Source organism: Neolamprologus brichardi, chromosome 8 (genome assembly GCF_056152115.1).
Source record: "Neolamprologus brichardi isolate AB-2024 chromosome 8, ASM5615211v1, whole genome shotgun sequence".
NCBI classification, from domain to species: Eukaryota; Metazoa; Chordata; class Actinopteri; order Cichliformes; family Cichlidae; genus Neolamprologus; species Neolamprologus brichardi.
The window spans coordinates 18824274-18894616 of NC_142111.1; the positions used below are offsets into that span (position 1 = coordinate 18824274).

Here is a 70343-nt window from a genome sequence, read left to right on the forward strand (position 1 = left end):
GTATATTAGTACTTATGTCTTTCTATATTTATACTGATATCTTTATTTCTTTTTCTCTGTTATATCTCTATTTCTGTATTGGATTCATTGTGTATTTCATGTATACTGCTGTGACATCTCAAGTTCCCTTTGATCTGACATTATCTGAACAAAACTGCTCAAAAGTGACTCTGACTCTGACCCCTTCCTCCGCTGGTTTTTGGTCCCCTCTGTACCACCACAAATATCATGAAACAGCCCCTGTTTAATAACTTTTATTAATAACTATCAATGCTTTAATTAAAAAGACTCCCATTTTACATGTTAAATAGTTGGCTGCCGATACCGTATATCAATTACACCGCTGCCTTGTCAAATTCCCGAAGAAAAGGTGAAAAAACAAACCCCAGTTATTGCAATGAAACCAAAACTCTCACAGAGCAGCCTGAACAGCTTCCAGCAACCACTGCTGCGCTCTCTCGGAGGAAGTCACTTTGCGGAGTCCGGATGTGGACGTGGCACAGCGCTGCAGCAGTTCCGCTGAATGTCCGCTTCTGATACCGAGAAGGGATTAGTGAGCAACACCCCGGTACGACATCGGCGTCTCAGTTTGTCGACCACCGGGCTTCAGAGTTTGCATCAAATCTAGGACAGCCTTACTATTTACATCACTTTGGAGGTAGGTTTAGGTTTTGATACGGTTTCTTCTTTGCCATCCCCGCCCGGCTTCGCTGGGGATCTTGGATTTCGCTACGTTTGCTAATGCTTGGCTAATGCTAAGGCACTGCTAGCACCGCTCTGAGGAAAAGCTAGGAGATTACGAGCTAATTTAGCATTTGGTCACAGCTGATGTGCTGTCATGATTCAGGTTGTGTGGTTGCTAACATTAGCATGCTGGGGTAGCTGGGGTCTGGTTAAATAAGGAACGTATCCTGCTTTGACCCCTACTTAGAGTCAGAACAGATACTTGTATAATAAGAGAGGCAAGTTGTTTTTGGCTCTTGGTTGACATGTTGTCCGGCTAATGTTAGCATTGCTAGCGAGCTAATTATAATGCGGCGGCATTACTACTCGCCAGATTTTACACTTTCCTCCTACAAAACAGTCTTTTCCCTACCTGGCACTTGTTTTATATTCTCAAACACCTTATTTCTGTGTGAGTTTTAAAAAGTTCTCCGATGTTTGGATAAAATTACTAGCCCAAACCTTTAGCAGTGCACCTTAGAACAGATGTGGGTCACTCGGTAGGCCCGACATAGTAAAAGAACAGTTACGGTTCCAGCGATTGTGTTTCTCGCTGTGGCACCTGCACTGCTGAATTATTCAATGGCCCCGCTCGTTTAGCTCGTGTTTGTCTGTCAGACGATACTGATCACTCATGTCTTATATTTTAGGCCTGTGTCCAGGAACAAAGTGAATAAAAACACCACTCACCCACATCTGTTAGCAGGGTTGACAAGTTGACATGTGTTGGAGTTATGCTCATAAAGTTGGTTTTCATAATTCAGCATTTGGTTTCTTCTCACTGCCTTAATTAGTTTTTATTTTATGTTATTGACGATTTATGATTGACTTACTTTCCTACTTTACATCTTCTCATTTGAGATATTTTGAGTGTGGTTTTCATCACTTTAAGTATTAGATTTTATAAGTTGTTTAGAAAAGTCATGGCAAGACAACACTGACTTTCTGTGATGCAGACAGCATGAAAAGTTGCTTACATGCATTTTATTGGCTTATTTAACCAGCTTGACAACGTCTAAAACCCATTTCTTAAATGGTTATTTTAGTTTTCTAACTATACAGTCTTTAGATATAACTAGTCATAACAATTTTTTAAATCATTTTAGTTGTCTACAATACTCTCTCTTTAATAACTTGTAAAACCTGTACTCAGGTATTATCTGATACTATCTTTAATACCACTTTCACAGCTGCGAAAGAGTTGCATAATAATTTTGCATTTTGCGTATTTTTAGCAATAGGTGTTTGATATTAATGTTTGTTTACTTTCTTTTGGTTGTAATCTTTTTATTTAATGTTATTTAATTTTTGTAGCACATTGTGTAAAAACTCAAAAGGCTGTGGGTGTGGCCAAGTCAAACATAAAAAGCCAATAAAGCTTTTGTCACTGAACCAGGAAATGTTATATATATATATGTCATAAGTCAGTGGGATTTATGTCAGACTGTAGACAGTTAGAGTTTAGAGTCCTGCGGGTCTTCTGTGTCAGTTTGCCTGTTTTTTAGTTCAGGTGATTCATGCCAAAAACTTCACTTTGGATCCATTATGTTTTATGTGGATGTTAAGATCTTGTTATTTTAGTTAGACTTACTGGTTAAACTGCTTTGGAAAAAACGTTTTCTTAAACATGACAGTCAGTAAATGTTCTAGCAGTATGTGCAAGCACTGCTGTGGACAGATTCCCCCTGCTCTTTGAAAGAGTCTGTGTCTTTGTTTCAGAGAAACACAATACCTTCACAACAGCCTTTATCAGTACCGTCCTTATTTCAGGGGCTTTCACACTACAGGTGCCCTGGTTGTATTATTGTTCACACACATGAAGCAGGCAAAACAAGTTTAGTCCTTAACTATGACATCTAAGTAACTAACTGTATTGTTATTTCACAATTTCATTCAGATTTAGGGATGAACTGAGGATGAATGTAAACCAGCACACGCCAATGGCCTCTCCATATGGCCAGCCCCAGCCTAGTTTTGGCCAGCCTGGTTACGCTCCCCTGGATGGGAGCTATCCAGCACCCTACGCACCCTACAATGGCCCTGCGTCAGCCTATCAGCCTGGGGCTCCACCGCAAGGTAAAATGCAGTTTGTTAAAAAATGTGCGCATGAGTGAGACATCCAGCAGTTCAGGTAGGCTGTACTTTAAGCATTCAGAGGGATATAACCTTGGAGTGTCCTACATGCCTCCTGCCATGTGAGTGATCATGTATGTGTGAGAAAAGCACAGCACCTGTGCATACTAATCTGATTCTCAACTGCCCTCTCCTTCCTTCATTTTGCTTCATGCACTTCTCTTCATCTTCTTGTATTTGCCTCCTTCCCCTCTTTTCTTCTATTTCAGGTTACTCTCCTTTCACAAGCTTTCCCTCTAAGGCTTTGGCAGCCAACCCAGTCTCTGACCTCCCCTCTCCTCTTGACTTAGGTAACCAGCTCATCTCTGTTTCTCACTCATTTCACACTTCATATGCCCTGCAATCATCAAATCCTCTCTGTACCTGCAGGTATTATTCTTCCTGCTGTCATTTTTCTTAGCATATAATTGAACATCTTTCTGAGACTAATGCCAGTGACGTTCAAGTACAGCAGCCGACTATACACTAACCTTTGTGTAGGCCAGAAATATAAATTATATCTCTGTTATGTGAGAGACATAAATTTAGTCTTTGAATCCACTGGTCATTACTTCTTTTGCTTATGATTCGCTGCCTTTTGCACACAGAAGGTTTTAACAGCAGGTGGGGAGGGGGTTTCTGCACTCAAAGCTAGAGCTCTGCATCTCAGATGACCATATTAGAAATATCCCCTCTCTTGTTGACATTGTACGTAAGAGTAGAAAAAATGTCTAAAACTAATTTTTGGACTTAGTCGTACATATGTTGACTTGATATTTGGTAATGTTTGTTATGAGCATCCACCTTTGCAACAATAGATATTTGGCATAATAGGTTCCCTTTAAACAAACTATTAGGGTGAGATTTACAGTCTGAATGGTGAAAACAAAGTTCCTGTATGAGCTTGTCTTACAGATCTGGTTGATACTCCTCAAACACAGCATTTGTTATCTTGGTTTTCTATCTGTGCAAACCCACGATGGAAAAATATGTTTGGCTTATAATAGTGTTACCTCAGTTAGGGGTGGGCGATATAAACGATATACGATAGAAACTATATAAATTTGGCCAACGATAGAGATTTTGACTATACCGCTCTATCGCGATAGCGCATGTTGATGATGTCATCAAGCTGCGCCTGTTTTGGTCGAAAGCGTCGCAGCGGCTACAACCATTATCATCTGCAAATTATGCCGGGCGACAGTCATAGCAAAGAGATGAAGCACTTTTGAAATATGGGGAAAGCCAAAAACTGCGCTTCCTTCACTTCCGTAACATTGATTCATTAATGCTGAATTCTCTCGCAGCTGTTCTATTCCCATGTTGTTGCAGTATATAACTAACCTTGTATTGTGGATGAATAATCTCAGTTGTTCTCCTGACTGAAGTTTGGCCCATGTGTAGCATCCTGCTATACGATTGCATTTGTCCCTGACCACCAGAATCCCTCACGTTAACTTTTCTCAAGTGGAAAAAAAGTTGGCGTTCATCCTCCAGCTTCACTGTGCTAATGTTATGCTAACATAGCTGTGTTGCTAACAATCACGTAGCACAACATTATATACCAGGTAGTCCAACTTCAGTAACCCTGCAAACGCCACTGCTGTTTAGTTTTCTGTCTTCATTTATGTTGGAAGTGGTAGCAGAGCTGTACGTTTTAATTAGTTTCAAAAATCTCAGTCAGAAAATGGTATGTCATGTTTAGGTGGAAACTAGCGAGCTAACTTCTTGTTAACTTCTAACTCCGTTAAATTTAATAAATTCTGTTTTCATGGATGCCTGGATGTCAAACTTAATTGTTACACCTGGTAAAGCAGCAACGCTGATGATTTTATTAAAGATGAAAGAGTTTAGACCGTTTTTAACTCTTAGTGTTCGTTTGACTTTGGGACCTGAAGCGGACGGAGTTTTGGACCCAGATTACTCCGCGAAGCTCCTCACTACGGCAGCCGTAATACTCTAAAAATCCATCAAAACATTTTTAACAGATTTCTGCACACCAAAATCGTTTTAAAATCAGTAAGCACAGCCAGAATTCATACATAAGGCACACTCGATTTTTGAGAAAATTAAAGGATTTTAAGTGTGCCTTATAGTGTGGAAAATACGTTATACAGAAGAAAAGAATATATCGCGATATATATCGTTACCGCACGTGCTTCAAATTATACCGTGATATGGATTTTAGGCCATACCGCCCAGCCCTATCCTCAGTTATCTCAACATACTGAGGTTCATACCAGAGTTGATTCACAATTATTTGGTAGAGAAGTTGCTTTTTGTCACTATATGTAGTAATTATTTGGCTCTTGCATTTCAGGTTCTGTCAGGGGTCCTCCTACCTCTGGACCCCCGCCTGTCTCAGCACCTCAGCAGTACAATCAGTACAGTCAGAGTCAAGGGAGCATGCAGAATGGACCCCCACCTCCTACACAGGCACCACCCAGGTAATTTTTTTCGCCTTTGCTGTACAAGTTCATTGAAGCAGTTGACAGAATCCATTATAATACCCCAGACACTAGTACTGAGACTGTCAAAATCTGGTGCTTTCCTAACAGGAGTGACATGTAGACTACAAACCAACCAAAGCACATTTTTAGAAACAGTGATGTGTTAAGGCACTCGACAAACTGCACAGAAACTGAAATTTAAGAAAGCAGGAGGTACCTTGGTTGCCAATACTCTGCATTTCTTTTTGTGTTTATCTGCTGTTTAAAAGGCTGGATTAGGACAGGTGCTGTTGAGGAACCAGGTGAGCTTGTCATGCTAGGATATTGTTATCCTGATTGGATTTGCTCCAAGATACGTTAATAATAAGCTAAAAATGTGCATTCCATATAAAAACATGGACAATTTTGCAATCAGGTTGTCCTAATCAGTGTGTTAGTTCGGTTACAGTAAATTTGAGGATACAGACTGAAAGTTTATATTTTATTTTAAAAACATGGCCACCTTAAACTGTTTAATTGATAGAAGAAGCTGTGTCAGTCAGCACTGACCTTCTCTGTGTGCACGTGTCAGAGCAGAGTCACAGCTCAGGGAGAGGACACTGCACAGCATATCTACACAACTCACATGGGTATGACATTTATAAATATTCAAAGGTTAGATGGTAGAGGAGGTGAGGTACATAGTGTGCAGAGGTTGTTAACTTTCTGCAGAGTCTATCACCTCCAACCTATCCAACCTTTATGTAGCCTTCAGATTAGTTCAAGAACAGTGAATAGAGGGCTTCATTGAATGGGTTTCCATGTCCAAGCAGTTGCATCTTAGCATTACATCACAAAGCATGATACAAAGCGACGGATGCAGTAGTGTAAAAAATGCTGGGAGACATGTTTTCTGGAGTGACGAATTACACCTGTCTCTCTGGTAATCCAGTGGATGAGTCTGGGTTTGGCGGTTGCCAGGACAACTGTACCTGTCTGAATGCATTGTACCAAATGTAAAGTTTAAAGGGGGGATTATAGTGTGCAGTTATTTTTCAGTTTTTTTCAGAGTCATTCGGCCCCTTAGTTCCAGTGAAAGAAACTCCTAATGCTTCGGCATATCAAGCCATTTTGAACAACTTCATGCTCCCAACTCTGTGGGAACAGTTTGGGAGCAAACTGTTCCCAGTCAACCTGTTGACTGGCCTCTACAGAGTCCTCATTTCAACTTGATAGAACACCTTTGGGATTAATTAGAGTGGAGAATGCAAGCTAACATCAGTGTCTCCTAGTGCAATCAACTACTGAAAGAGCTTTGTGTTTTCAGACCTGCTGTCTCTCAGCCGTACAACCAGGGTGCTATGAACCTATCGGGGCCGCACCCTTCTTATCCCCAACACTATGGACCCCCATCCACAATGCAGCAGGTTACCAACCAGATGACGGGGATGCAGATCACTTCTGGACCACCAACCGCTGCTGGGCCAGGATATGGTAATTTGAATAGATTTGTTTTTCAGTTTAAAGCATGCAGTCTTTTATTCTCTTTATGATATTTAAAGATTGTATTGTCTCTCGCTCTCTATTCAGCTCCACCTCACAGCTCCCAGCCTCCTGTCAGCACTGGGTACTCGGCTGCACCCCAGGCCTCGTACACCCAAGCCCCACCCCCTGTGTCCTCTGCTCCCACCCAGCCGCCACCTTCCAGCGGCCCCGCAGCTCCTCAGCAATATTATAGCGGCCCACCGCCTTCTTCTCAGCAGCCATTCAATTCCTCTCTTCCCCCTACCTCTCAGCAGCAGCAGCAGTTCACCTCTTCTGTACCTCCACATCCTCCTCCTCAGCAAACCTTACCTCCATCCTCTTACTCGGGTCCGGTGCCTACACAAAGTCAACCTCCTGTTCCCCCAGTGTCCCAGGCACAGCAGTCCTTCCCTACACCCCAGCCCCCTTTCTCTTCAGCACCTCCACCTGTCAGTCAATCTTCCTTTGCCACTGGCCCCCCACCTTCTGCCCCAGGCTCGTTTCCACCTCAAGGCCCCCCTCCTAGCTCTCAGCCTGGTTCTTTTCCTCCTCCTGGCCCCCCTCTAACCTCAGCCCCCTCTTGCCAGTACCCAGGTCCCATGCCACCCCAGCAGCAACCCCCTCCATCTCAGCCATCCCCCTATCACTCAGGGCACCATCCTCCTAGACCTCAAATGCCTCCCACTTCCATGGCTCAGAGCAATCACCTGCCTCCAGGACCCCAGGGCCCGGCAGGCCCTCCTGGGCCACTACAGCAGCCTCCATCTCAACCTGGGATGCAGACAGGATACCCTCCTCAGCAGAATGGTTAGGAGACGGCTGTTAAAGTAAAATCAAAAAGGCTTATCATTCGTTTTCTTTGTATCTCAGCTGTTTTGCTGTTTTCTGCAGGTGCTTTTGGGCAGGTGAGAGGCCCTCAGCCTGGGTATTCAGGCCCTTACCCTGGGCAACCAAACTATGGAGCACCAGCTCCTGCTCCACCTGCACAGAAAAGACTTGACCCAGATGCCATTCCTAGCCCGGTGAGCTGACACAAATACATATACTGTTTAATTCTCAATTGTTTTGGTTTGCCACACAACACCAATTCTTAAATCTCCAACTTTTAGAATCTGTATTTGGTTGTAATGATGAGCTGCATTATATTGCGAGGCTTTCTTAATGTTCAACCCTCAGGGGAAATAAATAAATGTAACAATTAGGCCATCTCAAATTCATGGCCCAGGCTACATCCGGGCCTTTGCAAATTTCGACCCACATATGGGTTTAGATTATTTTTTTCTAAAAAATTCACTTTTGGTTCTGTGTTCTGCCCAGCAACACACATCCGATCCACACTTCACATGCAACAGCCCTATGAAATTAAGTTTCATATTTTTAGTCTTTGTTCCTTATTAGATCTTATCTTTTATCTTTCATCTGGTTGAATTAAAACGTTGTGTGGAAAAATCTCTTCACATGATGGATTGTAAACAAAAATAATGAATATTTATGATGCAATTTAGTTCAATTCTTTGCCAATCTGTCTTTAAACATTTTACCAAAGTAGCATTAGCAAGGAAGGTGGAACAAGTTTCTCAGTGTTAGAATTGTTGCATATTAACACATTAATACAGTGTAGTTAAGTATAACATCACTTTTAACTATGATGTTCATATAATCTATAAAAGATTTCCCTTAAAAGTGGAATTTATGCAAAATCTGATGGTATTGCACTTGATTTTAGTGGACACTGAGTGTGAATGATTTTTGCATGCTTCACCTAGAGCTGTGTGATAATTCTGTTATTATGTGTTCTCCTTACAATGAAACTGTTATTTAGATTAATTTAATTTATTATAAAAGATTCAGAGTTTAGTTCAGTCATAAGAATTAAAATATCTCTCAGCAGTTTATCCCTAGAATAATGTTTTTGAAGTGGGACCATTTTTACACCTGACAGCATCTCTCTCGGTCTAGAAAAAAGATGGCAAGTTAGTAAATAATGTGATAAATGCATGTGTGTTTACTCAACATGGTCATAAATTTGGATTTCATTGTAAATGTATTATTTTCATACTGCAAAGCTCTAGAACGGAAGAAATCTAACCTTTTTTAACGATGTAACCTCAGATTCTAAGCATGTTTGCTACCACTAGTTAGTTTAAACTTATTTCCACTTGAACTTACAATATTACTAATAACTAATCAATAATACTGATGTGTTTCTGTCTACATAAAAGCAATGCTACCTGCTGCTGAGCTCAGTCTTGCTGATTTTTCTCCTCTCACACTCCTTTTTATCTTTTACTCTTTGTATTTACTTGTTTGCACAATTTGCTGGACAAACATTTGAATGTAAAGCAAGCGTCTGACATGCCGGCTGTGCAGAAACCGAGACATAGAATAGATCCAGACGCTATTCCAAGCCCAGTAAGTTTCCTGTGTGCCTTTTCCTCTGCTTCATCCTCTTCTTTGTGCCTGACTGCAGTAACCCACTGCCTCCTCCTCCTGTCTTTTTCCTCTACTCCCTTAAAGTTAGCGATCATGACAGTTTTTTAAAAATTTATGTTATGATCCAGTTGTTGTGTCACAGATACATTTTGATATGCCGATATCCGATATGTTTTTAGCAGAAATGCCCAGATGAAATTGTCACAGCCCAAACAAAACACAACACAGATGTAATATTTAAAGGGAAAGTTTAACAGTAGAAAATGTTTCTTTGTGCTTTCTTGTTAAGAATTGGATGAGAAGATTGTTACTAGGGCTGTTCGATATAACGATATATATCGGATGATGATATGAAAACATCTATCGTTTCATTTTACGTTATCGTTTGTTTCGTGGTGTCGCAAAATAAACTGTTTACGGCAATATTTTTTCATCGTTTTGATGGTCACTGTAGTGGCTATATTTATTTCTTAAAGTTCTCTCTTTCTCTTATATTTAATATAACCACACTACGGACGGACAAGCGCCTGTTTTTATGCGTTGTTGTTAGCAACAACGGCGGTAAAACCATCACGTGTCCGCTTGTTTATTTTCCACATAAACCTTTCACAATAAAGCTCAAGAGTCTGTTGAGACTTTTCAAAATAAACTGAATCACGTGAAAGATGCAGAGTATTTACGGATGAGAAGTAAAAAAGAGCCGCCAGGTGCTAAAAAAATAAACCTTCGACTCAAACGTTAGAACAGGCTTTTCCCCGCAACACGCCGTGTAATAAATACTCACAAAGAAAACGGCAGCCGTTACACCTTATGTCTAAAAATGTATCGTTTCATGCATCAGTTACAACACTCGACTCCAGGTACACGACGCCCAGCTGGAAACACTTCGCGCAAGTCGAGCTGCGATTGTGATTTATATCGTTATCGGGACGATAGATGTCTTATATCAGGATATGAGATTTTGGTCATATCGCACAGCCCAAATTGTTACCATTCTCAATCTGGACAGTAGGTGTGAAACCAGTACATTTATCCTGCTAATCCTTTAACATAGCACAAATACATGAAATAATGATGATTGTGAGTGTATTAGTTCCATACCATGACCTTTAGAGCTCCTTAAGTAACATGTTATTCTTTGTATAATTCATTCAAAAACTGAATGGTGAAGATGAGGCACATCTGTGCCATGACCCTTTAATCTTTAATGGTTTCCTGTCTGACTGATTTTTGTGGGATCTTTTCATCCAGTTTGCAACAATAAAGAGAAAAAAAAAGCATTTTCTAAAGTCTCAAGCTGTTCCTCTTAAAATCTGAGTTGTTTTCAAGAGACTGTCAGGAAAAATGACTAAGATGTAGTGCAACTTTTTGTGAAACTCAGAATATCAGATTACACATTAACAGCTTGTACACAAGGTCTTATAACCGTTGCCCACTTCACTGTTTGTGTTTTTGGTCAGGATTTTGAGGCAGCTCGTTCTTAAGAGAACTTCTGTCTTTCAAAGTAAACTTGAGACACCCACACAACGCCTATAATCCTTTTCCAAGCCCTGCATGCTAGCCTGGATTGGATCTCTTGCATTTAAGGCATGCCTTGATAAATCCTTCTCGGTTCTTTTGGGGATTGAATTTTTTGTTTTAAATTCTGACAGAATGGCTTCAGCATGAATTGACTTTATTGTTTTTGTCCACTGATCATCACAGGGTATAGTTGTGTGTTAGTGGCTGCAAATCTCTGTGTGGGGTAGTTGTATACAAGTCTTTTCCTGCATGAGTGGTTTTCATGTGCCTCTTTTAATTTTTGTGAGACTCGGGGGATAGTGTGTCCTATAAATGTCTTATATTGATGCTGTGATCATGTATGAACGTGGGCCACCTTTTGTCTCCCCCTCTTTATTAGATCCAGGTAATAGAGGATGACAAGGCTAAAACTACCGAGCCATTCACCACAGGGGTCAGGGGTCAAGCCCCACCACTGGTCACCACCAACTTCCAGGTTCAAGACCAAGGTTGTTCTCCTTCTTTTGTCCTCTCTGGTTTTCTCAGCCACAATTATCCTGGAGTTCACTTCATTTGTCCAAATAGTTAACAAGATAACACTAAACTCATTCTTGAAAATAATTTTTACATTTAGCATTGATAATAATGTCGCAACTGTGCTTGTGTTTAGGGAATGCCAGTCCCAGGTTTATTCGTTGTACAGCCTACAACATGCCTTGCACAGCTGATATGGCAAAGCAGTCTCAGGTGCCATTGGCTGCTGTCATCAAGCCTCTCGCCACGCTGCCACCTGATGAGGTGAGTGATTCCTTTGCTCTGGCGCTCTCTCATATCTCCTTTGTGTTGTGAATTCTGTAAGTTACAATTAGACAGGGGTTTTTTCTCTCATTTGCAGTATTGTATTAGGAAGAAAATCTTCTGCCTAGAGATTGAATTTTTTTAAAAAGGCAAACAAGCTCTGAATGCAAAAATATGTCTTTGAAAATGCTGATTGTCTTTGAAAATTAATATCCTATTGTTTATTTGTCCCATTAACAAGCTGCTTTTGCATTTCATCGTCTTCATCTCATCTGTATCTGCGGCTGCATCTTTTGCTGCAACAGTGGAACAGTTATTACTCGGAGCCAGATTTGATAAAAGATTATTTTTCAGGAAAAAGCCTAATACGTATATAGTATCAGAGGATGCACGTAATGTCAGTGGGATAATCTCTTCAAATCAAAGGTGGGAGTGGCTGCATGACCCTGTTTCATGCTGTCATCACGCGTAATATATATCCATTTGGATTGGACTTTCATGTTGTGTCATCTGGGTATGAAAAACAGCTGTAGGGGAACGGAGGCATGACTTATTTATTTTTAACTGATAACAGTTTGGTACATATTGTGTCTCGGTTGAGTAATTCTGTCCACATTAAGGTGTTTGAATCCTTTTTCTCGTCCTGGTGAAGTTTAGTTTCATCTTACTCTTTTCACGAATATCTCCTCAGCCCCCTCCACTCGTGGTGGACCACGGCGAGAGCGGTCCAATCCGCTGCAACCGTTGCAAGGCCTACATGTGTCCATACATGCAGTTCATAGAGGGAGGTCGCCGCTTCCAGTGTGGTTTCTGCAGCTGTGTCACAGAGGGTGAGCACATGTGTCCATAGTGATATGTGAAAAGATGCAGCGTTTGAGAGACTATAACTGGTACCCTGATGTGCGCTGATATCATTTCTGCTTTTTCCCCCACAGTGCCTCCACATTACTTCCAGCATCTGGACCACACCGGTAAGAGGGTGGACTGCTACGACAGGCCAGAGCTTTCACTGGGCAGTTATGAATTCCTTGCGACTGTTGACTACTGTAAGGTAAGACCCACGATTGAAAGCTCCATGAGGGGGAAAAAAGTCTTACTGGGGGGTTTTCGTGCTTTAAAGTACCTCATAAAAGTCTGCAGCTGACTATTTACCATGTATCAATCATCATTTTTTTAAATTAATTTTATGGTTTAATAATAAGTGATTAATTCTCACTAAAACGTCTCTATATCTCAGTATGATTAAATTATTAATGGACCTTGGTGGATACGATATTAATGGGATGGGATCTTTAAAAAATATATATCACCAATGACAGTGGCTGATACTTACTCATACCATCATAGCGCTTATCTTATTTTGTATTTATTTTTCAATTTTCAATTATTTACCTTTTTAATATGGTGGTATTAACAAAGAAACTGGAGCTATTATGCGTCTTGTCTTAGTAAATATCATAATTCCTCTTATTTAACAAGATTAGAAACATATTGACTTAATAGAAGCTTTTAACACTTGCTTTGCTATTAAGTTTTTTTAGTTATTATTTAGTAATTATTTGGATAAATACATTAGAAACTTTTCTTCATTTGGTTAGATGTTGTTGATAAAGTATGAGGTTCTCTTTTTGTTATCTTGGCTGAACTTAAAAATGTGCAGTGGCTAAAGAAAAAGTCTGCACTAGATTTATTAGCCAAGCAAACATCAGAGTATTTTTGAGCAAAAAATGTGAGTGAAGCATAACGATCACCATCAGAAGGCAGCTCTAGTTTTCTTTAACCCAAGTCAGGGATTCCAGATGTGACATGCTTGATCAGGCTAGGACTGAGGACATGTAAAGTGGAAAGAATTTGAAAAAATATATATGTTGTATAAGTCTTGGTACTAAAGTCCGAGACCACATCCAATTAAACAACGAATAATTCCTGAGCGTACCTGTGTATCTATTTATGGCTTGTCTGTTTACAGAATAACAAGCTTCCTCAGCCTCCAGCCTTCATCTTCCTTATTGATGTGTCCTACAATGCTGTGAAGAGCGGCATGGTCAACATTGTCTGCCAGGAACTCAAGACCCTACTAGACTGCCTCCCCAGGTACTCAAGCACACACCTGAACAAAGAAAAGTACTGTCAGATTTGTAGCTCATCTCAGGGAACGTGCTTTTGATTGATTTATTCATGTATTTATTTTTTGATTCAGGGAGAATCCCGAAGTGGAATCTGCAGTGCGAGTGGGTTTTGTCACCTACAACAAGGTTTTGCACTTCTACAACGTCAAGTCGAGCTTGGCCCAGCCCCAGATGATGGTGGTGTCAGACGTGTCAGACATGTTTGTACCCCTGCTTGACGGGTTCCTGGTGAATGTAAATGAAAGCAGACAAGTTATCGAGAGGTGGGCAGCCATAAAGTGGACATTGACACTTAGACAAATACATGAATGGACAAGATGGTCAGACACATTGATCTGGGTTAATTACTTGCTGCTTGTTTTTCCAGTTTGCTGGACCAGATCCCAGAGATGTTTGCAGATACCAGGGAGACGGAGACGGTGTTTGGACCCGTCATCCAAGCGGGACTGGAGGCACTAAAGGTAAACGCCTTTCGTGTTTTGTGTCCAGGTCCAGAATTCTTAGAGACTTCTTGAAGATGAACATAAAAGTTAACTTTCAAACTTTGAAAACCTTTAAAATGTCCATTTTTTCTCACTTAGTACTTGGTACCAAACTGCTTATGTTAGGGCTTATGTTATTAATGTAAATAATAAATAACCTTTTAATGAAATTTGCTTTTGCTGCCAAATATTAACCCTCTGGGGTCCCGGGTATAATTGGCTGTTTTTTACTGCTTTTGATTTGATCTTTCACCTTTAAAAGCAGTTTACGTTGCCTTGTTTGGTATCATTCTTTTCAGCACAACCTCACATGTCTGAATTTCCAGTTATATTTTCATTTTCACTTACTGTATTAACACAATTGATCAAAAAGTATAAAAAAGTTATATTTTTCTGTAAAAACCACAAACATATTTAGCTAATTTCCCTTCTGTGGGACTAATAAAGGTTATCTTATTTAATCATTTTAATAACTTTAAATGCAAATATAAATTGTACATTTTAAAAATCTATGCACGACTTTGGCAAACAACAAAATTATATGCAACTATTTACATAAAAATGCAGCCAAGGCCTCAGGCGTGTTTTATATAACCTCTTATAATTTTTACAGAACAAACAGACCTTCTGCATCAAATAAGAAGGCACACAATTTATTTGTGCCGCTCCAAAAAAATAGTTTCTGTCCACTACAAGACAGGAGAACACCACAGACCTGAAAGCAGGTGTTTCTTTCGCTCACTGTGTCAAACTCTGGTTTTATGTGGTCTATCAACACAATTTAAAAACTGCTATATAATTTGAAGTCGGTACTTTCAACACAAGTTGAAATGGAGACTGTATCTTGTTGCTGTGTCTTCTTAAATTGGTCATGTGATTTGGATGCACCGTCGCGTACGTTGATCCCAGAGGGTTAAAGCTACAACGATGGGCAGCTCTGAAACAAAACATTTGTGTATATTTAGTTTTTAATGACTAAATCGATCTAAAAAGAGGGGCCTGTTACACTTATTTCCAGTTCCATATTTTTATTTTTGGACTCTTCTAGAGTAGCTTTGTGTTTACTGTTCAAAATAAACCTTGTTTATCTTATACTGCAGCTTTGTGGAGCCCTTTAGCTTATGCACTTTTTGAAACGTTTTCCTAATGACAGCTTCTGACACAGAAAAGCAGTAGGTGGTGCTCCAGTGCCATTTATCTGAGTCACAGTCTGATGACCTGTGTCTTCTCTCCCCACAGGCTGCTGACTGTGCTGGGAAGCTGTTTGTGTTTCACACCTCTTTGCCCATCGCGGAGGCCCCAGGAAAACTAAAAAACAGAGAAGACAAGAAACTGATTGGAACAGACAAGGAGAAGGTAAGCATGAGACATGACTTTATATTGTAGCAGGTCAACTTCTTGTGTTATTTCGCACTCACTCCCTTTCCTTTCTTGTCATCCACAGTCGCTATTTCAGCCTCAGGTGGGTTTCTACAGCTCTCTGGCTAAGGAGTGTGTAGCCCAGGGCTGTTGTGTGGATCTTTTCCTCTTCCCCAACCAGTATGTGGATGTTGCCACATTAGCCGTGGTTCCCGTCTCCACTGGAGGTTCAGTCTATAAATACACCTACTTCCAGGTGAGCAAAAGTCGTTCTGCTCCTCCTTCAGTTTCACTCCAATAGATAGCATGACAGTTTTGTTTCAATGTTCTACATTCAGCACCAGCTGGATTGTATAACTATGTGCTTTCTTTATTGCAGGCTCAGTCGGATCAGGAGCGATTCTTAAACGACCTCAGACGAGACGTTCAGAAACTAGTTGGGTTCGATGCTGTTATGAGGGTGCGAACCAGCACAGGTGAGACTTCAGCACTTCAAAACGAACAAAAAAAATCTATAGATGTAGCATGTAACAGCTGACTTTAATTTCCCTCCCCTCAGGCATCCGAGCAACAGACTTCTTCGGCTCCTTTTATATGAGTAACACCACAGATGTGGAGCTGGCAGGTCTTGACTGTGACAAGGCCATCACTGTTGAGTTCAAACACGATGACAAGCTCAGCGAGGAGACGGGGGCGCTCATGCAGGTGTGCATGCTTGTAACGAAATCCTCAAAGGAGAGTGTAAACAAACCAGGCTTTTCAAAGGGTTTAAATTTCTTACAAATGGCAGCAACGATGATTTAGTAAAGCATCTGGCATCACACTGTGTTTATGTCAGATGGATCGAGTTCTCCTCTGCAGATATTTTATTTAAAAAGGGGCGAGTACAGTTCGCTTGCTCTCCTGTGAGTTATCTCAGTGAACTCCAGGATAAATGTCATGCACTGCAGCTGTCGGCAGCAGTCTTTTTTCTGTTCTGCAGCCTTGGTGAGCTCTCGTTGAACCAGTTCTCCACCTGCTACAGGTGGTACTGGTTAACATCGCCCTCAAACTCTAAGTGGATCTGCAGAATAGAACAAGGGCTTGTCCTCTAGATCAAGGATGGGAAAGACTGAGGCTAGCTGTTTAGAAATGAATGTTCAGATAAAAGTAATATGGAAAGTTGCCAAATATACTCGTTTGATGTGGAGGACTGGTGATTGTGGTTATGTTTAAGTGGTTTCAAGAAGAGGCAACGTAAGTTGCACAGCTTTGCTGAAGTATGAAAGGTTTTGTGTCTCTGTTCATTCTAATAAAACCTGTTTCCTCGCAGTGTGCCGTGCTGTACACCAGCTGCAGCGGCCAGAGGCGTCTCCGCGTCCACAACATGGCCGTGAACTGCTGCTCTCAGCTGGCTGACCTGTACCGCAACTGTGAGACGGACACAATCATCAACTACTTTTCCAAATACGGTGAGTTTTTGTGCTGTGGAGGAGTGTGAACTCCTTAAATGCTCTCTCTCTCCAGTGTTTTCTAACGAGGTGTGAGTGGAGAATTGAATGAATAACATTTTCTAAAAATAATACCAAACAGTGCTGGTCTGCTCCTGCGGAGCTGCAAATTGCCTAACAGTAGTAAGCTGTAGCTCCTCTTGAGAGCTTGCTGTTATCAACATCTGTGCAACTTTCTAAGGTCACTGACTGAAGGAAAGCAAAGACGGTAAATGTTAGAAATCCGAGAGAAAAGTGGTTGCAGTTAATTTCATTTAGATGTCAGTGTAATGCACCATAGCAGGTGATAAATGAGTGTGTGTGTGTTTTTGGTTTCTTCCAGCTTTCCGTGGCGTTCTCAGCAACCCCACTAAGGCAGTGAGAGAAACTCTTGTGAACCAGTGTGCTCAGATTCTGGCGTGCTACAGGAAGAACTGTGCAAGTCCCTCATCTGCTGGTCAGGTACTGTGAAAGCATCCACATGCATACTCTCAGGAGGTCAACTTTCACATCCACCAAGGCCACACACGGTTCACAGAGAGACTCAGAACTGAATGTTTAAAAACGACACTGCACTCAAACGAAACACAAGATGATGATTGTAATCACTGCTTTCATGACGCTTTTTATGGATAAAACAACAGATGAATAATGGAAGCTAAAATACAAATGAATCAAATGAATCCCTATCCTCGCTATAATCTATATCCGTTTCATATCAAACCCACAAAAACCTGCCTTTCTCATAAACTGATTCAGCATATTTACTCGTCATTAGGCGTTTGAATTGATGACAGTGGGTTTTTGTTTCGTTTTCTTCGTTCCCCAGTTGATTCTCCCAGAGTGTATGAAGTTGCTTCCAGTATATCTGAACTGCGTGCTGAAGAGTGATGTGCTGCTGCCTGGAGCCGACGTTTCATTGGATGACCGAGCTTACCTTAGACAGCTGATCAGCTGCATGGATGTTGCAGAGAGTCACGTCTTCTTCTACCCCCGCCTGCTCCCAGTGGTGAGACCGCAGACAAAAACCCCCAAAGATCTAATCTGTTCACGTTCTCGGCTGGATGCTTTGGCCACAAAAGTCTAAAACTGGGGGTAACACTAGAAATAAGTTCATATATGATATGGCCACTCTGATGCTGTTCACTTGGTCAGTGCAACAGCCTGTTTTATGAAGCCAAATGCAAACAAATGAATACAGTGATGCTCTCAAAGAGCACACAGTAAAACTGAATTTTGACTATATTGGCTTTGATATCTGTCTGGTATCATTAGTTTAAATATTAAAATTTTAGTGAGGTCTGTGGCTAAATAGTGTATGAATACAGGATTCAGATCATCAGAAAAACCCAAATTCTGTAACATGTGACCACTCTGAGGTAGCTGTGGCTCAGGACGTAAAGAATTGAGGTGTTCTTGGCAAGATGCTGAACACTGCATCCATGGTGGTGTGTGATATGTTAAAAAGCCCCTGAAATACAATTCAAATCAAATTATTTCTGTTTGGTGGAAAAATGTAAATTGCTTGAACTAAATCTACCACCTGATCAGCAGGCTGAAATGCCACCAGACAGTAGCATCTAATTTTTTTTGTTCATCTTCCAGATGAAATTGGAAAGCAGTTCGTTGCCGGTGGCAGTGAGGGACTCTGAGGAAAGGTTGTCAAAAGGAGGAGTTTACCTGCTGGAGACCGGGCTCCACCTTTTCCTGTGGGTGGGAGCCAGCGTTCAGCAGGAGCTGCTGCTTAACATCTTTGGCACGCCGAGCTTCAGCCAGATCGACTCAAACGTGGTATTGAAGAGAGTTCTAATGAAAGGCTCACAAAATCAGTCATCCTGAATGTTTAATGTGAATTTTACCACAACATAAACAGTTTTATAATAGTGATATTACAGTTGTTTCCTGTATTGTAATGGTTTAAAGTATAATATATTTTCTGAATGTTTCTGCTTTTTGTTTCAGACAAGTCTGCCTGTTCTTGACAACCCCATCTCTCAGGCTCTCAGAGAGCTTATTTATTCTTTCAGAGCACAGCGATCACGATACATGAAGGCAAGTTTTCTCTTCCTTTTTTACCCCATAATGTTTCTGAAAAGGAGCCTGTTATGGTTTGGGGAGCGTTGCATGATTCATAGTTCAAAATAATCCTTATCTCGCTTATACTGGCCCTTAGTGCTACCCCACAGGCCATTTTTAACTCCTCTCCTTTTAAGCCTGCTTTTCCCTGATTGGCTGCTGCTCCTAAACAGAAGGTTTGAAAAGCAGCTGAGTGGAGTTTCTGTGCTGCGTGACTGAGAAGACTGTTTAAGAATATCATCTCTGTGGCATCATTCAGGTCCAAAAACATAAAACAAACTGTCTAAACTGAGAATTTAAGGCAGCTTGAAACCTGAGCTTTTGGTCAACAGGAGTTATTTTTACATCTATTGACGTCATTATTGGAAACTCTGGCCATGTTAATATGAGAATCCACCACTGTAACAATGTCTATATGACAGAAAATAAGAAAATGTGCAACCGGTGCACTTTAAACAATTTGCATGCTACCTCTGTTGAGAAATAGATTTTTCATCTTCTTCTTCAAGTTGCCTCCATCTTACCCTATCCCTATTATCCTCCTCTGTCACACCACCACTCTGCAGCTCCTCTACTGCATCCATTAATGTCCTCTGTGGTCTTCCACTTTTCTTCTTGCCCAGCAGCACCAATATATTCACCATCTTTCCTCTGCACATGTTAAAACCATCACAGCCTTGCCTCAAACTTTGTCTCCAAAATGCTCAACCTGAACTGTCTCGAGACCATCTCGTAAACCTTTCTTTTCGCTCTTTGTGCTATCCTTTTGTCACAAATCACTCCCAACCCTCGTCTCCACTCACTCCACCCTGCGCGCACTCTCTTCTTCAGTTCTTTTGTGCACTGTCTGCTGCTTTGGGCGGGTCAGTCCAGTTATTTAGGTGGATAAATGTCTTTTTCTAACTTCTGTAACACAGACTTCCCGATACGTGTATCTAACCTAGTGTTTGGTCCTAATTGGAAAGTTAGGAGATAAACAAAGAATTAAAAGGCAGCTATTTTTGATAATTGATGAAACATTTAAGTGAATATTAAAACGGAAAATCTCAAACTCAATTTTCTTTTTAATTTCATGATGTAAGTTTTAGGAGATGCTTTGATTTTTTTTTAAATACACTTTTATGTTTGTCTTATTGCAATAATTGTGAGCTGGATGCTCAATACGTGATTTAATTTAATTTTTTATGGGCACATTTTGTATCAAGTCTGCCTCCTCTTTCTCACACACCTTTCTCTGTCATTTTGCAGCTGATGGTGGTGAAGCAGGAAGACAGGGCCGAGCTGATATTCAGACACTTCCTGGTCGAAGACAAGAGCGCCAGCGGGGGAGCGTCATACGTAGACTTCCTGTGTCACATGCACAAGGAGATCCGCCAGCTTCTCAGCTAGGCCCCCCCATCGCAAATTCCCACCTTCACCTGTATGAGCCCCCACCACTACCACCACCACCACACAGATCCATCCCAGTCACCTTTCCATGTGAAAGAAAGCGCTTGATCTTTTTTCCTTTCCTTTTTTTTTAAAGCCTAATAAACTAAAGCTTCCCTTACTGTCTGTCAGCTGAGCACCAGAGACCAGCTGGTAGATCACATGTGTGCGTGACAGTGCGAGTGTGTATCTGTGTGTGAGTGAGAGAGAGAGAGAGACATAGGGGGGATCTGATGTTAATAAAGCTTTACTCTGCCTCAAATCTGCTGCTCCACAGCAGCAGGAGCAAAATAACTTATGAGGAAGAGTAATGTACATACAAAAATGAATAATTATGTATGCAACAGACTGACGGAGAAGGCGGATGCCGGCTGTAGTTGGTGTAATGTCTGTATTAAAAGCACTGAAAGGCTGTTTGGGTGCATGAATGACTCTTGGATAGAAAACACTTTTTATATGACTAAATCCCATTACAGTGAAGGACATAGGGAATTGAATAAATGCTGTTCTTTCTGTCTCTCATCCACTATAATCATGGCCTTAGTACCCCCTTCCTCCCCTTCTGTTCCCATGCTGCTCCAATCATCCGTAATGTGTGAGTGTGTGTTTCCAGATGTGAGAGGATTAGTGACCCATTGCCCAGTTTTGTTTTGTTTTTTAAATCTCCTGCTGTGTCTCCAGGTGCGAGCATCTGACTTTAAACCCTAGATTAACAACTCAAACTGGAGTCTGATGTGATCTTACCAACAGGAAGCACTGAAAATAAAAGTGCATGTAATTTCTGTAACTGCTGAATCGCTACAGTAATCGGCAATTCAGATTGGTTTCAATCAGCGTCAGTTGAGTTTCGCTCACCGGGGCGAGCATCTGTCTCTCGAGACTGTCATGAGAGGAAGCTCTCATTATTTCCAGGTCTATGCAGCACTGAGAAAAGCCAGAGACAAACTGAAGGGGAAATGAATGAGGTGTGTGAATCTATTATTTTAAGCGTCACAGTGAGGGAAAACGTGCTCCCGATCGCTTTGTTTGTTGGGCGATTGTTGAAGGCGAGTAGTGCTGCAGACTTTATATTAACCGAAGGCGTTGATGTCCGGGTTTGTATGAAAGCAGGCAGAGATGAGCACAGAGCGGCAGCAGACGTGTGAACACCAGTGAATGTTTGCAAAGTTTTGGGTTGCCTCCACACTGAGAAGTTGACAAGCTGTTCAGTGTGTAAATAAAATATATAATCTGTACAGAATTAATAGAAAAATAATGATTTTAAAGGCCTGCCTGAACGGCTGTGGTTTGTTGATGGTTGATTTGTGTCACAAATAGCCTAAATATAAAATCATGGCTTTTACTGAGGAGAGGAAGACGTGGCTTTTCTCTTTTTTTTTTCCTTTTTCTTTTCTCGATATGTCTGCGTGAATGTGAGGTGTGCGATTGTGTGAATGTGGGGTCGGTCCTGGTGAATTTCTCCTGAGGAACAGAGGGATCAGCCAACACACACACACACACACCACCCGTGAGGTTAAACTCGGTCTTCATTTATCACTTTGTTCCTTTTATAACGACGTGACTTTGTGCTCTGTGTGTGTGTGCAGCCCTCTGTTCCGTCTTTATGTTCACTGACTTCGATTGACCCGCCGTCTTGACTGTAATCTTAATTTCTGTTCCTTTTATTCTTTTTTTTCATTGCCTCTTGGGACTGCTAATAAAATGATTGTTTAAAGTGAAACGTTGTTGTTTTTTTTATTCTTGTGTTATCGCTGAAGAGAGTCTTACTTATCCATCACTTTGTGGGAAAAAAACCAAAATTCCAAAACATTGTCACTTCCTCTTTTTAACAATATAATATATTTATGACGGGTCTGCATTTTTCCGCATGGTTTCACTTCTCAGTTTCTGGATCCACAAAAATTTTAATAGTCTAAGGAAGTGTAAGTTTAGCATTGAAAAATTACACTTTCCTGTATATTGCCTAACTCAGCATTTTATCATGACTGCTGTACTAACTGAAAACCTCATGAAACTGTTATTTTTAATGATGTCTGCTTTATCTGATAGCGCTAATATCTGAGCAGATATTTATCATGATCCCAAACGATTAAGTCTGCAGGTAGCTAGTGTATCTGAGGCTGCCTGCGATATCATGTGCTTGAAGTTTTCTTGCCACTTTATCCGTCTCACATCGTTGTGAAGGAGTCTGGGCCCTCTTTACTGCATTACTTGAGTTCATTGAAGTTTGCAGCCACTGTACTTCCAGGGCTCGCAAAATTTCAAAATCCCTGGTAGCCCTTCGGGCAGAGACTCTTCAGTTTTTTGTAGCCCAAAATAAATTTAAGTAGCCCGAATAAAAAAGAGAGCAATTTTTTTGATTGATGTTTTGTTTCCTGTTTTGTTTCCGTTACAATATTATACATTAAAGTATAATATTGTAACGGAAACAAAACAATCAAAAAATAGTTGAAACACAAATTACAACATTGTATAAAAATTACAATCATCAACTCAAATACTTGGTTCTAATTGAACAGAAATTTCTATGAACTTGTAAGAACTGTGTAGAACATGAATCAGTCTGTGTCAGATCCTGAATTTGAAATTTCCACTGAAGTCACGGGTAAGAGGCAAGTGGAACCAAGATCGAGGCCATTTGCTTTTTGAAGTTTGCAAAGACTGCTAAATTTTGCCAGTGGTAGTTCACTCTTTGCAACATAGTACGCTGTTTTAAACTGATTTTCAGGTTTATTTTTAGTATGTTATTTGCAATTGGTGTTTGTTCTGGGAAATATATTGCAGACTGAGCAATAATGTATTTCTTGCATTTCTCATGGGTTCTAATGGGGGCCTTTCTTAAAATGACTGGTCCCAGTAACAAAGGCGCTTGTCGACTCAGAAATCGAAGGAAAACCAACAACACACCCAGCAGAACATTATGTTATTTACACGGGTGCACATAAGTGGTCCACATGTGCGCATTCGCTGTCAAAATAAAAGACGCGCACCAGATAAGAAGTTGCAACGCGCGTTTGCGTCCACATAAAAGGCACTGTTTTTGTCCGCTAGAGTGGGATTTTCACGGCACATTGTGCACCACATCTCTGTGCGCTCATCATTTGTTTGAAGCCAGCTCACCTCCTGCAACCACTTTTCCGAGAATACGCGCTTCTTTTGTAGTTCGGACTCCTTCTGACATTTCTTTGGAGGTGGAGGAACACCAAAGTAATTGCTTAAAGGAGCTTCTTCGACATCTTTAAGAATTCTAAACAAATGTCTGTCCTCCTCCACAAAATTCCATGTACGCAAACACGCGTTGCAACTTCTTATCTTGTGCGCGTTTTTTATTTTGACAGCGAATGCGCACCTGCGGACCACTTATGTGCAGCCCTGGTTATTTAGCTCGTCATATTGCAGCCACAGAAATTCTTTTGTCCATGAAACCATAAAGCTGCACTTTCTTTTTGCCTCATAGTCTGATTTGTCATAACTTTTCCGTTTTGTGGTAAGCTTTTCTTTGGCTGTCACTTCTTCACCCTGACCTGTCTTATTTGGCTGAGCAGAACTAAAATATATATCCTGCTGCTTTTACACACGCACTCACATAACGCTCAGCGATTCTCTGCGCGATCAACCTCTCACATGTTTAAGCTTGCTGCGGGAGATTTCACTTGTCATGTTTGCATAGTAAGCTAACGATTGATAAGACGACGTCAGAGGAATTGGTGGGCAAATTATCGTCACTCACCAATCAGTACTGTCGCTCTCTATACACAGTTCCAGCGATTGCAAAGTGAAAGCAAAAAACAAGCGCAAATTCAAACGCGATTTCAATATGTCACATATTGACAGTGGCTCACCGATGCCAATGACATAATTATCCAGCTACATTTCCGAAAGAATGCAAAAGCACTGACATATATTTTTCCTTCCTATGATAGCCCGACGGGCAGGGCAGAGATAGAGTTTGGTAGCCCGACTGGCAAAATCGCTAGCCCCGGGACGTGATCAGGTTCGGGCCTGCGTTTTGATTCGGCCATTGCAGCACATTTATTTTCTTTTTCAACCAATCTGTTGTAGAGTTACTGCTATGCTTGGATTCGTCCTCTTATTGCATGACCCCAGCTTTAGCTGTTGGACAGGTGGCCCCACAAGCCTTCATCCAGAGTCGTCAGGTAAAAACCAACCAGGTCACCTACTGTAACTGATGCTCACCAATCAGTGTGTTAGACTATTTAACAATTATCAGTAGTAAACACTGTTATAAATACCATCCCTCCTGTTGAGGCAATATTGGAGTGTTGTATCTATATAAAATGTTAGCTAGAATTGTTTTCTATTTGGTTGTTTTAGAATTCCCTCTGCATTTTCTATTGCTCTGTTTTTAGTCTTTCTTGGGTTTAGGTGCACTGTTTTCTTATAAGACATCCTGATCTAATGTTTCAAAATAATCACGTAACATAGTGAAGGTCAAAGGTATGCCTTCCTGTGCTGCTGTTTTTGCAGCTATATCAACTTTGTGGTTTTCTTGTGAAACTGTATCAATTCCTGTAGTGTGCACACATACTCAAATTCCTAATTTAGCTAGCATATTAAGCTTAAATATGCCATCCTCCTATTTTCCCATTATTGTGCAAACACATGTACTGCTGAAAAGGCATATTGACTATAAGTTTATGTTTTTATTACTTTACCTTTTTCCCATTTACAGGCTTCAGTTAACACCACTAATTCTGCAGCTTGGGCAGAATAATGGTTTGGGAATGTGTGGGCTATTGCGAGATCGGTTAGAGTTACTACTGCAAAGTCATAAACGCAGTGTGGTTTTAAGTATAATTATAGCAGAAGTGCTGCCACGTGTCTGTCCAGAAAGAGAGGACCAATTTGTTTATTTGGTAGTTCAGTCAGTTAAGAGTGAGGAAAAAACATGTATTCATGTTTGCAGTTTTATGGTGTCATACAATATTTGAATTTTTTTTTTTTTTTTTTTTAATGTCAAAACAAAACATTTTTGGAAATATTTATGTGTGTTTTCTTGTTTGTTTGTTTTTTGTGCTCAAGTGGCCTTCACATCAGATGACAGTGCCAGCAGTGGCCCACAGCTCATTTAAGTTTGAGACCCTGCTCTAAAGAGATTAAAGTTCAGTTTTTCTGGTAAGTACATTTTAAACGTGATGTCATCTAAATAAACATCACAGTGAATAACAGAAGCACCTTCACAGCAGGCTAGGTACTTAGCCAGAAATGATCACAGTCAGCCTTGTTTCGTTCCTTTAAGACCACACAGTGTGGTGTTATCTGAAAAGCTCACATCACTAGTATCATTGTCACTCACTGTCATTGAGATCAGAAATACTTAGACAAAAATTTCATAGAAATATATACAATACAATGTTTCAGCTTGAGTCCAAAGTTCTGAACTGTCCAGAATTCCCATTCCATACAGAGCCAATATGGCTAATAGCAACCAAAAAGAATCCTGATGTAATTTGAAATTAGCTGCAGCTCTTTTATCACATTATGGGCATCAGGCTCAGAAGTCCAGCATTTAGATAAAACAGAATTCTCAGGTGTCTCCAGATCAGAAAAGCAGATCGGCAATACTTAGCACAAATAAACCTTTGAATCCACCCAGCCAAGGTGAAACCCGGGGTAAACAGGCTCATCAAAGGTAGTGTGGAAGGTGTGGAGGAGTTTAAGGGAACCACAGGAGAGCATGTAAAAGGAGAGCGTCCCTGCTGACCAGTCCAGGAATACTCCTACTTTGTTGGAGTTGGGTTTGGTGGTTATAGTAATGCCTGTGCCTTTGTGCAAGGCTTTGTATCCATCTTTGTTGCAGTTCAAGCCCCAGGAGGAGTTATTTCGACCTAACCAGCAGTCATCAGTCTCTCCCTTCCTGGATATTCGTCTGTAGGCTACTCCTATGAAGACTCTACCAGTCCACTCCATCTCCCAGTAGCAGCGTCCTGTGAGCCCTTCTCTACACAACACTTGAGGCCAGAAATCAAACCTTTCTGGATGGTCTGGATATGGCTGCTTGGTCCAGCGTGTTGCTTTCCTGTTTTCCTCGGATAGAGCAAGATCTTTATGTGCTGTGTTTGGGTCCAGGGTGAGTTTGATGGTATCTGATGAATCAGATTTAAAATTTCAGTTCATATTTTACATCACACAGTTTTCTGAGTATAGGAGAAAGGGGGGAGTTTGTGGTTACTCACATTTCTTTGGACTTGGCTGAATCCGGAACTCACCACACTGGTCCATGCTAAAATCATAACAGAGGGACAAATACGTTCAGACACTTGCATCACAATTAATGTTAGTTGTGTACCCTGGTGATACTGACATTATCTGGTGGAGAAACTATCTAATGGTTGATGGTTACCTCACTCAGTTCTTCACCATTTCTGCACTAAAGTAACCTGTTACTTTTCAGATGTTGTGGATACCATCACTACCTGAGTTTCACCAGGCTGCATTGTGGGTCCTCTTTCAGAGCTGTTAGAAGATTCAACCCTGAGTTTCCTGGGTGGTTGTAGCTCATGTCCAGCTCTCTCAGGTGGCATGAGTTTAAAGCAGATGCCAAGAAAATGCAGCCCTCTTCTCCCACACTGCACAGGGACAAACTTCAAGAAATACAGAAAGTTATTTCATCCAGCTGTCTCCATAACAGTGACAAGAACAACTTCAGTTTGAATCTGTCTTTGTACCAGTACATAGCCTCACACTCAGGACACTCACTTGAGGGTTTCCAGTTTACAGTCAGAGCTCCTCAGTCCATCAGAAAACCTTTTAACTCCTAAATCATGAAACTCATTGTCACTCAGGTCCAGTAGTTTTAGCAGGCAAGAGGCAGAGCTGACAAATGATGCCAGGTCATTGGAGCTGCGCTCTGTTAGGTTACAGCTCTTCAGTCTGCACAAAGGAAAATTCTGTAATCATGTGCTTACATTTTGGCTGAGAAATAAAAATATAAGAAACATGTTGAATATTAACCTGAGCGTCTCCACTTTGCTGTTCCTCAACCCATTGGAGAGCTTCATTAGTCCTACATCTGTCAGATTGTTGTTACTCAAGTCCAGTTCTCTAAGTTGGGATGAACTGATGGCATTCGCCAGGTTCTCACAGCAGGTCAACGTAAGGTTGCATGCATTCAGACTGCAACAGGGAAAACAGCAAGAAAATGGTAAGTAATCCCAGGAAGCAAAATCCCCTTATATATGCAGATTAGAAATACGTCCGTTATCCAGCACTGTTTGAAATTTTGTGCAAAAACATCTGTCAAAATGTTAGCTAATTGCCTAACATCATGTATATTTAATATATACTCACTAACTCTTTGTTAGGTACTTTTGTCATCTGATCAAGTGTTCATTAATACAAAGATCCAATCAGCAATCAATGCATTTGGGCATGGTCGGGACATTCTGCTGAATTTGAAACCGAGCATCAGAACAGGGAAGAAAAATGTTTTAAGTGACTCTGAAAGTGAAATGGTTGTTGTGCCAGACGGGTCTAAGTATTTCAGAGACTGCTGATCTAGTTGGGATTTTCCCTCTCGAGCTTTACAGAGAAAACATTGTGGTGTTTTCACACCAAACACGGCCAAAGCTTTAAATAATGTGTTGGGCATATGTAACAGAGATTCAAGCTAATAGGTCAGGCTGCAGCTTCCTCTAAAAGCTCGACTTTAAATGTGCTTTTTTTTATGCTTGTGACAGGCTGATATTAGCTATGCACAGATGCCCATATTTGGTCATTCCAGGTAGGAAGAGATTAGGAGATGTTACTTAAAAGCACTGGGTTCCAATATCAATTGAGGAGTTACTCTTCTCAGTCTTTTGGAGTTTTGTTTTTTCTCCTGTAGAAATTAATAACTGTAAACTACTTACTTTGCTACTTGGGCTGTTTTCACGACAGGTAGCAGCCTGAGAAGACCCTCCTCTGACCTGGTGTAGTTGCCCAGTTCAAACATACTGTGCTCTTCTTCTGATGTCAGTAATACAAAAACTAGTGTGGCCCACTGCGCAGGTGAAAGATTGGCTCTGTTAAGGCTACCTGAGCTGAGGTAGCTCTGAATTTCCTCCACGAGGGAGTGGTCATTCAGCTCGTTCAGACAGTGGAAGAGATTGAGGCACCTGTCTGGTGATGGACTGGACCTGATCTTCTCCTTTATGTGTTTAACGATTTCAGTTCTTGTCTTTTGTTCTGTTAGGTTGTTGATCATTAGATGTTTCAGCAGCGTCTGATTGGACTCCAGGGACAGCCCCAAAAGGAAGCGTAGAAACATGTCAAAATCTCCTTTCTCACTCCGCAAAGCCTTTTCCACTGCTTTTTTGTAGAGGATGAGCTCAGATGGTCTGGATAGAAAGCGTCGTGACGCGGACAACTTCACCAGGACGTTAACATTGTCGTTGTGGAACGTGAGGAAGACGTACAACGCTGCAAAGAATTCCTGAACACTCAGATGCACGAAGCAAAACATCTTCTCCTTGCACACTGTCATCTCCTCATGGAAGATCTGTGTGTAGACTCCTGAGAACATGGATGCCTGCTCAGTATCAATACCATTCAGCTTGAGGTCGCTTTCATTGAAGATCAGGTGGCCTTTCTCGAGTTCTTGGAAAGCCAGCTTTCCTAAAGCGAGGAGATTAGCTCTCACACAGTCAGCATTTGACTCTCTTCTTCCTGTCAGCCTTTTCTTCATTGCCTCCTCACACGAGGACAAGAAGTGTATGTACATTTGAGTGAGAGTCTTTGGTGTGTCTTTGCTCTCTTTTGTAGCCATATTTTTCTCAAAAACAGTCGCTGCCATCCAGCAGAAAATTGGTATGTGGCACATGATGTGAAGGCTCCTGCAGGTTTTCACATGTGCTATCACCCGGTTTGCTAAGTTCACATCACTAATTTTCCTCCTGAAGTATTCATCTTTTTGCAGGTTGTTGAAACCTCGAACTTCAGTCACTAGATCAATGCAGTTCGCTGGGATCTGACTGGAAGCTACGGGGCGTGATGTGATCCACACGAGAGCCATAGGGAGCAATCTGCCCCTAATGAGGTTGGTCATTAATACGGCAATTGTGGTAGTTTGAGTCACATCTGACAGTATTTCACATCTGTTGAAGTCCAGAGAGAGGCGACTCTCATCCAGGCCATCGAGGATGAAGAGCATGTTTTTTTTCACATTAGTGAAAATTTCTATGTCTTTAATTTCAGGGAAAAGCACAACAAGAAGCTCCACTAGACTGAAGTTTTTCTTCTTCATCAAGTTCAGCTCTCGGAACGAAAGTGGAAATACAAATTCTAGGTTTTCATTTGCTCTCTCCTCCGCCCAGTCCAGAGTGAATTTATTGGTCAAAACAGTTTTTCCAATGCCAGCAACTCCCCGTGTGACGACAGTCCTTATGTCACAGCCACGTTCAGGCAGAGGAGCGAACAGGTGATTGCAGTGGATTGATTTTTCCTGGCCCACATGGATCCTGGGTGTCGTCTCAATTTGTCTCACCTCATGCTCCTTGTTGACTTCGCCGCTTCCTCCCTCGGTGACGTAGAGCTCTGTGTAGATGTTATTGAGAGAGATTTTGTTTGTTTCTGTCGCCTGCCCCTCGAGAATGTGGCTGAACTTCCTCCTCAGAGTGGCTTTCAGGTTTTGTTGACTTTCTGCAACCTTGTCAACTGAAAGAGAAAACATTTATTTAAATGGTTTACTTTTTTAATGTAACATTTTTGTGCTTAAGCACTCACTTTCAGGCGGCAGAGCACCACAGCTGTCTGTATGGTCAATGTTGAGGTCCTCTTTACACTCTGCAAAACAACACAAAGATCAGAAGAGACCAAACGCTGCATTCACTTAACTGCGTGTATCTACATGTATCTACCTTGCGTTGCTGAGAAGATATTGATGTTTATGTTGCCAACATTTGAACCAATTATGGAAGGAGCGACCACGTTGCCACCACTCTGTGCAGTGTAGTTTGGCTGGAAGTGATGAACCGCAGCCTGAATAAAGGGAACTGACTCGGAGAGAAAGCAAGAATAAGAGATCACTGAAGAAAAATGGTTGCTGGTACTTTTCAGATTATCTTTTTGTTGCCTTACATTCAAAAAAAATTACACTTACCTTCAGAGAAATCATCTGTTTTATCACTAACGATTGATTGGTCCATTTTCTTTTTACAGTACTATAATCCTCATGTAGTTTCTGTCAGGGAATACTCCTTGTCCTCAGTCTTTATCATCTCTGACTGTTCACTGAAGATATTTGCTTCCAAACAGTCAACTAGATGGTCAATAAATACATTAAACAAACCCTATTTTTTACTGTTACAAATCTGCTAAGACACCATTAAATCTAACAGACCAGAAGACGAATGCATGGCTGCTTACTAAAGTGAAACTGCCACTTAAATAACACACTGGCAGATGGTATTAACGGTGAAGGTTACTTCCTGAGAAAAACAGGAAGTATGATTTCTTGCATGCACAGACAGTCTGCCTTCTTAAACAAACCACAAAAGTTTCGTTTACTAAAAAATGTAAATGTCAAACAGCTGCAAGATATTTTGCTTTGTTTTATTGATTGATTGATTGATTTTGGACAAACTGACTCGGTATCCAACAACAACAAAAAAAAAACAGCAGTTTTTTAGGGTAAATGTAACAACCAATACATCAGACACAGATTCACACACAGGCAGCATAAATACAGTGACAGAAGACATGTAAATTATGCAAAATCAGTATACCCAAACACAATTTTCACAAACGGCCTGGAAGCACGGTGGCACGGTGGTTAGCACTGTTGCCGCACAGCAAGAAGGTCCTGAGTTCAATTCTACCATCAGGCCGGGGTCTTTCTGTGTGGAGTTTGCATGTTCTCCCCGTGTTTGTGTGGGTTCCCTCCGGGTACTCCGGCTTCCTCCCACCGTCCAAAGACATGCAGCTTGTGGGGATAGGTTAATTGGATAATCCAAATTGCCACTAGGTGTGAATGTGTGAGTGCGAATGGTTGTCTGTCCCTGTGTGTTGGCCCTGCGACAGACTGGCAACCTGTCCAGGGTGTACCCAGCCTCTCACCCTATGACAGCTGGGATAGGCTCCAGCAACCCCCGCGACCCTGAAAAGGATAAGCGGAAGCGAATGGATGGATGGATGGCCCAGAAAGTCCCAAATCAGAGAGAAAATAAATCAGATGAATATGACAGAATATTTCAACAACACAATGGAACTTTTTGAGCTGTTAAACAAAAAAGTGTAGGGTAGGGTATTCATTCTGAAACTAAACAAATAAAAAACGTACTTTATAAATACAACGAAGTCAAACAAAATCATCTTCTATATCCTAATATATTGGAAAGGTTTTACTTATATTTTTTTGTCAGTTTGACCAAATTCTTAACACGACCAGGATGGAGGAGCCTTTGGTTTATCTTTATTGAAACTGGGAATGCTATGAGTCAAGCTTGTTTTATTCTACAAATACAGGCCGTTTATTGTTTTATAATTGTCTTATAATTGATAAAAAAAAATCACTAGCCAGTAATAAAAATTAACCTCCTAAGACCCGAACGCTTTCATGGCATGCATTTTTTATTTCTCTTTGATATTTGGGCTGATTGGGACCCAATGAATGTAAAAACAAAAAATTACCTGATTTTGTTTTTTTATACCTGATTTTTGTTTCTGAGAAAAATTAGATCCACATATGATGACATTCGTTTTCAATTTTGATAGAAGAGTGGCAGTTTAATGTCCTCGTAAGTGGAAATCAGGCCCTTGTAGCGAATTTGGTATTTTGGTCTAGACAACCCAAAATGTGATGTCCGCATATGTGGATGCCAGGTCCTAGGAGATTAAAGTGAAACCAACTATTTCTAAGCACTAAAATGGTGAAGACAGCAAACCCACTCTGGAAACTAAGAAACCAAAGTTGACTAAAAACAGAAATATAAAAACAAAACACCAAAATGTAACACCTCAGCCATAAACAGGGATAGTCTCTTTATTTGCCCTCAAATTCCTCATACACGTCACATTTTACTCCACTGGAGGTTCTTATCTAGAGTAGATATGATGTCATCACGTTGTCTAGCAACCACCTACAAACCCATTACCCATTTGTGGGGTTTGTACGCCTACAGTACCTTATAAAAGTATTGCATTGCTTTCATTTTGCAATAACAACACCTCATTTAGAGAATAGAATTACCCCAGCCTACAAAATCATCATAATGCATATAAATATGCAACCATAATGAAACTTATACACTTTATGCAGGTGGATATTGTCTGGAAGATGTGTGTAGTAGTAGCCTCATTTCTTAGACATGAGATAGCTGACATTGTTTTTTAACACATTTTTTTAATACATTGATGTAAATACTTTTTTCTGTATACAAACACACTTTGTCCTCAATATTTATCTTTATTTAGATTAGAAAACATTTTCTAGTGTGATTATGTATATCAGTTTACCAACAGCATGAACAGTTAGTGTGATATTCTGTTATCACACTAGCATCAAATTTTACTGAAACCTGTAATTCATGGATTTGTATTAGACCTGACTAACATCATTTTCCTAGTCTACAGGATTGCCATAATATTATTAGTCATCATCAGCATCATTTATCTCAAAAAAGTGAAATAAGAGTAAAGCTTCTGAGTGAACGTCTGGGTTTAGATCAGAATGGTTCTGCTTTCTTAAAAAATATCCAGTCCTAATTTTTGCTTTTACATTTTATTTAATGCAACTTCAGACAAAAAACATAAAAGATAATCAAATCATTCTTCCCAATAAAAAGAAACAAATTGATTCTACCAAAATAGAATATTGCATATAAAAGCATTAGCGTGGGATCAGTCACTGAAAAGAAGTTAAAAACATATTTGTTCACAGTTTGGTTTCACACTCTCAGACCTACACACTGTAGCTGTGCTTGTTGAACACAAGATGGAAGCAAAGTCCAAGTTGTGCTTTGTCTTCAATCTTAATGACCTTATAGTACAACATCACCCCATTAGAGCTCTTCACTGTTAGGCTTTGGCCTTACTTGTGGTTCCTAGAGAACTGAAAAGTAAATTGGGATACAGAATCAATATAAAGTGCCTTGAGGCAACTGTTGTTGTGATTTGGCGCTGTATAAATACAATTGAATTGAATTGACAGGCACCAAACACCATCTAGCTACAGCTAGGGCAGTAGGTTCAACAATGGAGGTGCTGAATGTGGTCCATTCATACTCAATGTCCCCAGTCTACCTTGGAATGATGTTGTAGTTCTGCCAAAGGTGAGAGTTGAAGATTTCAGGGAAGGGGGCCTGTGTTATGTGTTCCCAACACACCCTCTCTATACGTTTGGGTGCAGCACCAGGCCTGTCAAGTGTCCTGCCCCCAACACCTGATCCAGCTCACCATTATTAGTTGACAGCTCATTTGTTCAGTTTCCATACAATTTAGGCAACAGCCTATATTGTTAATGATCTGGTTACCTTAAAAAAAAACATAACTGGTAAAAAAAAAATCCTCCAAAAAGTTTTTTTTTAATTATTTGAACTTTAAAGTAGATGCTTCTTTATTGTAGTTGTAATTAAGTATTGCTTTCATTTTCTCTTTATCTTGACAAAGGCACATTTTACTTAATATTTTATAAAGAAAGGAAAATATTTTTTTCTGTTGTGTCATATGTTTCAGAACTTTACTTTTTTGAATTTAAAGTAAACAATTTTTGATTAAAAATGCTTTATATGCTATATTTATGAATATAGCATATAACTCACTCTACCATTTATCATTTTTAAAATAATAACTATTATTAGTCGTAGTAGTAGTATTCATTTTCTATGGGTTTAATTTGCTTTTATCAACAAGATCATTAACTTGAATTTTAGATTGAATCTGACTGTAACAGACTCATCATCAGCATGGATCATCTTAAAGGGTTTGAGTTGTACCCCAAAAAGTTGATTCTGTTCATCTGGACGTAGCGTTTTCAGTGGGAGAAACATTTTGTCACTCAGCCAACTGACTTCAGTCTCACCCGAATGCAGGTTTCCCCAACCTTTTAAACAGTATATTGGCATAAAAATGGAAACTAGCACCACTGATGAACAATGGACTGTGAGGTCGCATTATGATCATTAATATGCAAATTGTCATTAATCTTGCACTTCCTTGCAGGGATATTTAATCAAACACAACAGTACAGGAACTTTACTGGTTTGAAACATTTCACTTTCTCAAGAATATATTTGATAATAACAATGTCTTGTGAATCAGATTTTCAACTTAGAAAGCAGGGCCTGTGGAACACAAAACAAATAAATAAATACAAATTTTTAAAAAACAAAAATTGTGTTGTTCAGTCTCCTCACACGTGAAATAAATAATAGAAAGTCTTCTTTGGATTTAAACTTACTTAATATTATGTCGATCATCATCTTCTCCAAGACTCTTCTCTGAAGGTTTTCCACGTGTTCTGAAACATTTATCTGTGCTTGTGGAAGTTGCTGGGGGTCTGGCAGTGCATTCTGAGCTCTAGAGCAAAGTCACAATTTTTACTCACAATATACTACTCTTGTGCAATTGGTGCACTGAAGATATTACTGTAACTATATTCAACTCTCATGTCCCTAACAACTGATGATGTATTTTTAAACAAATAGAAGCACAAGAAATTTTAATTAAACATACTAACCTTTCCAATGCAGTTTTAAAGTTCTGCAAATAAAAAAGAAAAGTATTAGACATTATTTGGTCTGCATTTAATCTTTGTTATACTTTGAATAATTACCTGCACGAATGAGCTATTAGGTCCTAAAAGCTTTTCTATGTCTTTCACAGTGTCAGAGAGTGAAAGGGTGTCTCTGTGGAGATCTGTCAACCTCTGTATCGTATTAATCTTTTGAGTCTCTTCTTCTTTTAATGCTGCTATTCTGGCTTCTTCCTCTCTCCCCAGGAAGAGTCTAAACTTCTCAAAATCCTCCCGAATCTTCTTCTCTGTGTCATTCCTCTGAGTCTGTTTGTTACAGAAAAAAACAACCTGTCATCTTCTTCAGCTCTTAACATGTTTAAGATTTAACAAGCCAAAATTCAACAGGTACCTTAATATGTTCAGTTGATAAGTTGCACACTTGCTTGACTCTTTCAAAAGCTTCCTGCTTTCCTATGACATTCTTGGAAAAAGTCTGAAATAAAAGTACTCCTTCATTTAAAAGAACAAGAAAGAACAGAAGAAAAAGATCTGTGGGTGTGTGTCAATCAGAAATGCAAGTTTAAGTACAAATTACACACACCCTTCTATCATAGTTTTAGGCGCAACAAAGAATTTAATCCAATTTAGCTAAGTCAATAGTTAAAAGTGTCTTCACCTGGTGTGGCTCTGATGGGACATTTCTGTGTCCTTCTAATGTATCAGTGAGTCTTCCTTGTTTGTATCTTTCACTCAAACTCTTCAGAACAAAATTAGGCAGAGGTTCAGGATTGTAGATGACTTGACGACAGATTGAGCATTTTTTATCTTTTTTCACTCTCCAGTGGTCTTGCACACAGTCCTTACAGAAGCTGTGGCCACACTGCAGCGTCACAGGTTCAGTGAAAATACATAAGCAAATTGGACAAGATATATAATCAGTGACAGATGATTCTTGTTCACTGTTTGTGATGATTTCCATTCCAAATTCTTCATCAAGTATTATTGGGCCGAATAATGCCGGTTTTTTTATATATATATCGCATACTATTTTAGGTATGACCATTTCGGGCATATGGAGTGTAGGATTAGAAGGTGTCTGCACTTTCACAGTCCGGCGTGATTTTTCTGCAAATGGAAAAATTGTTAACAATCTTAATATGACACTTCTTAGTTACAGCTCGTTAAAACAAAACATTACAAATGAATTAAGATTTATATTTTTTGCATGATGTGGAAAGATATATAGCAGTTAAACTGCAATATCATGACATTTTACCTTCGGTTAACTTTATTGCGAGGTCATTGAACTTCATCCTAAAGAAAATGTCGATTGTAACCTCTACAGCACCGTCTTTGCTGTAAACTTGCACCAGCTTGTCAACAGTGTCTTCTCTGGTAGCATTCTCCAGCTGGGACCTTGAGATAGGTCGGGATCCTTCTCTCATATTCAGAGCCAAGTACCACTGAAAGCTCTTTAGCTCAGAGTCACTTAGCATATCCAGGTAATCCCTAAGCCATTTTTCATTTTGCACCAGAGTACACATCTTTAGCTGTCAAAAAGTCAGGTTGAAGAGGCAAAGTCTGTTGTTGAATGTCGTCTTCAGATGTGTGGGCTGATGGTCATAGACAAGAAACGAGATGTTAGGATTCATTTATGAAAGAACACAAAAAATATCCTCAAGAGCCTTATTTAATAGATGAAAGCTGAGCTGATGGCTGTGTTCAAAGGCAATTATTTGTGTGAAAAACCAATCTGAAGATAACTTTTAATTATCCAACTGGATGAGGTGATGTGCAGGCTCAAAAATTTTAATTTTTTTTTTATTTTATAATAAATTAAATTAAATATATTTAAGTGATTGTATGGGATATGCTTAAATTAAATTGTTTCAATTCTGTATCGTTTATAAATGTCATCATAAAATGAGGTGAAGGTCTTGCAGTATCTCAAAGGCAAACCAAATAACTCTCTATTGACTCCTTCAATTTAATTTTCTTCTATTTAAACAAGAATAAAAAATATTGGTGAATTGTCAACAATCATCACTCCATTATGTGTAATGTATATGTATTGTGTTTAGAAAATAATCAATTAAAAAACACTTTTTATATTTTGGGATAGCTGTGTCTTGTTCTGATTGTTATGCAGCACTTAAAAAAAAAAAAAACTTTGACAAACTTTGTTTGTCAAAGCCGCTGAATTTATGCACCCTGTGCGTTACAGAGCAGTTTATAATGGTGACACGGATCTGTCTCTTGTAACTCGTTATTTTTCAGTGTGTGTGTTTAAAGTTGTAAAGGGAGCATAATTTACCCCTACCACATTTGTTTTCTAAAATAAGAGAATAGTTTTCAGTGTCTAAACCGAAACGACTAAAGTTGAAAGAAAACACAGATTTACAAATTTGCAGAAAAAAAGTGCAACACACAAATATCCCAGGCGAATACGATCTAGTGTCTCACAAACTTGTGACTAATGTCGCTGCCATCTCTCTAGCTACTTAACGGGACATTGCAGCTTTCTAAATCGCGACCGTCTTCTCTACCTGCCCAATAATACCGAGATCCACACCAAAGGACACTTAGTATGTAACATACATGTAAGCCTTTGGACGAGGCTCACCCCAGCCAGCATTGCAATTCCTTAATAACATTGTTTGCTGCTCACCTCTGCTCCTTGGGCCAGCTCCAGTTTATTCACACGAATGAGGTCTAGAACTGTTCTTCCTTCCTCATTTCCTTTTATACAGTCATTGGGTAGACCTGATTTGTACGGTCCGATTTTGCACATGCGCAGTAAGGATCGGGGAGTCCTGATCCGTAGCTATCTTTTTATTTTTCGTTTTTGTCTACATTATATTGCAGTGTTTCATTACTGCAAACATTTTAACATATACTTATTATTGTTAACATCTAAACAGATACTCTGACCCGTAACTATCGCAAAATGCTTTGAGCGGAAGTACCGATCAGGGTTTCCGGTACGGATCGGGTAGCAAAAAGCAAAAAACAAAAACAGTTGGTATATTTCAGTTGCACTGTCTCCTCGTGGGGTGTCGTAACTATTTACCCCGTACATATGGGATTTGTACGGGGTTTTGTACGCTTGCTGCAGTCTCACACTGACAGGAAAACCACAGCAGCTATACATCACTTCAGCATAGTGCATCACAGCAAACTTTACTACAATACTGCAGAATAACTAGCACAGCCGACACCTCACTGCTTAGTACCCACAACTTGATTTCCTCCTTCTTTCTTTGTTTCTCTCTCTTTTTTTTTTTTACATTTTAAAAATCCTGTCCCATCTACTTTAATTATGATATGAATGCACTGTGTGCATGCGCAAATTCTACGTCACTTCCTCTCTTTGCCAACATTGTGACAGTTTATGGCCCTTTCTCAATTCTCAAGTACGCGAGTACGTACTCGCGTTCTCGGCGGGTACGTACTCGCCGAGAACGCACGGGAGTACGGACTCTCCGAGAACACGAGCACGGACTCGCGATTTGTACAATTGGAACACCAGCGTACTTGATGATGTCACAGGTCCGGAGTTTTTACTGCCGTCCTTAATTTAACTGTGAGTAATATGTTATGAAGCTTAACTTTAATCACAGCCAAACCGGTTTACTCAGGAACAAATAAAAAGCCGAAATAAGCCAAACATTAACATTTAGAAGTGATCTAAGTGACTTATATATCATGTTTAACCTCAGTAGTGAAATCTCTATTAATAAAAATAGTGTACATGTACATACGTGTACATACCTTAATAAAAACAAGCAGGTGAGATGTTAGAACGCTTTTATTTTTATTTTAGTGGACACTCAATACAATAGACAGCTACTGGGGTTTGGGGTTTGTTTAACCTGAGTAGCGAAAAGACCGCGGGGGGGATTGAAAACGATCTGCCGGGAGTCCGCTGTTCTCGCTGTCTGCTATAATCCTCGACCTCGCTGTCTGCTATGGAGCTGGCGGGTCACAGACATCTCCGAAAACGTCGGACCTCTTTTGGAAATATATGATATCTTGATAAACTGAGCAGATATTCGAAGTTTAAACAGCTACATTCTCGCTTGAAAAGAACTTAAAAGTTTATTTTGTGACACAGAAAGAGTAATATTTAAAAGTTTTTAGCCCCGCTCGTCCGCCATTGCCGCGTTTGAGTTTTGGACGAAATGCATTCTGGGATATTTAGCTGTACCAAGTCCACACAAGTCACCACCGATGCATGCTTGATAAAACGGGCGGAGCGAGAACACATCCGGGACTTTTTCGCGTTCTCGGCTTGATGCGTACTTCGAATTGGAACAGTACTTGGTCTCCGACTGATGACGTATCACGAGTACACGAGAACGCAAGTACGCACAAGTATGCATATTGAGAAAGGCCCAATGTATTTGAATGACACCGTTAGCGCCCAGCTAGCATTTTTCAACAGCTCTGCCTCCTTTTCAACTGCCCGGGACATTTAAACAAGAGATAATCCGTATACAAACAAATTCATGCTTTTCTCCTCAACACAGAGTGTCCCCAGATTGAACAACAGCGCTGTAAAATAACAAGAATGGCACCTAATTACAGACTTAATAATACAGACTTAGTAGAAGAAAACATCTGCACATGCGCGGTACGAATAGGGTAGACCCACTGACTGTAAAAGTAGCTTTGTAAATTTCAAATATCTGCTTGGTTTATCAAGACATCGCATATTTGCAAAAGTGTGCCGACGTTTTCGGAGACGTCTGTTACCCACCCACTCGATAGCAAGCCGGGGGGTTCAATGGTCACTCGAGCCGGTGAGAGCAGCGGACTCCTGGCTTCATCGTTTTCAGACCCCTGCTCTTTCGCTACTCAGGTTAAACATGATAAGTCACTCAGATAACTTAAAAATGTAATTGTTTGCCTTTTTTCGGTGTTTTATTTGTTCCGGAGTAAATCAGTTTGGCTGAGATCAAAGTTATTAGATTAAATAAAACTTTATTAATCCATCAGGTGGGTTCCTCTGGGATTTTCACAGCTGAATAAACGTCAAATAGAAAACTGATTAAACAGAAGTGTGAGACAATCGAGAATTTACGGCAGTGCCCTGTTATATTTTAGATAACAAGGAGCAGACGGCCGAGTTTATTAAACTCCACCGACACAGCGGTGACGCAAATCTGAAGGCTAGACCGTCCCATTTCACAGCCTCGCACTTCTGGCCTTCTCGGTCTACGTGGGCCGGATCCTCCGAAGGATGCAGCCGACGTCCAGCGACAGCACGCTTCTTTTTCTTTTTTTAATTAAATATCAAACTTTATTAAGAAACAGTATACAGAACATGTATACAACCAGAACAAAATTAACATATGCCAGGGGGTGTAATACAAAGAATTACAAATAAATAAATAAAATAAATAATTTGTAATCACTACAAATAGTAATAGTTTTCATAGCCTTTTTGTTAAGTGATCCACTAATCAATTTTATGTAACATAAAACATCATTATAGTAATGTTTAAAATTAGGCTTTTTGTTACTGTATTTGCATTTGTGAAAATAAAATTTAGCTAAGATAACTAACAAGTTTATTATAAAGTAGCACCAGTTTCTAGTGCAGGGTTTAGGCCCTTTGGTATGATCCCTATGTTTAATATGGTCACAACTAAATTTTGAGGGAAGGATTCAGATATTAGTCTAGGTCAGGGGTCTGCAACCTTTTACACCCAAAGAGCCATTTGGACTCGGTTTCCACACAAAAGAAAACACTGGGAGCCGCAAATACTTTTTGACATCTAAAATGAAGATAACACTGTATATATTGTTTTTTACCTTTATGCTTTGTGTGAACAACTAAGGTGTGTTGCTTATGAAATCCATGAAGTGCTACAGAGAAAATTACATTTTATTTATGTAATCAACACATTTTGAACTCTTAAAGAAATATAACAAAAGGAAAGACACCAACCTGAACTAAAATGATCCATGTAGCAAACAAAAACTGTTCTCAGCCACCACCCTTATATCGCCTTTGGGCAGTTGGAGCCTTGACCTGACTTTTAAAAAATAATTGGTAAAAAAGCACTATGCTGCTGAAAAATTAAAAATAGATATTTGCAAAATTCTGCCTAAATATGTATTTTACCAGGTTAATGCGTGCGGTGGGGCGTGGTCTGCAGCGCTGCTGCAGGGGAGGCGGACGCACCTGAGCCACACCCGCAATCATGCCTCGCTGCCTTTACGTCTGCGCTATCTGTGCTGTTGTGTTGTTGGTGGTGTATGTCGGGCTGTGAGGTGAAAAGCTATAGCCGGCTGTATGCGTACAGCAACCGTGTGTGAAAAGTGGTCAATAAAGAGATGCTGAAAAGCGTGTTCATGCAAACATCGTCGGTCTGCCGTGATATGTTTACAATAAGACTTATGGTCCCGAACCTCTGCGCACAGCGTCTGCTAATCGGGGCTGTACGAAGTCAGTTTACGCAGGACTGTAAGCTGTCATCTGTCAGGCGTGAGCGGTGTTTGTCTTTAACATAGTTCATGGTGGAGAATAGCTGCTGACATAATGTGGATCCGAAGATCCATAATTGGCCTACCTGGGGTTGAAAGTCTCGATAAATGCACGGCGTTTCGGCGGGTACACCGGCTTCCGCGAGTGTGACTCTTATTTTGAGCGATGAAAAAATAATAGAATATAATTTTATTTTTATATTTCAATATCACAATAATCTTCCAATTTAGAACTACAAGTTAAAAAAAAGAACTAAACACAAATAAAATACACTTCAGCTAAATACTAATTTATTTCCCCAAACCACGCGGAGCCGCAGTATGAGGACTAAAGAGCCGCATGCGGCTCTGGAGCCGCAGGTTGCCGACCCCTGGTCTAGGTGAATGGAAAAGTAATTTGCAGACAACATTTGCTTTGCAAGGAGCTCCTGTAGATTTTAGAGCAGAATTAACACTCTGTTGCTTAGAAGGCAAGGCTAAAAGAGAGATTTTAATTCTACCACCAGAGAAGCGTAATTCACCTGAGCTAATTTTTAGTGAGTTAGATAAGTTGTATGGGGATAAAACAACTGCTTCGGTCCTGCGCTCTCAGTTCTTCAATGCTCGTCAAGAAACACATGAAGACATCAGTTCATTTGCACTGAGATTTCAAGAACATTTTCTCAGGTTAAAGAGGAAGGACCCTAGAGGTATGAATGACGAAGATATTCTTCTCAGAGATCATCTGGTTGAAGGCTTGAGAGACACTGTCCTTAGAGGTGAATTCAGAACAAAAATTCTAATGAATGATCAGTTGACATTTGCAGAAATTAAAGCATAACTAATCCTGAGGGAACATGTTTATGGTGAAATGGTTGATCCAGTCCAGTGTTTTGCTGCCAAAGGGGAAAGATACAAGACCTGTAATGCTAAGGATATGGAACAGATTAAATCAGAGTTGTGGGAAGACATGAACAAGCAAATGACCACACAATTCAATGATTTATCACAGACTTTGATCAAAGAAAAAACAATATCCCTGATTAAAAGAAGATATTTCTGGCCCAAATTAAATGCTGATGTTATAAATTGGTGTTCCCAATGTCAGGCCTGTGTCCTGCGTAAAGCGGCTGCTGCGAAACATGCTCCTTTGATTCCCATTAAGACATCTGCACCCATGGAACTGTTGTCTGTAGACTTTTTGTCTATAAGTGGTCCAGAAGATCTGTATCATATTGTTTTGGTCATGGTGGATCATTTCAGTAAATTTGCTTGGGCTGCAGTTACAAAAGACCAGACTGCAGTGACAACAGCTAAAGCACTTTGGAGCAAGGTAATTCAGCCCTTCGGTGCACCGAGACGACTGCTGTCAGATCAAGGTCCTAACTTTGAATCGCAACTAGTGCAGGAGCTGTGTGAATTGTATGGCATAAAGAAGGATCATACAAAACCCTATCACCCAGCTGGAAATGGGGCCTGTGAATGGCTTAATTGGACTCTTCTGGGGTTGCTGGGCACATTAGGTGAAGAGAGGAGAAACTGGCGAGATCACCTGCCTGAGATGATCCAGGTATATAACCATACAGTGCACAGTTCTACAGGATATTCACCACATTATTTGATGTTTGGAAGGCATGGATTTCTTCCCCAGGATCGGCTGATGGGCCTTACTGAAAATGTGGGCTGCTCTTCTGTAAGCAACTGGGTGCAATGCCATCAGAGACAGCTGCAGTATGCCTTCCGAAAAGCTCAAGACCATAGAGACTCTGAATTGTCCCAGCAAAAGAAATATCATGACCTGAAAGCAGATGCTCTTCCATTGCTGCAGGACTTGAGAGCAAGGGTCCGAGGTAAGTTGGCAGATAGGTGGGAGCAGCGACCTTATGTCGTCATAAAGCAAGCAGATCCTGACTTGCCGGTGTATGTGATTAGACAAGAAGGGGGAAATGTTGAGAAAGTGATGCATCGTAACTTAATGAGACCTTGTTTGTTACCTATGCAACAAGATATGCAGAACTCTAGGAGTGAGGTGGAGACAGCCAGGCAGGAAGGCAGGAAGATTTAAAAACTGGAAATGCATTGCCACACACTGGTAGATCTAAATGGGTCAAACTGGGCAGAATGTATACAAACACATAACATCCTTACAGAATATGATGTAACACTATAGATCAACTTACCTCAGAATATATAAAGCATATAAACAATTACAGCAATATGATGCAACAAACACAGCAGTACTACTAATCCAAAATACTCAAAGCTTCATAGAACTGAAACAAACATGTACATTTATTTTTAGGTTCATTCTGCTGCTGATACATACTTTAGGTTTCTGAATGTTAAACTTGTTTCTGCCGTTCATAGCCACATAGTCATCCTTAAAATTCAGGGAAATGAAGGACACATTTGAGGGCCGCATTTCGAGCAGCCTTTGTAGCATCGCTGTGACGTAATCGGCCTTAAAATGTGGCCTTTAAGGCTGCTGACCCTGAATTGGGATACAGCCATTGTTGCATCGCTCACGTCGGTTCACCCTCATGCTGTGTGTTTTCCTGTGCATTTTGAGCCTTAGTTTACTCCAGTTTAGTTTTGTTCTGTTTATGGATCACATCCAAGCCTGCAATAAAGCAGTGTTTTTGAATTTACATTTTGCCTCTGAGTCCTGCATTTGGGTTCTCTTCTCCTGCCTGCACACTGCAATCCATGACAGCTATAGTTCTTAGAGGTGTGACTAATGAACATGTGTTCAATGGGTTCAAATTCATCCTGTTGGATAATCCTCGTTGGACATTGGACCCCTAATAAAAGTGTTTATTGCCTGGGCGCGGCACAGTTTGTCTCTGAGCCAGAGAGACGAAGGTTCATGGCGCCATGTAAAACTAATCTGAAATTCTAACCAGTTGCTAATAAATTGTAAAAATGTATCATTTGAGTATATTTGTCTTCTCTCGTGAAAAAACCCAACAGTACTGTGATTGATGACATTCTTTCCCTAAGCCACATAGACCATCTAAAAAAAAATTAAAGAAACTGATGCTGAAGGGGTTCTTTTTCAGAAACTCTTTCACTACAAGGAAAAGTCTTGTTGTTAAAAATCTCTTGTCCAATTGTTTTGGCACAGCTGAACCAGGTTATGGTAGTAGTGAGATAGATCATAGTTGTGTTACAGCTGTGATCTGGCTTTTTTAAACCCTATTACCACTATCTTTTCTTTTAAATAACCAAGTACTTTATAGTGACAAAACTTAACAATGGCAAAAACAGTAGTAAAGAGAGTGGAAAGAAGGCAGAAAAAAGAGCAAAATGCAAGCAATTTGTCACCAGAAGAACCTGATCTAATGGCTTCAGACTAATGACTTCTGCTAAAAATGTAAATAACCAGAATAACCAAAAAACAAAACATCTCAGAAGAAAGAGTTAGGCATAGATACTATTGTAGCTATACCCACTGTAGTAGCTACACCGTTTCCACGATGGCATAAAGGATAAGGAAAGTAAGCTACACTAGATTCTATCTAAAATAAATTCAAATTAGTATAATTTGCTAATAACATTATTTTGCTGCTCACCTTGTGTCAGGATCTGCGTGCACAGATAATGTGAAGTGAGGATGACCCAAATGCCAGGGAACAGATGAGGGAACAAGACAGACTGAAGAGATTAAGGAATTAAAAACACGAAGAGAAAGTAACATCGGAACAGGCGAGGGAGTGGCACACTGTGGTTTCTGGAAAGCTTCACTTACATATAAGTACATCTATGTTCTTACCGGGAACTCTACTTCCTTGACAACTAATTTCTTTGTGCAGTTGTCATGCACAATGATTGTAAATCCTTACTGACAGCAATGATTATCTTGGTAATAATTAACAAACATTACTTTACTTTACAGCTGCTTTTCAGCACTGCATTCAACTGATCACTACTGGAGACAAACATGTTCTGCAATGTGTTATAAGCTTTCAGTTATACATGGGGTAATAGTCATAATCCAGATCAACTGTATTCATATAGCACAGGAATTTCATTTTCAAGTTGTTGTTGCATTATTTTTTTCTCCTTCACCTTTGACTTTTACTGGAAGCATACTGTGCTTCCAGTAAAAGTCAAAGGGACCTCTGGCTAATATGTCGGGTTCCATGTCGGGCTTGTAGCCGAAAACTAGCTTTACTTTGTTGTCTGGGTCAACTTTGCTAGCGAGAGACAGAAAGAGGCGCTGAAAGGCTGCTCCAATGGAACTTATTGTTTTGGAGGAAAACACGAACACAGTGTACAGTCGAGTCTTAATTATTTACTGACAACTGGGCTACACTGCCCATAAGGCTACATTCTTTACATCTATGCCTGTAACACTCTACCTATTGCTTTCATATTAAATAATTTTTTGAATAATAATTAAAGAAAAATATTTCTTCACCTCGTTATGCGGGCCGAAAGTAGAGGTGACATGGGCAGCGAGATCGAGACACCGACATTTGAGCCTCTTAATGCCTGTTTTGTTTAGGTTTCCTCCAGCGTGGAATTACCAAAAATAGAGAAGGCATAGCCGAACATATGAAACAGGAAAAGACCGCCGTGTAATCCATTCATTTCAACAAAGTAACTGTATTCTGAATACCACTTTTTTAAATGGTAACTGTAACCGAATACAGTTACTCATATTTTGTATTTTAAATACATAACATGTGTTCCGTTACTCCCCAACACTGAATAATTTACAAAACTACATAACCAAATAACATATTAGTTAATACATGATAGCCAGACATGGGAAGTAAAGTCTTTATGAAGAAATTTCAGGTATCCATACTTTCAGTGTTGTGCCAAAAAGTGTTGAACTGTGAAATGTAATATTTCTATCAGCTCAACAAACATCAGCAAACACACAACCTATTTGAGTGCCATTTGTCACAGCGTGGGTTAGTAGCTAAAGGTCATCAGGGGAGGTATTTCATGGCTGATGATGCTTAACTGAATTATGAAGACTATCTATTGATATGTTTGTGTTTGTAGTACAACTTATCCTATTTGATCAAACTACTATGAAAGTTTTATGAAAGGGTTTTTTGTTGTTGTTGTTGTTGTTGTTGTTGTTGTTGTTGTTGTTGTTTTGCTATGTGAGGTTCAGAAATTCTCACTAGTCTAATCCAATGTCAAGATTTCTGTCAGTGTATGCTCAAATATGGGACTTTATAGTACTGCCTGAATTTCTTTTCATACTTTTAAATAGCCAAGTCGTGGAGATTTTTTTTCTTGTGTCCTAAATTACAGATTCAAATTCAATTTTTATCGTAAGAAAGGAACATGAATGTTTCATCTTTAATAGTTGCTGAGATATTCATGTTCAGACATGGCCTAAGATTTCAAAGTGGGAAAATCATATTGGCAGCGCCTCCGACTGCCCAAATAACTCTAAAATGTTGTGTGTTTCATTCGTGTGGTATAATCACTGATGCTGTGAAGTAACTAGCTGCATTTAGTCACAGTAGTTTTTACACTCCTCCTTCACACTGCAGCTTTCTCTGTAGAGCACAAGATGGAAGCAAAGTCCAAGTTGTGTACTATTGGTCTTAAAACGTGTACAAGATCATATTTGATCAAACTGATTCAGTTCTGTACTATTTATATATGAAAAATAAACACTTTTTTTTTTATCTTAGATCATTTTATATACAGTGAGATGGAGACTTAATACCATCTGTTTTTTAGACCTTTCTGTTCATTTAGAAAATTTCCAGGTTGCCGCTGAGTTGTCCAAAAAGTTACCTCCTGTCTTCTTTTTGCAACCACATTTCCTTGATGGAAATGTCATATGGTCAAGGAAAGGAAGGAAGAAAAATGAATAAGGAAGTCCGAAAAGAGATGCACAATGCAGAGTGTAAAAATGCAATTAAATTAGACTCTTTAACAGTGTGACAATGTCCAGAAGATAGACTGTAGACGTGTTCTTATCATGGTGTTTCATACAGGCCACATACTAGAACCCTGAAAGAAAAAGTATGATTTCATGTTTGGATTTTTCAATTGTTCAAGGAAATGGAATATATATAATATATAGTAGATAATGGAAACTGAGCTATTGTGATCTCAAATGCACTTTGATAAATTAATATCATGATGTCATGTAGAGAGCCTGTATAAATCTGTTCTTGAAACTGTGATAAGAAACAGATTCTGTTACAGCTGTGGGTTTACCAGCATTTCTATATCTATCTATTTATTTAGATTAGAAAACATTTTTTAGTGTGATTACGTACATCAGTTTACCAACAGCATGAACAGTTAGTGTGATATTCTGTTATCACACTAGCATCAAATTATATAACTTTTACTGAAACCTGTGATTCATGGATTTGTATTAGACCTGACTAACATCCTTTTCCTAGTCTACAGGATCACCATAATATTATTAGTCATCATCAGCATCATTTATCTCGAAAAAGTGAGATAAGAGTAAAGCTTCTGAGTGAACGTCTGGGTTTAGATCAGAATGGTTCTGCTTTCTTAAAAATATCCAGTCTTAATTTTTGCTTTTACATTTTATTTAATGCAACTTCAGACAAAAACATAAAAGATAATCAAATCATCCTTCCCGATAGAAGACAGAAATTGTTTCTACCAAAATAGAATATTACATATAAAAGCATTAGCGTGGGATCAGTCACTGAAAAGACGTTAAAAACATATTTGTTCACAGTTTGGTTTCACACTCTCAAACTTGCACACTGTAGCTGTGCTTGTTGAACACAAGATGGAAGCAAAGTCCAAGTTGTGCTTTGTCACTTTTACAGCATACAAAACACACGACACTGCCAAAAGAACTTTAAATGATGTAAGATCTACAAATAAATAAGACTAACAGGAAAGACACGAGAGAATATTTAACATAAACTGTGCTACTTTTCATCTGAAAGAAGGAGGAATATAAAAAAAACATAATATACAATTAATACAAGTCATCTTTAAGTGAACACTGAAACCATAACCATAGGAGGAGTTACAAATACATAAAAATAAGGAGGAGGAATGTTTGAGAGGGTCATGAAGGAGCACAGGCTCATTTAACCCTCATATCTCATCAAGGTTATTATGTTGTAGTTAAATGAACTTGAAAAGGTTTTAGTCTTCATCGGATTCAGCAAACGTGACAACAGTCGTTACAACTAACGTTTCAACAAATTTAATGATGAGCACATGGGGAACATTTTCTTTATGTTTGCCAAACACTGTCTCCTCAGTCAGATCTTCAGACAGTGGAAGCTCTGGAGATGAAGGAGTCGACAACTTCAAGGGCTGCAGATTAAAAGAGCAGAACAGGAAAAACACTGATGGTGAGTAAGAAACAGGAAATCTTCTCTGGATTAAAGATTATTGTGTTTTATGTTGCTAATCATCTTCTCTAATCCTGGACTGGAGGTGTTACACATTTATCCTTGCGTTCTGCGGTTCTCACTTTTTATTCTTAGTTTGTGGTTACTATAATCATCCATTATGTCCCTAATGGATAATGGATAACTTCAAGAAAGCAAACGCTCAGAAGCACAAGGAAAGTCAGTGAATGATAAAACAGCTGTTCTCTGGAATCCCAGAGTAAAACTTTAGAGCTGAAAATGAGCTCCAAAGAATCATTTCCTTTACTGGAGGTTTAGTTACATCAGCCTGACTAGTGAGTTGTTTGGGTTAGGTCAGTTTGCTGGGGTGAGTTTTGGAAAGTTGGGTTATTTCCTGTAATCAAACCTGCTGGACTGTTTGTCCTTCATCTCCTCTCTTAGGACTGATGTGTCCTGATCATTCAGGCACTCAAATGTGCTGTGCTAACTTAAGACTAACTGCTAACTTTCTGAGCACTCTGTGCGGTTGTAAAAGTAGCTGAATAAAGATGATGTTGACTAGTTATCGCAGATCATCCATGATTGAGTCAAAGTGCCTAATGAACCTATTAAAATGAAGCTACATGGTTGATATATGGGTGTATGAAGCGTATAAAGAATGAAGCACACTCACCTGCACATTTCTTTGTCCTCCTGATGGATCAACTCTGTCACTTTCACTCAAACTCATCATGGAAACATTAACTGGAGGCTCTCGGTTGTTGTTGACTTGGTTACAGAGTGAACATTTAAAAGACTTTTGCCACTTCTCACATTCTTGCACACAGCCGTTACAGAAGCTGTGGCCACATTGCAGCACCGCAGGCTCAGTGCAAACATCTGAACAAATTGGACAGCAATCCTCAATGAACGCTTCATCACTCCAGCTTAAACCACCGTTGGACTCATCATCTCTCTTTGTGACTTCAAAAGGCTCTTCATCAACTTGATCTTCAAAGTCTGAATCTTCCAATTCATCATTTGGATCTTTGTGACTCAGCACATCTCATTAATTGGATGCTCACCTTTGTCTTTCAGGCTAACTCCAAGTAGCTCCTGCTATTTTCCTGTGTAGAGCTGCTCTTTCACTCTTCAAATAACCAACAACTTGCTCACCTTAGATCCTTTATTTGGAATGGGGGCGGGGCTCCAGTATGGTAATGCATTTTCTCTTGAATGTGATTGGTTAAAGTAGACTGAGAAAATAACCTGTCGACTTGCAGGAAATGTGCTGTTTTTTCTGGGGAAGACTGAAGGTGGAGTTGTATTAAGTATGACTTATTTGACATCATTTATATTAATATGACAACTAATAATAATAAACAACTCTCTTCAACAAAGAAAACATCGTGGCACGCACCAATCTGTCAAACAAGCTATTTCTGAAAATAACAGAGGCAAATGTAATATTATTTCCAGATTTACAGTCCAGTCAAGGGTATTTGGTCAAGTGGTGGTTATACAATTCATGCCATGTACTGACATCACTATGTCTGTGGAGTCAGAGAAATATCATTTCAATCCTCACAAGTACACCTGCGTGAAAACAAAGAAATGTCAGCAAGTTCTGGGGAACAAGGAAGTATTTATTTTGCAGGGCTGAAAAACATCTGTGCAAATGACTTAAGAACACATATTTCTGTGTAAAAGTTCTTCCTGGTCAACATTTGTCATCACCATCTAGGCTCGGGGATTCCTGTTAACAAGACATACCAGTTCCTATACAAGCCAGAAAATAACTGTCTGTTCGCTAGAAGTGGACTGTTTTTCTGTGTATCTGGTGTGGACTGACTTAATCTTCTTACTGACAGCTCTGAACATGTGATATATTTTCTATTAATTAATAGAACAGCTAATAATAATCTACAACAAACTCTCAACAAAAAAAAAGCAGAAAGTCGGCCCACAGGGCTCAAAACTTCCCATGGGTGTTCAAATGAGCTGAGATCCTGTGAATGCCATAAAACATGGCCCCACAGTGGGGATCGAGTGTTCAGATTATGCTTTTCATTTTTGAACCATCAATGAGGTGCATTTCTTCACAGCAGCTTTGTTTGAAATAATGGGAAATTTATAGCTCGTCATTTGTCTGCAGCTAAAAGAAGAGAAGAACACCCCAGCAATGGACATAAAGTGACAAGAAGTCAAAGCCAGGGGCAGATCTACAGGTGGGCAAGGGGGGACAACTGCCATCCTGGTGTAGAGCCTTGCCCCTCAACCCCAACTTTTATGTCCTTGACTCCATTTACGTATTTTCACATCAAAATCTTTTCTGTGTTCATAATTCCATCAATTTTGACAAGATACACAACACCACCTCCTGAAATCCAGTCCCAAATCATGACAGTCTCCAGATGTTTTACAGATTGATGTAGACACTGGATTAATAAAAAGCATTTTATGTCTGTCAAACTGTTGTTTTTGCCATGTTTCATCCATTTGGCTAGAAAATTGGAACAAATTAGTCATTTTTGCAACAGGCTGCTAAATATAAATGGATTCTTTGCTAAGTTATCTGTTGTGTGGTGACACAACATTGGCTAATTGCTAGTTAGGTGCCTTTTTATGATTAAATCATTTATAGGTCAGTGCTACATGGTACAACAAGCAAACAAAAAAAAATCCTAGAAAAGGATCAGATTCAATGACTGGAAGGAAAACTTGTGGAAAATCAGCCAAAGTCCAAAGAAAATCTTTGAAAGACCTTCAGGAGAGATACAGGAGAAAAATGACAAGAGACTCTGGCTCCTTGGAAGCAAAATATAAATAAATGAGGGATGATTCAAAAGTTTTGCGCAGTACCACATATATGTACTGTTACAAAAGTGGAAACCTATATTACACATGGTAAAAGCCTAAAATACAAAAAGCAAAACTGTAGGCTTCATTCTGTTAAATGCTTTGCTTGTGTGGATTTGGCTGAATGGTCACAGTAACAGTGAACGTCACTAATATGGTCACATTAGAAACATAACTATGGTTGTGCGTATCAAAGCCCTACCAAGCAAACCTTGTTCCTTGTTCCTTAAAACTTGCTCACATTTACGATAAGTGGGTCAGCAAAGGGACAGAAGTGTTGCACTGCGATCAGATATCTCTTGAATGTGATTGTCAAAGTCTGCAGTGCCAGTAATGGACTGTTTACGCAAACAGTAAACAGATCGGTGCACTCTTTGCTCCTCTTCCTCCTCCCTGCTCTCCTGTGGTTTGTGTTGTTGTCACATGACTCAGCTGTGGCTGCATATAGTGAATGAGAAAAAGCCAGAGGGGAGGTATTTCATGGCTGCAAATAATAACCTTGCTAAGATGTAGGCATGTAGGAAGGAAATTTGATACTTTGGCAACAAAAGCAACTTGTATAATAACTTGAAAAGCTTTGAAAAAGAGAATTTTTTTGGTAAAAGATACTGACGGAGGAGGAAAAAAATCCTTCAGATAGACCCAGACCCCACAGAAATATCCAGCTAGCTCACATAGTGATGAAAATAATGTTAATTGTCATCATAATTGATTACCTGTAGACTATATTCAGACATCCCCTGCTAATCATACATAAGATGCCTTTGTAAGTTAAAAGCATCTTTATCAGCACTTGCTATCAGCAACAATGGCCGTGTATTTACTTGGGATTGGATCCAAATTTTGCAACATCACATGTCACACACACCACTGTTTCAAACCTTAGAATGAAATGTTTTCTTTGTAAAATTTCCTGTTGCAGTCACTGTCACAGTCTATTCCAATGAACCGATCATACCAGTTACTATATGACGCACAAACTTACATGTCTATTCGGTTGAAATGGGATGTTTTCCTGGGTATATGTTGCCGACTAAAAGCGACCATTATTGACCTGAGCTTCATACTGACAGTTTTTTATATTAATCCGATAACTAATAATAATCCACAACTGGCTATCTTCAGCAAAATGCACATCATGGCACGCAATAAGCTGTCAAACAAATTCACAAAACTACATGGTGATGTTAGTTAATGCTCGATAGCCAAACTATGTGTTAACAGCTGGAGGGGCTGTGTCCTGCATTAAATACTGATGGAGGACAAATAAAAGATATTCCCCAACATAACTTGTGACCAGCAGAAGATCTACGTCTGCTGTTTCGAAGTTTTAAAACAAAAATAGGCTAATTTTGCTTCATTTCTTATATAGAGCATCACTGTGGGTGATTCTCAGGAAACACCTCCCACACACACAGGATAGGGAACCAGATGGGGACAAAATATTGAACATTTATCTGAAGTTCATATGACCAGTCTGAGCTGAGACAAATCATGAGGGTATCTTCGGACACTGATGCTGGTTATTTTTTTCTTTTCCACAGTTTGTGATTTTATTTTGTTTATGTGCAGAAAGAATAATCAGATTCATATTAGAGTATTTGGAAACCAGAGAGGATAACGATATGTTTCTTCTTGATTAATCAGAAATGTTAATCTGTCGCGCTGTAATTAGAAAACAGGTAATTTAAGCATTAAATAGTCTTTGTTCTAGACTTGCATTACATAGAACAATGTGCAATAGAATATCTTAGATATTTCCTTAAAATCATAAATGAAACATGAACAATACCAAAACTTCCAACCTTGTCATGACATTTTTCGTCACCATCTACAGTCCAATGAACTAAACACACCAGTTACTATAATCAGGAATTATTCTCTCTGTTCAGTGGAAGTGGACTATTTTTTCTGGGTATAAGATGCAGACAGAAAGTGTTTCTTAATTCACCTGAGCTTCTTACTCACATTTCTAATCACTGACATCTTTTACATTAATATGATAACAAAGCACACACGAAACACAAAAATCTGTATAATATAAATTATTTTTAACACTAATAGTTGTACATTTACAAAACTACAGCATGTTAGTTAATGCTTGATAGCTTGATAGAACAAGTGCAGGTGTCCTGATACTAGAGCATCTAGCTAGCGCTTCTGAAGAGGAGCAATCATACAGGGAGTAACTTTTTTTTAAGTGGCAGGTCATTTCAAATGCAACTTTTATATCAGGCCAACAGACATCAGCAAACACGCAAACTGTTTGTGTGCAGTTTGTCACACAGTGTGTTGCTAGCTAAAGGTCCAGCTGCAGTATTTTCCAGGGAGAGAGATAGTATGTGAGAGCAAACTTCACTCAAAGCTCGAGAAAGATTTAAGTAAAACAGGACAGGAAAGGAAGATATATTTAAAGGGAACAACTGCTCATGGCAACATTAAGCTTACACATCCATCATTTTAATCACATCTTGTATCTGTATATGATGAATTATGTATTTTATGTATCCTCCAAAGCAAACTATACTAATTTTATGTTGTTCAAATTGTGCATGAAAATACTCTGTAGTTTTCTGCAGGACAAACAGGTAGTTTGCTGTACTGTGATGGATTTAGAGTAAAGGTCTGTGTTGTACTGGTGTACAGTAGCTGTGGTGCTCGGTGTTCAGTTACAGCAGAGATTATTTTGCATTCAAGCTGATGATGCTTAGATTGATTCACTGAATTTCACCTTTATACCAACAGTATAGGTCTAGTAAACTAAAGTATATATAGTCTATACAGTGTACTGTTGGTGTTGGAAATGGAAATCAGTCAAGATAGCTGTGAAACATATGCTGATGTCTTGTTGAATTCAGTAGCAGGTCACACCCACTTCAGTTGTGCAAGTCAGGCAGGACACAAAGAAAACCTACTGACTCTGAAGAAATTATTGTGAGTTGTGATTCTTTTCCCCTACAAATGATCTTCAGGTTCCCCCACTTGACAAATCCCACTTTAAGCCCTCCTCTCAGCCCACGCCTTAGCTGCATGGGAGGATCTCACCGTCCTCTTGCTGTGGCGATTGAGAGCGGGCGCAGCTGCACACAAGTTTGTTGGACTTTCAGGCAGAATTGGACTGATGCTGCTTTGTGTGCGTTCATGAAACTTGTTGCCTGCATGCTGATACTTTGTTACTACTGCCAGTGATAGTGTAGCTACATTGTTACAGTAAAGCAACTCATAGCGTCGCTTCACTGGCTGTACTTCTATTAATAAGGTAATGTTGTTATTGTGTAGAGTTAATGTTTACGAGGAAGTGTTACCTTTTGTCATTTACTCTGGCAACACATGCACCCACGCTATAACCCCCTGGGGGAGTACCGCCGTACTCAGATTCAACCGCTCACAGGCCAAGGCCACAGGGCGAGGCATGCGGAGTGAGGGTGTTAAAGTATCCCCTGGCTTGTGAGGCTAGGTCTCGTCATTGAGGGAGAGGCCAAGGTTTGCTCCACAAAAGGAGCATAATCTCCGTTAACCAATGGGACCTTGTCCACCTTGGGGCAATCAATATCATTGTTAGCCCTCTCTCTCTCACCACCTGTGGGTGCAGGCCAGTCCCCGTACTGCTGGTTCCCCCTGGACAGTAAGTCTGTTCCCAAGTTCAGAGCTCCTGGAATATGAGTAAGTTGTCAGTGACAAGAGATTGATGCTGCTCCACATGATCAGTTTGCAAGCCAACATGTGCAAAGGACAGGACATCTGACTCAGTTCTGACAGTGGGAATGGCGACAGCAGGAGACAACGCGTGTGATCAACAGCAGGACAGAAGTGAACCTCTGCCTGCTCTTGTGAGTAGTGTCTCCACTGTTGTTCACCAGGTGCAGCCATGTTGGGGGGAGGCTAAGGTGCAAATTTGTTGGATTTAAAAAAGCATTTTTTTTAGGATTTCGATCATACAGGCACATCTGCTGCTTTCAAACAATCATCACTTGTATCTTTGTTAGATCAGAATTGTTCTAATTTCCTACAAATATCCAGTCTTAATTTTTGCTTTTACATTTTATTTAATGTAATTTCAGACAAAAACATAAAAACAATTGACTCATTCTTCCCAACAGAAAGACAGAAATTAAATCAACCAACATAAAATATTACATATAAAAGCATTAGTGTGGCATTAGACGTTTACAAAAACATATTTGTTCACAGTTTGGTTTCACACTCTCAGACTTGCACACTGCAGCTGTGCTTGTTGAACACAAGATGGAAGCAAAGTCCAAGTTGTGCTTTGTCAATTGTATTGCATGTAACAAAAACTACTACATTGTCAAAAGAATTTTAAATTTAATAAAATCTATGAATACATAGAATAGAATAGAATAGAATAGCCCTTTATTGTCATCATACATATATAATTAATTGTGGGTGCTCCACACCAAATACGTCAGAATAAAATACAAATAGTAGACAACAGGATAGTAATAGTAACAAACAGGAGAAATATGTACAATGGAGAGAAATATATGCAAAAATAAGAGAAAGGCACACACTGGAGAACAAAGTGTTTGGAAGTAGTGCAATGGACTTGGTCCGAAAAGAGTCGTTATGTGAGTGGCCTGAGTGATGGAGGTTACTTAGACCATGGCTCAGATTGGATCTGATTGACCAGAGGGCAGCGGGTCAAACGGGTGGTGGGCGGGGTCACCTGTGAAGGCATTGTTTTTAATGAGACAGGAGGATCTGGCAATGCCAGCTAATGATTTTTTTTTTTTTTGGTTGGTGTTAATTACCCTCTGCCCAGCCTTCCAGTTCTCTGTAGTGGCCCCTGTGTACCAAACAATGAGGCACTAGGAGAGCACGCTCTCCACTGAGGAGCAATAGAATTTCCGCAGGAGGTTATTCTTCCTCAGCCAGTTTGTGAGGAATTCTTTGATCCAGATACAGGTGGTGGGGGAATATGGAGACGGTCCAGTTTGGTGGTGAGGATGTTTGGGATTATCGTGCTGTAGTCCATGAAGAGCATCCTCACGTAGCTCTTTCTGTTCTCCAGATGACTCAGAGCTTTGTGAAGGGTCCTTTGATGGTGTCCTCCGTGGACCAATTTGCTCTGTAAGCAAACAGGTGGGGGTCGAGTGAGGGGGATAGACAGTCTCTGATGTTCTGAGACACTTTCTGCTCAAAACACTTCATGACTACAGGCCTGAGGGCTGTTGGTCTGTAGTCACTGAGGCTGTCGATTCCAGTCTTTTTGTGGATGGGAATGATGGTTGAGGCTTTCAGACAGGCAGGAACTGTGCCATGAATCAGGGAATGACATATTGAAAAACAGGCCATAAAAAAATCATAAATGAATCACCTCATTTCTAACATGAGAGAATATTTAACAGGCACAGTGTTGTTTTTCTTCTTAAGGATTAATGATGGATGAAAAAAAAGTTAATACAACTCATTGTTAAGTCAACAGTGAAACAGCTGCACATAACAGGATACATTTTAGAAAAAACAAAAGAAAAAACTAAAAACCTTTTGATGAGTTAACACCAGCCTGCAGATCTGTGGCACTTTTGGCTTAGCAAAATCTGTCCAAACACAAATAGACAGAAAATAAAAGACCTGCCAAAGCACTGAAAAGTGTTACTTTCTCATGGAAGATAGCGAATGAATAAATGTTTGTGAGAGTCATGAAGGAGCACAGGCTCATTTAACCCTCATATCTCATCAAGGTTATTATGTTGTAGTTAAATGAAGTTAAAAAGGTTTTAGTCTTCATCGGCTTCACCAAACGTGACAACAGTCATTACAACCAACGTTTCAACACATTTAATGATGAGCACATGGGGAACATTTTCTTTATGTTTGCCAAACACTGAAGTCTCCTCAGTCAGATCTTCAGACAGTGGAAGCTCTGGAGATGAAGGAGTCGACAACTTCAGGGGCTGCAGATTAAAAGAGCAGAACAGAAAAACACTGATGGTGAGTAAGAAACAGGAAATCTTCTCTGGATTAAAGATTATTGTGTTTTATGTTGCTAATCATCTTCTCTAATCCTGGACTGGAGGTGTTACACATTTATCCTTGCGTTCTGCGGTTCTCACTTTTTATTCTTAACACAGTTACTGTGTGGAAAAAGTTTATGGTTACTGTAATCATCCATCATGTCCCTAATGGATAATGGATAACTTCAAGAAAGCAAACACTCAGAAGCACAAGGAAAGTCAGTGAATGATGGAAAACAAGCTTTTCTCTGGAATCCCAGAGTAAAACTTTAGAGCTGAAAATGAGCTCCATAGAATCAACTGCTAATTTTATAAGTAGCTGAATAAAGATGATGTTGACTAGTTATCGCAGATCATCCATGATTGAGTCAAAGTGCCTAATGAACCTATTAAAATGAAGCTACATGGTTGATATATGGGTGTATGAAGCGTATAAAGAATGAAGCACACTCACCTGCACATTTCTTTGTCCTCCTGATGGATCAACTCTGTCACTTTCACTCAAACTCATCATGGAAACATTAACTGGAGGCTCTGGGTTGTTGTTGACTTGGTTACAGAGTGAACATTTAAAAGACTTTTTCCACTTCTCACATTCTTGCACACAGCCGTTACAGAAGCTGTGGCCACACTGCAGCACCGCAGGCTCAGTGCAAACATGTGAACAAATTGGACAGCTTAAACCACTGTTGGACTCGTCATCTCTCTTTGTGACTTCAAAAGGTTCTTCATCGACTTGATCTTCAAAGCCTGGATCTTCACGTTCTCGAACTTTAAAATCTAGAACTTCATCATTTGGATCTTTGTGACTCAGCACTTGAGGCCAATCTGGTGCAAATTTAAAAAGTACGTTAATAAAGGGTAAAGAAATAGAAATGGTATGGTTCATTTAATCACATTAACTGCTTAGTAACAAACAAATCGTTGCAGATCAATGAAGATTTAAATGTTTGCATGATGTACAGATACAGATTGTGCCTTGCACACAGACAAACCCGCTGTACAACAACATTTTACCTTCAGTAAAGTTTACTGTGAGGTTGTGGTGTTTAATGCTCCTCAGTTTTTCCATTGTAACATCCACAGCATCTTTCTCATTAATCTGTACCGGCTTGTCCACAGTTTTCTCTCTGATAGTATTCTCCAGGTCGCACATTGTTGGATTCTCTCTCTCGTATGCAGTGCAAAGCACCAATGAAACGTAGAGCTGTGGGCTGATGGTGAAAGTCCAGAAACAAGACATAGAATTAATTTATAGAAGAATTTAATTTTTATTTAGGCTTAGAATTTTTTATTTTTTTTTTACCATAAGTTTCTGGCTGCATAGAATTACAGTGACAGGTTAGAGTAAGGATAAAGTCACTTAATTCAGCAAATACATTTTCTATTGAAAGCAAGAAAAAGAAAAAAGACAGGAAGCAGAACATTTATGCCTGGTTTGTTTTACTCTTTGAAAAGGTTCCTAAAGTTTCAGCTCTAAGTGCCAATAAAGGAGCCAACATAGGACTTATAGTTGTCTAAACATTACTGAGGTGCGTGTATTAACAGCTGCTGTACTTTGCATAATGAGGAATTTATAGCTCATCATCTGTCTGCAGCTGTGAGAGCATACCCCAGCACGCTGCAGAAAGTGACCAGAAGTCAAAGCCCACAGCACAAAATTTACATTTTACAAGTTACATTTTAACTTAAAATAGATTTTAAAATGGAACAAACTTATTAATTTGATGCTCACCTTTGTCTTTCAGGCTAACTCCAAGTAGCTCCTGGTATTTTCCTGTGTAGAGCTGGTCTTTCACTCTTCAAATAACCAACAACTTGCACACCTTGCTCAAGTTATTAGGAACAGAAGGGGGCGGGGCTGCTGTTTGTTAATGTGGTTTCTCTTTAATGTGATTGGTCAACGTAGGCGGACAAACTAACCTCTCGACTTGCCCCTGTTTTTGCAGGGGCAGATTGAAGGCGATGTTAAATTGACTATACGCTTGTTCATTCACAGTTCTAATTATTTGACATAATTTATAGTAATATGACAACTATAAATATGAATATTCAGCAAAGCAAACATCATGGCACAGAGTCATCTGTCAATTTAATATTAAATTGACAATTTAATAATGTCAAATTTATTATTATTTCTAGATTTTGCCATTTTTTCTTACTTTGGGTTTGTGTCAGATATCTGTTGTCATACCTCTTGAAGTCACACAAGACGATTTCTATAACAGTACATATGAGGGTATTTGGACAATTAGTAGCTATATATTTCATGCCATGTAATGACATCACTATGTCTGTGGAGAATTTTCACAAGTACACCTGCATGAAACTAAGGACTGTTAGCAAGTTCTGGGGAACAATAAAGTATTTATCTTGCAGCGCTGAAGAACATATGTATATATGATATAGGAGCACAACTTTCAGTGTAAAGATTCTTCCTGTTCAACATCTGTCATCACCGTAAAGGTCCGTGCATTCCAGTGAACAAGGCATACCAGTTTGTATGCAAATCAGAAAATAACAGTCTGTTCACTAGAAGTGGAGTGTTTTTCTGTGTATGAAGTGCAGACTGACATAAGCTTCTCACTGGGGCGATTGTGGCTCAAGAGTTGGGAGTTCGCCTTGTTCAAGGTTCAAGCCCCGGCTTGGACAGTCTCGGTTGTTGCGTCCTTGGGCCTACTGGTGGTGGTCAGAGGGCCCGGTGGCGCCAGTGTCCGGCAGCCTCGCCACTGTCAGTGCACCCCAGGGTGGCTGTAGCTACAATGTTGCTTGCCATCACCAGTGTGTGAATGGGTGGATGACTGGTTGTGTAAAGCACTTTGGGGTCCTTAGGGACTAGTAAAAGCGCTATACAAATACAGGCCATTTACTGACAGTTCTAATCATGGGACATTTTTGTATTAATATGATAACTAATAAGAATCCACAACTAAACTGTTAGAAAGCCCACTGTTTACACGTTATTTGCTTGGTTGAAGTGTTGTGGTTGGTCGATAGATAGTGTTTGCGCTGTGGAATTTGATATGTCCTACGTCATTGAACTCACCATGTCTATGCTGACGCTCCTTGAATGCACCACTCTGTGCCGTGTGCTGCTAGTCTGCCTTTGTAGCTGCTGATAGCCAGCATTTTTCCTTGTGTCTTCTCACCAGTATCTCGTGGGTTTTGGTTTATTGCTGTGTGTGAATGCCAGAAGGTGGGTTCTGTTTACATGATGTTGTGTATGTCAGCTGCTATTGTGTGCATTTGTTCCCTCGTGGCTATGCTAATGTAATCCTATGCTAATATGCTAATACGCTAATATGCTATGTGAGCTACTAAGCTAGTTAATGCTAATTATAAATCTTGTGTAATTGTTGAAGTTGTTATAGATGTGAGTGTTGAATACAGTTCCTTGTGCTATCTCTGTGCTAGAATAATGTCTAGACATGTTGAATATTTTATGTGTGCTGTACTGATAGTTGCTTTATGTATCATTACTACAGACCACAGCTGAATAAATCTCCTAAACTTGGAAGCTGCCTCCGTGTTCTTTAACCGGAACACACCCACCATACCTTGCCGCTCTAAATCAAATCAGCTAAACTCCCGGAGACAACATTCTCTCCATTTTATGGTCCTTCGAGCCGGATTAGAGTACTGATTAAGGTATGGAACAGACAGATGTCCAGGCTGACTCAGCACCCCCACGTGTTTCACAGAGAGAGCGACGGCCACCTGCTTACCTGACCGATTATGAGGTTTCAACACTCCCTCTTGAGGGACAAACCCAACCCACGCAACCGGCTACTGCTTCCCAGTGTTCACATTGTGGTAAAACACGCTCATCCCAGAAGAGCTCCAGCTCCAGGTCCACAAGGGCATCACGCTCGTCGATAAGCAGATTCCCTTCCCACGCATTTTCAGACCTGGAAACAGCCCAGCTCGAAGAGCGAGTAAAGCAGATGGAACTTGAGGAATTCCAACAGCACCTGGAAGAGGATCAACAAGTCGAATATGAATGTCAACGACTTCAAGCTCAAGCCAGAGAGGCCCAGCAGCTACAAGAAGAAGCCATTAGAACCCAAGAATCGCTGAACAGACAGCTGGAGAGGCGACGACAGCTAAAGAAGAGGGTAAACGAGTTGGAGATAGCCAAGATGGTTACTTCTCTCCTTAAAGAGAAAGCACAAGAACCCAGTGGTTCCAGAGTCTCACCATGCCCATCGGAGAATAGTAATTCGAGCTCCCATGCAGCTCTACCTTCAGTCGGTCCTGTGGGTCAGCCTCCTCTACCGCTAGGTGCTCCACCCTCAACACTTACCGTGACTCAGCCTCCAGCGCCCGTGGTAGCTCCACCTCCAGTAACCATGGCCTCGCATCCACTGCATTCTCAATGCATGCCCCAAGTGCTGCACCCAACTGTTCCAGCTGGACCTCGGTCTACTACCCTTGCACCTGATACCTCTTACCAGGCATCTACTCCATTCTCAGTTCAGCCATCGCAGTACGCTCGTGCAGCCTGCACCAACCCTGCCAAAGCAGAGTCATCTTGCACTCCCACCCGGACTACGTCCGAGCTACATCAACTACCGACAGCTAATGCGTACCCTTTCCTCGCCACAGGTTATGGCATTCCCAAACCTATGATTCCCTCCTTTGAGAGTGGCCGTGAAAGTGACTTTGCCTTATTGAAAATGGCCCTTGACAACCTGTTGAACAGTCATCCACACCTGAATGAGCAGTATAAATATCAAGTGCTGCTTGGGCACCTACGGCTACCTAGTGCAATCCAGCTAGCTAAGGCATACATGCACGACCCAACGCCGTACACCATGGCCATGCACGCCCTGCAGGGCAAGTATGGGCAACCCCGTCAGCTCGTCCAAAGTGAATTGGGCACAATTCTGAATGCTCCAGCTATCAAATTCGGCGACGCAGAAGCCTTTGATGCATTTGCCTTGTCTATCCAATCTCTAGTAGGAATGCTTAGGACACTGGAGGGCCAGAACGGCTTTGAGCTAAGATGTGGGTCTCATGTCGACCGACTACTGAGTAAGATGCCACCCAGTTATCGCGATGGGTTTGTAGAGCATTGCCTGAACCAAGGCATTCTTCGGACAGGTACTGACCAAACCTATACCCTGCCTGATCTGAGTTCCTGGCTGCAGATGAAATCCCAAGTGAAGCGCATCGCAGGTAGAGCTGCTTCACTCTATAGTCCTGAAGCTTATAAGCCGACAAAGAAAGACCAGCGTCTTCCCCATACACCAAAGGAGAAATCTACAGCCTTCTTCCTGACTTCCCGGGAAAACCCCAGCGCAGAAGGGAGTTCTTTCCGACCAAAGTCCTCATCCAGACCAAAACCATACTGTCCGCGCTGCGAGAATAAGGAACATTTCCTGAACGCTTGTGTAGACTTTAAAAAACTGACCACCGACCAGATGGTGAGGTGGTTAACTGATGAACAGCGGTGCTGGAAATGTGGAAGAACTCACCAGCCAGAGGTTTGCACCCTCAAACGACCTTGTAATACCTGCAGAGAGCAACACCTGACTGTATTGCATGATGCTGTCCAGCAGATCCAGAAGAGTGTGCTCATGATGACTGCTCCGACTACAACAGTGTACTTGGATAGGCCAAACCGTTCCCCCAAGGTGATGCTGAAGGTTGTAAAGGTCTTGCTGTACAACAGGGACCAAACATTGGAGACTCATGCAATACTTGATGATGGCTCAGAACGAAGCATCATTTTACCACAAGCTATTCGACGCTTAAACCTCAGCTCAGAGCCTGAGACACTTACCCTGCGGACTGTCCACCAAGAGGTAGTGCAGCTTCGTGGCGCCTCAGTCTCCTTCCATGTGTCTTCCCCCTACAAACCTGGGGAGAAGTATCATATACAAAAGGCATTCACCGCCGAGGCCCTTGGTCTCTCAGAACATTCCTATCCGGTGAGGATTCTCCAACGCCGCTATGAACACCTGCGTGACTTACCTCTGCCTTTGGTAGACCATGTTCAACCTCTGCTGCTTATTGGCTCTGACATGCCTCATCTCCTGGCACCTACAGCACCAGTTCATCTGGGCCCGACAGGGGGACCCATCGCTGTCCATACGAAGCTTGGTTGGTCGCTCCAAGGTCCTATCAGTATCGACCAGACTCCTGCAACTGAGCAGCAGTGCCTGTTCACAACAACCGTTGTGCCAACCAGTGAGCTTTTCAGGAATGTTGAGCGTCTCTGGCAGATTGATACGCTGCCTTATGTGAGCGAGAAGCAGGTAACCCGATCGAAGCAAGATCAGCAAGCTCTGAACCTACTCCAGACATCCACCATCAGGGTCACTGTTGATGGGACACAGAGGTATGCCACACCACTGCTTCGTCGCGCCAACTCCGCCACACTTCAAGCTCCTATGGAAGCAGTCTTACCAAGTCTGCGCAGTACAGAGAGGAGACTTGTCAAAGACCCACAACGCGCTGAAGTGTATCGTCAGGAGATTCAGAAGCTAGAGAAGTTGGGCTATGTAGCTGTGGTGCCACATGAGATAGCTAGAACCACTGCAGAATCCTGGTTCATACCTCACCACATGGTGCGACACAATAACAAGGACAGGATCGTCTTTAACTGTTCTTTCCAGTACGAAGGGAAGTCCCTCAACTCTATTCTCCTCCCTGGACCTGCCCTAGGTCCATCTTTGCTAGGAGTTCTTCTTCGGTTTCGACAGTATCCAGTTGCTGTGAGTGGCGACATCAAAGGTATGTTCCACCAGATACGCCTGTTGCCAGAAGACAAACCAGTGCTGCGCTTCCTCTGGCGGGACATGAAGAGGAATGAAGAGCCGAAGATCTATGAATGGCAAGTGCTACCATTTGGCACTACATGCAGTCCTTGCTGTGCCATCTATGCATTGCAGCAGCACGTCCGGGACACTTGTAGTTCCAATCATGACCTCGTCAATTGTGTAGAGCAGTCATTCTACGTGGATAACTGCCTCCGCAGCACCCACTCCCAAGAGGAAGCTAAGGCCCTAGTCGACAGTCTGCGCCAGCTGCTTCACACCAGGGGCTTTGAGATACGTCAATGGGCCAGCAACATTCCTGCTGTCATTGAGCATCTTCCATCCAATGTCAGATCTGAGAGTAGTGACCTATGGCTCTCTCAGTCTAGCACGGACCTGTGGGAGCCAACTCTGGGATTGACATGGGATTGCCTTCGTGACTCCTTCAAATACAGACATCGACTGGGGGAGAGAACTGAACCCACACTGAGAAACGTCTACAAAACACTTGCGTGTCAGTATGATCTGCTAGGTTATATAGTGCCGTTCACCACGCGGGCCAAGATTCTGGTACAGGATCTTTGGAAGGAGCAGCTCGGCTGGGACGACCCGATCCAGCCACCTAGCCTTCGTGACAGATGGCTTGCCTGGGAAAGGGAGATTCCTGATCTTATCCAAATGGAAATCCCCAGATGTTATGCACCAGCGTCTGCTGATTCGTCTGCTTCGAGCAGAGACCTTCACATCTTTTGCGACGCTTCCGAGAGAGCATATGGGTCTGTCGCTTACCTGCGGACAGAAACTGCTCAGAGGGAAGTCTATGTTGCCTTTGTAATGGCTAGATCCAGAGTGGCTCCAAAGAAACAGTTGTCCATGCCACGGTTGGAGCTAGCAGGTGCTGGTCTCCTTCAAGCTGAGCTCACGCTGCCCATTCGGAAGGTTATTCTCTGGTCGGACTCTACTACCGTTCTCCACTGGATCAAGTCAGAATCTTGCAGCTATAAAGTTTTTGTGGGCACGCGGGTGGCAGAGATCCAGAGTCTTACAGATGGGAGCACCTGGAGATATGTGGATAGCGCGAATAACCCTGCTGATGACATTACCCGGGGCAAGACCTTGAAGGAGCTGTCACGACCACACCGGTGGCACCAAGGCCCTGAGTTTTTACGTCGATCCGAGGATCATTGGCCGACCAGCCCACCAGCATATCCAGAGCCAGAGGATGGTGAGCTGAAGAAATCATATTTCTGTGGACAGGTTAGGGTTGACTCCTGCCCTCAACTTCCTGAAATCAGCATATTCTCCACCTGGAAGGATCTCATGAAGACAACAGTGCGGTCCCTACATGGGGCGGCTGACCCAAACTCAAGTTCGCACAGTGAAGCAGACGATTACATCAAAGCTGAGAAACTCCTCCTGATGAAGGCCCAGTCAGAGTCATTCCCAGAGGAGGCCAAGGCACTCAGGTCTGGCAGACCATTGCCAACCAACAGCCGTTTGAACTCCTTATCACCCGAATATGATAAGGATACGGAATTCATCAGAGTTGGTGGAAGGTTACGGAGAGTTGAGCAGCTGGAGCTAGACACCATCCACCCGATCATACTGGACCCAAAACATCCTCTGACTAAGCTCATCATCCAGGATTTTGATGAGACCCTCCTTCATCCTGGACCAGAAAGAGTGTTGGCTGAACTACGTCGCCGGTTCTGGATCCTTCGGGGGAGGGAAGCAGTCAGACAGTATCAGAGGGACTGCAGGCAGTGTCAGGCTTGGCGTGCCAATCCTTCCATCCCAAAGATGGCAGATCTGCCACCAGCTCGTCTGCGTTTGTATAAACCACCCTTTTACTCGACTGGAGTCGATTGTTTTGGACCCTTTACTGTGAAAATTGGACGTCGAACCGAGAAGCGTTGGGGCATAGTCTTCAAGTGCATGACGACCCGTTGTGTGCATCTAGACCTCCTCGAGAGTCTTGAGACTGACTCCTTTCTGATGTCGTTAAGGCGCTTTATTGCCAGAAGAGGCAAACCCTTTGAGCTCCTGTGTGACAACGGGACAAATTTTGTCGGTGGAGCCCGAGAGCTCAATGAGGCCTTTGAGACCATGGCGCCTCAGTTGAAGGAGCGTTTGGCAGAGCAGCAGATTGCTTTCCGTTTCAACCCCCCCAGTGCTCCTCACTTCGGTGGCACCTGGGAGAGAGAGGTAAGGTCCGTGAAAACTGCTCTTAAGGTTGTACTCAAGGAGCAGACGGTCCCTGAAACTGTGCTTCGTACGGTCCTTGTGGAAGTGGAAGGCATCGTGAATGCTAAACCTCTCGGCTACGTCTCATCAGACGTAGCAGATCCAGACCCCATCACACCTAACATCCTGCTGATGGGACGCTATGATGCATCACTCCCTCAAGTGGTTTACGATCCCAGTAACCTTATCGGGAGTCGCAGATGGAGACATAGTCAAGTTCTTGTCGACCATTTCTGGTCCCGATTCATCCGTCACTACCTGCCTAACTTGCAAGAGAGACAGAAGTGGCAGAAGGATGCTGAGTGCCTCAAACTGGACCAAGTGGTGCTCATAGTTGACCCTCAGCTCCCAAGAGCTTTATGGCCTGTTGGTAAGGTAACGACTACTTACCCTGGAGCTGATGGACGCATCCGGACTGCTGCTGTTAAGGTCAAAGATCGAACGTATATTCGACCAGTAGCCCGCTTGGTCTCACTCCCTATGCTTGAAGATGATAAGGATCCACGTACCTGAGTGACCTTTCTACCTTGGATTCGACTGTCTGTGCAGACAGTCGGGGGCGGCTGTGTTAGAAAGCCCACTGTTTACACGTTATTTGCTTGGTTGAAGTGTTGTGGTTGGTCGATAGATAGTGTTTGCGCTGTGGAATTTGATATGTCCTACGTCATTGAACTCACCATGTCTATGCTGACGCTCCTTGAATGCACCACTCTGTGCCGTGTGCTGCTAGTCTGCCTTTGTAGCTGCTGATAGCCAGCATTTTTCCTTGTGTCTTCTCACCAGTATCTCGTGGGTTTTGGTTTATTGCTGTGTGTGAATGCCAGAAGGTGGGTTCTGTTTACATGATGTTGTGTATGTCAGCTGCTATTGTGTGCATTTGTTCCCTCGTGGCTATGCTAATGTAATCCTATGCTAATATGCTAATACGCTAATATGCTATGTGAGCTACTAAGCTAGTTAATGCTAATTATAAATCTTGTGTAATTGTTGAAGTTGTTATAGATGTGAGTGTTGAATACAGTTCCTTGTGCTATCTCTGTGCTAGAATAATGTCTAGACATGTTGAATATTTTATGTGTGCTGTACTGATAGTTGCTTTATGTATCATTACTACAGACCACAGCTGAATAAATCTCCTAAACTTGGAAGCTGCCTCCGTGTTCTTTAACCGGAACACACCCACCATACCTTGCCGCTCTAAATCAAATCAGCTAAACTCCCAGAGACAACATTCTCTCCATTTTATAAACCTCTAACATAAAAATTCTTTAAACAGTAATGAAGTGTAATACAACTTAAATAGGGTGGGAAGTAACAAAGTACAAATCTTTGCTATTGTACTTCATTATCTGTGCTTTACTTGAGTATTTTTCTGGCAGCTTTTTACTTTTACTCCCTTCATTTATAAACAATTACCTGTACTTTCTACTCCTTACATTTTCAAAACAGGCTGGTTAGTTTTGGTTTGACTAATTTCAGGGGAGTTATTATTTCATGTTACTGTGAGCCTTTAATCCAGATTGAGCCTAAACAGTATCACAGGTGCTACAAGTGTTACAAAGGCAAATATGGTCAGTTATAAGTTTGCAAAAAAATTTTATTGAACGGTTAGAATTTCAAATTACTTTTACATGGTGCCATGGACCTCCATCTCTCCACACCACTCCAGGAGACAAAGGCTGCCATCCCCAGGCAGTAAAAACTTGGTAAAAACAGAATGTTAACATGATTGGTCAAAGTTGGAGGAAAGCCTTTAGACCCCATGTCCGCTCACGTTTTATCTTCTGGACCTTTCAGACATCTCCATGTAGGGAGATGTTGCTTCTCACATCACCACGGCAACCATCCTAGGTTGGTGTCCGGCATGCAGAGAGAGAGAAGGGGGAAAGAAAGCATTCCTTAACACCCTGATTTTTTTCTCTTGCAGAATCAGCATTAAAGTTTTGTACCTTCTGGTGTCATCACCAGTCCAGGCAGACTATCCCTCTCAAATTCCTCAGAGAAGAACTGATGTAGACAAACTGCTATTTAAATGCTGCATGAAAATACTCTGCAGGTTAGTGCTGGCTAAACCGGTTAGTTTGCTATGATGGATTTAGATCAGCTGATCACAGCCTGTACATTAAGAAAATCTACTGGAGCTCTCAATAGAAATTTTTGTGAGTTGTGATTCTTTTCCTCACACTGAGCTTTACAGTCAATTTTAGGGTTCCCCCACCTGCTGAAACCCACTTGAACCCCTGACTCTACACGTTTTACTGTTTAAACACAAAGTCATCCACTACAATGAGGCAACAGAAAACAGAGCTATTTTTATATTCTTTCTTTTTCTCTGCTCGTGTTCTACTTACCTGATTAATTACCTGACCATATTAATTAATTAGAATTAAAATTTAGATAATAAAGTTATAAATAAAGTTTGTGTTTCCATCTACTCATAATATTTTATCCATCATCCATTCTCTTCCAATTATCCTTATCAGGGTTGGGGGTAAAGGGGCTGGGGGCTATTCCAGCTGTCATAGGGCGAATGGTGGGGTACACCCTTTCATAGGGCCAAACATAGAGACAGACAACCATTCACACGTATGGGCATTAAAAATGGCCTATATTTATATAGCGCCTTACTAGTCCCTAAGGACCCCAAAGCACTTTACATATCCAGTCATCCACCCATTCACACACTGGTGATGGTAAGCTACAATGTAACCACAGCCACCCTGGGGCGCACTGACAGAGGCGAGGCTGCCGGACACTGGCGCCACCGGGCCCTCTGACCACCACCAGTAGGCAACAGGTGAAGTGTCTTGCCCAAGGACACAACGACCGAGACTGTCCAAGCCGGGGCTCGAACCGGCAACCTTCCAATTACAAGGCGAACTCCCAACTCTTGAGCCACGATCGCCACATTAAGAATCCACAATTAACCTAACCCCACTAACAATAATTATTTTATTATTAAATTAATATAGCTAGGTTCAGTTAGCTTAAAAGTGGTACAAATTAGTACTTTTCAGAGCCTCTACTTTTTCACTTTTACTTGACTAAAAAAATTGAATGGTAAATGGTAAATGGCCTGTATTTGTAAAGCACTTTACTTAGTCCCTAAGGACCCCAAAGCGCTTTACACTACATTCAGTCATCCACCCATTCACACACACATTCACACATTCACACACTGAATGGGGCGAAAACACATAAAGTGACCAGAATTCAAAGCAAACACAAGAAAAAAATGTAAATTTCACTTAAAATACATCTTAAAAAATTCCAATTGCTTATTAACATAATTTTCCTGTTTTCTTGTGTAGAGCTGTTCTGCTGCGCTCTCAAATAAATGTTTCCTTGTTCCTTAAGTCAGCAAGGGGGCAGAAGTGTTGCACTGTGGTGCAATTTCTCCTCAATGGGATTTCTGCCAGAAACGGACTCTTTCCATAATCAGTAAACAGATCTGTGCAAACACGCTCCTCTCATGCCTGTACAGTAAAAACAAAAAGAGGCTCGTGTTGTTTCTTTTCTGGTCTTGCTGCTTCTTATCTGGAACATCACTGTTGGTGATTCTCAAGAAACACCTCCCACACACA

General features: G+C 40.8%; 5 protein-coding genes across 8 annotated transcripts; 1 reads left to right on the forward strand and 4 right to left on the reverse strand.

Moving 5' to 3' along the window:
• The first annotated feature begins 491 nt into the window (after positions 1-491).
• On the forward strand, positions 492-22173 carry sec24c (SEC24 homolog C, COPII coat complex component). Of its 4 annotated transcripts, XM_087844748.1 has the most exons (25): positions 492-658; positions 2621-2799; positions 3066-3146; positions 5156-5282; positions 6592-6758; positions 6855-7595; positions 7680-7810; positions 9132-9200; positions 11122-11230; positions 11392-11519; positions 12211-12349; positions 12455-12570; positions 13489-13613; positions 13720-13911; positions 14016-14109; positions 15370-15486; positions 15575-15745; positions 15869-15965; positions 16049-16194; positions 16802-16940; positions 17302-17420; positions 17788-17967; positions 18564-18749; positions 18921-19010; positions 20283-22173. In XM_087844748.1, exons 2-25 carry the CDS (start codon positions 2640-2642, stop codon positions 20421-20423), a joined length of 3765 nt encoding a protein of 1254 aa, XP_087700874.1. In that variant the 5' UTR covers positions 492-658; positions 2621-2639; the 3' UTR covers positions 20424-22173. The 4 variants fall into 4 exon arrangements, with proteins under 4 accessions (XP_087700874.1, XP_087700875.1, XP_087700876.1 ...); XM_087844749.1 differs by lacking the exon at positions 9132-9200; XM_087844750.1 differs by lacking the exon at positions 3066-3146.
• Positions 22174-25161: 2988 nt separating this feature from the next.
• On the reverse strand, positions 25162-30707 carry LOC102776193 (NACHT, LRR and PYD domains-containing protein 3-like). The gene is made up of 9 exons (XM_087844753.1): positions 30562-30707; positions 30320-30454; positions 30186-30245; positions 28334-30116; positions 27438-27599; positions 27183-27356; positions 26900-27067; positions 26660-26706; positions 25162-26569 (listed from the first exon to the last, which is right to left on the reverse strand). The coding sequence occupies exons 1-9, from the start codon at positions 30605-30607 to the stop codon at positions 26049-26051; spliced, it is 3096 nt and encodes a 1031-aa protein (XP_087700879.1). The 5' UTR covers positions 30608-30707; the 3' UTR covers positions 25162-26048.
• Positions 30708-34649: 3942 nt separating this feature from the next.
• LOC102775901 (E3 ubiquitin-protein ligase TRIM35-like) lies at positions 34650-37872 on the reverse strand. Its single transcript, XM_087844754.1, has 8 exons — positions 37802-37872; positions 36410-36746; positions 35810-36258; positions 35543-35626; positions 35233-35457; positions 35137-35159; positions 34858-34976; positions 34650-34741 (listed from the first exon to the last, which is right to left on the reverse strand). The coding sequence occupies exons 2-8, from the start codon at positions 36675-36677 to the stop codon at positions 34728-34730; spliced, it is 1182 nt and encodes a 393-aa protein (XP_087700880.1). The 5' UTR covers positions 36678-36746; positions 37802-37872; the 3' UTR covers positions 34650-34727.
• A 10568-nt stretch (positions 37873-48440) lies between these two features.
• LOC148101780 (uncharacterized) lies at positions 48441-55646 on the reverse strand. Its single transcript, XM_087845195.1, has 4 exons — positions 55523-55646; positions 55354-55428; positions 49612-49982; positions 48441-48900 (listed from the first exon to the last, which is right to left on the reverse strand). The coding sequence occupies exons 1-4, from the start codon at positions 55644-55646 to the stop codon at positions 48727-48729; spliced, it is 744 nt and encodes a 247-aa protein (XP_087701321.1). The 3' UTR covers positions 48441-48726.
• Positions 55647-57517: 1871 nt separating this feature from the next.
• On the reverse strand, positions 57518-59581 carry LOC148101781 (uncharacterized). Its single transcript, XM_087844752.1, has 4 exons — positions 59490-59581; positions 58772-58968; positions 58209-58582; positions 57518-57694 (listed from the first exon to the last, which is right to left on the reverse strand). Exons 2-4 carry the CDS (start codon positions 58908-58910, stop codon positions 57518-57520), a joined length of 690 nt encoding a protein of 229 aa, XP_087700878.1. The 5' UTR covers positions 58911-58968; positions 59490-59581.
• Between the last annotated feature and the right edge of the window lie 10762 nt (positions 59582-70343).

Excerpts from the sequence above, each read along its gene's own strand:
- sec24c (XM_087844748.1), top strand. The coding sequence starts at position 2,640 with ATGAATGTAAACCAGCACACGCCAATGGCCTCTCCATATGGCCAGCCC. Across the intron at positions 9,201-11,121 it reads CAGACGCTATTCCAAGCCCA|ATCCAGGTAATAGAGGATGA; the intron begins GTAAGTTTCCTG and ends CCTCTTTATTAG. Across the intron at positions 15,487-15,574 it reads TTGGAACAGACAAGGAGAAG|TCGCTATTTCAGCCTCAGGT; the intron begins GTAAGCATGAGA and ends TGTCATCCACAG.
- LOC102776193 (XM_087844753.1), bottom strand. The coding sequence starts at position 30,607 with ATGGACCAATCAATCGTTAGTGATAAAACAGATGATTTCTCTGAAG. Across the intron at positions 30,455-30,561 it reads AACAGATGATTTCTCTGAAG|TTCCCTTTATTCAGGCTGCG; the intron begins GTAAGTGTAATT and ends TCTCCGAGTCAG. Across the intron at positions 30,246-30,319 it reads TATCTTCTCAGCAACGCAAG|AGTGTAAAGAGGACCTCAAC; the intron begins GTAGATACATGT and ends GTTGTTTTGCAG.
- LOC102775901 (XM_087844754.1), bottom strand. The coding sequence starts at position 36,677 with ATGTGTACTCTGGTGCAAAATGAAAAATGGCTTAGGGATTACCTGGAT. Across the intron at positions 35,627-35,809 it reads TCCCATCAGAGCCACACCAG|ACTTTTTCCAAGAATGTCAT; the intron begins GTGAAGACACTT and ends CTTTTATTTCAG. Across the intron at positions 35,458-35,542 it reads TATCAACTGAACATATTAAG|ACTCAGAGGAATGACACAGA; the intron begins GTACCTGTTGAA and ends TGTAACAAACAG.
- LOC148101780 (XM_087845195.1), bottom strand. The coding sequence starts at position 55,646 with ATGGCTGCACCTGGTGAACAACAGTGGAGACACTACTCACAAGAGCAG. Across the intron at positions 55,429-55,522 it reads ATTCCCACTGTCAGAACTGA|GAGCTCTGAACTTGGGAACA; the intron begins GTCAGATGTCCT and ends CTCATATTCCAG. Across the intron at positions 49,983-55,353 it reads CTGGCCTGCACCCACAGGTG|ATGTGCTGAGTCACAAAGAT; the intron begins GTGAGAGAGAGA and ends CCAATTAATGAG.
- LOC148101781 (XM_087844752.1), bottom strand. The coding sequence starts at position 58,910 with ATGTGCGACCTGGAGAATACTATCAGAGAGAAAACTGTGGACAAGCCG. Across the intron at positions 58,583-58,771 it reads CACAGTAAACTTTACTGAAG|ATTGGCCTCAAGTGCTGAGT; the intron begins GTAAAATGTTGT and ends AATTTGCACCAG. Across the intron at positions 57,695-58,208 it reads GAGGACAAAGAAATGTGCAG|CCCCTGAAGTTGTCGACTCC; the intron begins GTGAGTGTGCTT and ends TTTAATCTGCAG.